Here is a 59,300-nt window from a genome sequence, read left to right as displayed (position 1 = left end):
GTTCTCACGTTTTTAACAATACCGTAAGTCATTTTTTCACTTTATGACAGCAATATTCTTGGCATACTTTGACTTCTCGTTACATGGATTTATACTAAATGTTTGTTTTTTTTGACCTCGTAGTTTTTGACAGTTATATCAGTTATATTTCATAGTCCATTTAATATTTTTGTTATTATATTGGCAGATTCTTCTCAGTTTGTATACGGGTTCGATTACTCCTGATTGAAAGAATCATTTAGAAAGTATATTACAACTACATTAAAATATGTAAATAATTATTTAACGAAACATATGGAACATCTAAAAGTATTTTAAGATAAATGTAAATGTATCAGTACAGCTGGCCTACATATTTCTGACGTACGTTTGAATGTGTTTTTTTTTTCATTATGGCTTATATAATTTGAATGCTCCACGTAATTTGGATAATTAGCAATTACACATCCTCTAAATTTTACAGTTGATTTATTTCTCTTTTGTGTGGCGATACCTCTCCCTTGCGTTGTTTGTTTTGCAATAGTTCCAAACATTAAAGACCACGTTACTGTTCATTTACACAAGTATAGTTTAGAAGTTAGCCTTTATAACATTATATTATTTTAACATAATTTGTTTGCAGTATCCCAAAACATTAGCCTGAGCGCTGCTGACTGTCACTAAATGCCATCTTGATCTCAGTATATAAACGGTGTCTTGCGTTTAATCTAATTTAATGTGATTATATAATGCACGGATTAAACGCGTGCGAAGCATTTTTAATGTGGGGGACACACACTGGCATAAAACTAATATTTTATGTAAAATGTTTGGGGGGGGGGGTCCAAACGAATAATTATGAAATGTGAGGGAGACATGTCCCCCTCAGGTTTAATGGAAGCGACGCCCATGCATGGATGTCGAGGTGACTCGGGATTGCATACGAGCTTTCAGGAGGTATGTTCGTACCCCCAAGTCGGAATCGGATGGCACCTGAGATAGGAGGCGACCTGACAAGCTGTCCAACTCACCGCAAAAAAAGCAATGGAGAACTGAGACTGGAATATGGATCCAATTTACTCGAGGACTATACTTGGGCGTCTATTATGTTAATTTTGCTATTTTGTTAATTTTCTTAAGGCAGCCTTGGCACTATTCCAGCCTGTTTGCTGTTCTTTTGCAATTAAGTGTATGATGTTGGTTCGACATCAAGACAACACTCGCCTAAGGAAGAATATTATGGTTGTTATTTCATAAACAGCTCAAATGTAACAGTGAACTAAAGGTCAGGCTAACCCGTTTTATTTTAAACTATTTTACAATTTACAAATCAATTTCCCACTTTAAGAAGAAGACCCAGCAGTTTGGTGATCCATTATAAAATTAGAAACACCTTCTTAAGAGACAGCAAAACGTTGGGAGGAGCTGAAACACTCTATAATAACGGCAAAATATTACTTTGGTTGTCGGTACTATGTGTTCTGGTTGTTTTTGGCTTTAACTTTGGCTAATGTTAAGCATAGAGATCGCAAAGGCAGCCTCTTTTAGTACAAAAAGAGAGAAAATCCCCGTTTAGAGTTATTTCCGGAACAGAGAGAAGAGAAATCAAAGCTGCAACACATTGAATCCAGATGTGGCCTCGCACCGGCCCTCTCGAGAACAGCTCTCCAGCAACTTAATTAAATTCCCTAAGACAGCCAGGAGGTATTTTGTGATCAAATTTCTCGGCCGCGCTTCTTCGCTTCACTTGTATTCGCCTTTTCCCTTCTGTGACGGATATTGACCTACAGCCTTCCTGCTCTCGCCACACATACTTACCGTGATTATCCTATAATTATCAATGCTATACACTGGAAGCCCGAAGGACAGACGATCCCTAACAGTGGGACCACCTAATTCATAATAATAATTATAACACAATGCAAATTGCTTAATGTGCATGCAGTAATTCAGATAAAACCCCCTGGATAATGCGCAGGTAACTCAAATGATACTCAGAGACTACTATGCTTTTGGTGAATGCACCGCGTAGCCTAAGTATCAATGTGATTTATCTGTAATGAATCAAAAGGGGTAATTATTTTGTCTGGGGTGGTACATTGCACTACTTAAATTTGATTACAGTTCAATCAGAGATCATTAGGCAAGAATGCCGTGATAAAGCGCCAAAAGCAACAACCGGACCCATTGATGGCTTCCGATGCTAACAACACCGATGTGTCGCCGTTACTTCAGATCTTTTCAATTTATGACGTTTTATGGGTTGGCTACACTGTATGCTGTGTAAAGTATTCCGGAAAGGTGTAAAGCATCTCACTCTAATATATTTTACAACTTAAAATTGTTTACTTGAACTACAAATTAGCGTGTAAATGATGGCAATCATTTCAGAGTAACATGGTTAAAATTTATGAGTGAAAAAGGAATCTAGAGATGATGGCTCCTGCATTTCAGTGGTTACATGCTTTGGGGATATTATCTTCAAAATGAGACTGCAAGGTCACGTGTAACAACACTGATCCATCTGCCTTTGGGCCAAACTGAATAACTCCAGACCAATTTGTAAAGGCAATACCATATGGCTAATGGGGGAAAAGTACTATGTCTTAAGTGTAGGTAACACACTAAAGAAAAAGAGTAGTGTTACTTCATAAGCACAAGGTAAAACAGATGACAGGAGGTGCTCTAGCTGGGCGAGTGGTGTCAGATGTGGGTGGAAAGTCTGCTTGGAGAGAAAGGTATACTTCAGGATCGTTTCTGGTGTTTACCGCTGACTGTGCATTCCAGGAAGAAAAGCCGGGGTCCCTTGTGAGAGAGGTGCAGTTTATCTAAGAAAGGTATCAACCCCTCAACCTCTGTGTTTGTCGCTGGATCTCTCAGTTTGTTTGCTTATGCCAGGTCCACTGATACATATTACTGTCTCCCAATTCTGTCTGTCCACGTTCACTTAGCATAGCCGCAGTGTACTTAGACCTTAGGCCAGGTATATGGGGCTCAATAAGGGTATCAACTGGCACTGCAAGTGAAGTTTTGAAAGCCTCGATGTGTATGGGGGGGCTAACGTCTAACGTCTGTTAGAAACTTACCTCTGTAGACTGGAGTTGGAGAAACAGACTTCTCACGGTTCACGGTTCTTTCATTATCATCTGTATGTAATACTGTGAAATTCTTATTTGCATACTTCCTACAAACCATAGTGACATTGTGGGATGAGTGGATGAGTTGTTTAGATCCCACAGCTGACACAGTAACCACATGACTACTGGGCCCTTGCGCAAGACCCATAAAACCCAACGGCCCCAGAGATGTGGGATGCAGGTTAACGCTGCTATCTGACCACAAGCTCTCCTCATTGGACGAAAGCATCTGCTAAACAAATGTAAATGGAACAACACGCACAGCAGGTGACAACAAATAATAAAAGTAACACGAACAGAAAACACCACAGACAAACATATAAAATATGAGAGTGTTGACTGTAGTTTGTAGTTTGTAGATTGGTTATGCAATTACCTTCTGTAAAACTATATAAAACCTTTAATACTTTTCTATAGCTAAACCCCTAGGTCATACTGAATTGTTATAAAAAGTTATTATAAAAGTTGAAGCCAGTTAAAGAAGTGCAGAAATCAAAAAAGGTGTACACAGCCTAAATGTATTAATATTTATTGTAATATATACAGTTGCATTTAAAATGTAGCTAGTAAAATACAGCACTCAGAAATGCACTTACTGTATACCAATCTGAAATCTAATTTCAAGTAATTATAATGCAGTTATTCCTGCATGACTCCAAAACGGTTTGGCGCCATCTTTTGGGAAAACAAGAGTAACACATGTATTTTAATTTGTGAAAAATTTCTGGCTTGAACAATGCTTCCTTCATGTAATTTAGCTTTTTCTGTCAGCTAGGCTTATTGTTCCACAGTATTTGTGAATTTGTCTCTCTCTGGAATATATGTTTTATTGTTTAATTTTTTCGTTAAATTTGTGGTCATATTGTTTCCACCCGTCTTTGATTCATTTTCCAATCATTTTCCATGGTTAAGGTGACTGAGGGCATCCTGGATTGGATGCTGCTTATTTTTTCTGGAAGCAATTGAGCTTAAGTCACTTAAGTCCTGTCCTCTACTGGGACTTGAACCAACTCATTTCAGTTAGGAAATTGTGTTCCTAAAGGCCATTCTACTTTTTTTGGCATTTATGTAAAAGCATATCAGGCAGAAGGCAACTCAATATTAGCTGTAACTTAGCTGACAACTTTCAGTGAATTACTTCCCGTGCAAGAGTCTGGGTTCATTTATAATACAGGTGCTTACTGAATTAACATCTGTCTGTGCAAATGTTTAACATGGCAATTAAAATATATATATCATCTGTAAATAGTTATTAAAATGAAAACAGACAAATTTAATAAATATTTATTTAATATCAGCAAACCGCGATATCAGTGACATCATGATAATACCAATGCTAATAATAATAACAATAATTCAGCTTTGTCTGAGGGCACATCTTGAACAAGGACATTTACAATTTGTTGTGAAAACTATGGCAATCTGTTACGTTTTAAGACACTTGGTGTTTTTTAATATAACAAAGTGAAACAGTACATACAAATTTAGATACAAAACCACAGTACAAAGTTTCAGAAGAAAACCACATGAATTCATCTTAATTGGTACGTTCAGTGATTCCACATAACTCTTTGACTTTTTCAGACTTACACAGGTTTACAGGAGAGATGAGGGAATTTCAAATAGAAGAAAATGAAGAAAATGTCACAAATCAGTAAATTTCCACAAGAGGGCGGTATTATACAGTGCTTGTGAGTTTTATTTTTCCAGGCGAGGTGATCCTGAATTTATCCGTAACAACCTGCAGTAGAGAAAAGGCAGCTCACTGGCTCTTTGTCAAGAACACTTATTACATTAATAAGCCAATCATGTACTGCTTATGGTACTGCATCAAACCCTAAAAGCTAATGCCTCATTCAGGTTTCAGGTTTCACCTGACTGAATGCTATTGTATCACATGGCCAGTCGGAGTGAGAGATTTACATATTCAGGATCTTATTACTGATCTTCGGGAAAAAAAAAAAATCACGCCTTAGTGAAGTTTATGAGCTGCAGTTAAAATTCTGTTTGGGAACCAGAGACTAATCAGGACCAGCCTGGTCTTACAGATTATTCTGCTCTTTGAAAAATTACTCCTAATACTTTTATGTGAAAGAAACGAGTGCAGACCAAATTATATCTTACTATCACGAAATTCAGTAGCATATAAGTGCCATGCATACAAGTATTTTCAGTGTGAATCAACACAATAATGGAAAAGCAAAAGAAACGCACTTTCAATTTTGGTTTATCTAATCTACATCATTTAGTTTTTTATCTTACACATGCTTTACAAATAAATAATCTTAAGGAGTTTAAAACACAGGCAACACCTATCCAGTATTTTTTAAAGAGACGATTGAAGTCAAATTCGATGTCTTTATTCTACCGCGCAATTTATGTTAAATTTAGTATATCTATCAGTATCAGAAATGCCTGACCCTCTATTCCAGGAGTCATTTACTGCGGTCAGGGCTAAAGGGGGCATTAGTGTCATGTACAGGTCTGCACAGCCTATACAGATGACAACTGGATTGAGAATATTTTAAAATGGAGGCCAAAAACCAGGGGAGTTTCTAGCTATTGAAAAGATCGAGGGTTAAGTCAAGTTTACCTGGGGCTTTCTTTGTTTATGAAGGAAGATTACTAAAATACTCGGGGCTCGGCTTAATACTGGGGGGCAATAGCCCACACCACAGACACAGGGGGAGCTGCTTCTGCTTTTAGTTTATTGTGGAATACAAATTTTATTAGGCATGCATTTGTTTTCCATTAAATCTGATTCTATTTCAGTCAATGAAACCAAGTTAAAGCACATGTTGCAGATTAAACAATAGAAACCTAATGAACAAATTTGCAGGATGGGGTAGAAAGAAAGTCTCGGGATTGTTTCCCTCCATGCTTTCATATTCACTGAGGATTCATATATTTTCAGTGTTTCCCAATCCGGTCCTCGGGGACCTGCAGCCGGTCCATGTTTTTGCTCCCTCTGAGGTCCCTGCCAGACAGTGTACATTTTTGCTCCCTTGGAGCAGGGATGGAACAAACACATGGACTGATTGTGGGCCCCAAGCAATAGCAAGCCAGACCTCGGAGACTGTGGCTCACTCCTGCCCTGACCTGGATGTGACCGACATTTTTTTTGTATTTAGTCTTATTCAAACAACTGAGAGGCATAACAACCCATTTCACTATGCAACACTTCTCACCCCCCCCCCCCCCCCCGTATGACCTCGGCACCAACGCTGTGCCTGTTATAACCACTCCTCAAAAACACATCTTTTCTGTATTTTCTTGTACCATCTACACATGAGCAACACATCTCAAAACCAATTAATGCAAGCCTTGGTAGCCCAGGTCCTGTAAAAAGCTGTAGAGCATGTAGGTTGTCTTCATCTGAGAGGCTGATTAGATGCATTACACCCTGAATGAAGCTTATCACAAGAAATGGCCTAAAAGGCAACTAGGAGGTAAAGTGTGGACATTCATCATAGCTACCTTACCGAATGCTAAAGCCTCGTCATTCCAGGTCACTATTTCTTCCCCCAGACGGTCCATGTTTTTGTTTCCTCCTCACTGCCAGCCAGACAATTCACATTTTTTCCTCCCTCCCAGATCGCTACTAGATGCTGGGAAGAAGCAAAAAAGTGGAATGTTTGGGGATCCCCTAGGACTGGGCTGAGAAACTGTTTCCAGAGCAGCGTGGACCAAACAACAAAACAGTGTGTAGTTAGAGTATGGCATAGTCTTCCTGCTAGTGTAGCGCAAGCTAAAACCCTGGGTTCCTTTATATCAGAGCTAGAGAAGATTTTAACAACTCTGAGTTATTAGTTAAGTTCTCCCCAAACGAGCTTGATGGGCTGAATGGCCTCCTCTCATTTGTAAATTTCTTATGTTCTAATCTTATCACTAGGTCAATTTTCCTGGAGAAGTAAGGTTATGCCGCAGTCATTTCATGCAGTGCACCATCTCAAGACTCAAGAGAAACCAACTCAAGAGGGAAGTGCACAGCTCATAGAAGAACTTAAGGCACAGGCAAACTCTATACCAAATAAACACAAGCGATAAAAAGCACAGAAGCCCCTGTTGCCCCCTAGTGATCATTTGAGGAAGTGGCAGACAAACTGGCATAACATTAGCTTTGGCCTGATGGGAAACACTTTTCTCTAGACTTAATTCATTTACCAGTTTAAATTGACCTTTGTATTATTATTTTTGATAAATAAGATAAATATTTATTGTCAAAACTATAAAATTAGCTTAAAGATTGAGTAAAAAATTCCCTATTGGATTTTAATATGTTTAATATGTTTTTTAGTTTTTATTTTGAATACAATAAAAAATAACATTTTATCATTTATCTGCTTACCCAGTGCAGGGTTGCAGTATAATGATGTTTATGTACAATATAGTTTAAATTATATTCTTGCGCATGGCATGAATATGCTGCTGAAATCAAAGGTAACCGTGTAACACGAAGTCTGGGCCGGCAGGGCACCTTAAGTCATGGCGACCTGTGCGTGTGATTCTCTTGGGGTCAAGATGTGGGCAGGCATAAAAACACGAGGTCAGAGGTCAAAGAAAGAGCAGTCTATACTGCAGTCGTAGGGTTCAGCAGGCTAAGCACTCACTCACCACTGTAAAGCACTATATTCCCTGACCGAAAACAAGAACAGCAACAGCACAGTCAATGTCAAACCACCCTGTGACATTGCTAATACTTTGTTAAAGGATAAACTGAACAAGGAGGTACAGTGGATTTATATAAAAAGAGAGAAACATTCTGTGGATTGTCTTCATTTCAAGTCCAGGACATCTTCCTCAGGGGAGGGAGAGATAGTGAAAGGGATGCTGAGTGGCGGGGGGCCATCCTGTGTCTCCCCAGGAGGCTCTAGGTCCAGCTCTGGACTTGATGTGCTGTGCAGCTGGACGTCCAGCCCCACAGCTGATGGCGATTCTGCCCTGCAGAGGCATGAATGGGTCAGGGTCACAGAGTAGGTCCCGGTACCCTGCTCTCAGTCTGTCTGCTATGAGAGATGCAGCAGCATATTCATGGTCTTTAATGAATGAGGTTTCATTTATTACATGACTTGCTGTGATGCAATTTGGATTATTATTTGACTGTCAAGTTGTTGAGCAGTAAGAATAATAAGTAGTATCTTAAAAATAAAGATAACTTGATCTATCACAAAACAATCTCATTGATCAAAGATGGAAGATGACAAAGGACAGAACATAATTGTCCTTCTCCATATTCAGACCCTAGAGGGCAGTCTTACCTCTTTAAGCTGCTGGATGGTTTCACGTCTGTGGTTGGATCCTCCTCCACTGGCTTCTTGGTCACATGCTTGGGTTTCACAGGGGCCTCTGGCTTAACACTTGGTTCGTCTGTAAGGCCTGGACATGAACAGAAGGTGATCTGAACTAGAAGGTCTGATTCAGTATGTTAACTGGTATAAATGCAAGATCTGTGACCAATATATGTTCAAATACCAGCTGCAAGACTCAACCCTAAAAGGTTCTAGGCTGCATGACTGCAAAACCAGGATAAAGTATAAAATGACAATTCATGCATTATAAGTGACTCACCCAGGAGCTCCTTGCGTGTCCGGCTGGCTATCTCTTTGATCTCCATGCGAGAGCAGGAGAGGGAGTGCTGGACGGGAAGGTGTGTTGAGACCGCCACCATGCTTGAGGTTGACGTGGTCACCACCTTGTGCTGAAGAGGTGACTTGAGCGGTCTCTCGATGCCGCGTCCCACAAGGTTGCTGAGGGGGATCTTGAAGATGTGTTTAGACGGTGTCTCACCTTTGAGAGAAAGAAGGTTGCAATGGAGAGCCGTATTTCTTATGGAGACTGTAGCGATCTTCACAGATAACTTATAGACTAAAATTGTATTTCGTCCTAAAAACTCTAATGAAATAATTGTGTATGTAAATGGTGCAATTTCATTTCCACTTGGAAAGTACACCTCAAATATGAATTACAATATATATGTATGTATACATTCATACATACACACACATGTATATATATGAATATACATACATACGTGCATGTTCAAATGCCAGCTGCGCATATACAGTGTGTGTGTGTGTGTGTATATATATATAAAATACAGCTTTGATGAGTAGATGTTACACAACTGGAGTCAGGTGCATCTGTCTGTCACTGGATTTTGGCACACGATGTACAACAATTAAAATGTTAACAAACGTAATGGAATAGTACACTATATGGACAAAAAAAAAGGTGTTTCATTCTGATCCATTTCCACGGGGGTATGAAATCAAGCACCTGGCCATGCAGTGAGGTTTACAAACATTTATGACAGAATGGGTCATTGTGAAGAGCTCAGTGAATTCAAGCACGGTACTGTCATGGGATGCCACCTTTGCAGTAAGTCAGTTTGTGAAATTGATTCCTTGCCAGATATTCCACGGTCAGCTGTAAGTGTTATTACTACAAGGTGGAAGCGTTTAGAACACAAAGTGGCTGACCATGTATAGTTACAGAGTGGGGTCTTCAAGTGCTGAGACACATAGTGCATAAAAGTCACCAACGCTCTGCTGATTCAGTAACTGCAGAGTTACAGACTTGCACTTGTATTAACCCCAGCACAAAGACAAGACACAAAAATGGCCGGGTGCCCCAATACTTTTGTCCATATAGTGTAGAATACACTGCACGCATGTTGGGCTTTATTTGATATGCCAGTAGAATTGAGGATTTATTGACATAATTAACTTTGCAATGACCTTAAAAACAGTAGGATTTAAAGTTGCGTGGCTTAAAGTATCCTGAACTGCAAAACAATGTCTTCCTTAGAATTAAAGCTTGTAAGTTTCATGGTGGAAGAACAGAGAAAGGAGTTTGGATGTCTGTGTTTCATCATCTGTTCTCCGGCACTGAGCCCAGTGCTGGAAGCTGACCACGGAGACAGCTTCTCTGTCTGGACAATCCTCCCATGCCTCTCTGCTGAACAAAGCCTTACAGGGTCATGCAGCGGAGGAGATGGCCTCTACGGTGCTGTCATGTTAGAGGGATGATGGACTTCACGTTACATGCCGTTTGCAATCAAAGAAATGCAATGCATTCCAAACCACGGGTATGAATCGTTGCGGCTTTGGATAGTATCATTTTACTGTGCCTCTTCTTTAATGTTAAGAATTGCATCAAAATTTGGAAAATAAGCATGAATAATGATGCCTTTAAAAACTGCAAAGTACTGAGCATTCTGCTCTTTCATCTATCTTTTGGTATTGATTGCACTCATCTTAAACAGTGCATCTAGCACCGCCATTAACTTTACATTGTCCCTTTGCTAGGAAGTGACATCACTACAAGTAATCATTTTCTGATGTAAGGGAGGAAAATTTGGGGCCGCAGTCTGGAAAGCATTTCCAATAACAGACATGTTAGTAGCTTAACATGGCATGGGGACCATGTAAGTACCTTCTGCTTCTTTTGACATGTACAGGGAGATCCTGCTTCCAAAGGGGATCCTAATAGAATCTGACATTTAAAGGAAAACAGGAGAAACCTTCTACAAAAGTGATTCAACAAGATACATGGAAGCAATACAATCATTCTTGGTTTGATGAGTTTAAAGATATATTTGCTCTTATATCTTTCTGCCAGCTGGATCACAGGGGGCCTGGAACCAATCCCAGGCAACATAGGGCACATTGTGCAGATTCATCCTGGATGGGATACCAGCCCACCACTGGGCACATACATGCAAACACAGCTTTGGATGGCAGGAGGGAACCTGGGTGACACAGGGAGAACCTGCATACACCACCCACACAGAACAGAGGCAGGTTTCAAACCCACACAGAACTGAGGCATTTTTCAAACCCACACACCATCCCAGAACAGAGGCAGGTTTCAAACCTACACACCACCCACACAAAACAGAGGCAGGTTTCAAACCCACACACCACCCACAAAGAACAGAGGCAGGTTTCAAACTCACAACCCAAGAGGTGCGAGGAAACAGTAACACCCAGCAAGCCATCATTCTGCCCACTATCTCCTTTAATAGCACCAGCTGAAGGTCGTATAATGGGTCAGAAATACTGGCTTAATGGCCGCACAAAAATCCAAACTTGAGAGGAGCATTCAGACCCCACACTTAAAGGCAAAACCCCAGTCAGCATAATGAAGCTTGTGTGTTTCCAAGTGAACCCCTGTCTACCATTCTAAAGGACGGGCTAGTAATAAAAGCCACTGATGGTAACACTTTACTTATAGCGCTCATGTATAATGCATTATAATGCGGTCATTAAGCATTATAGACATGGCTATAAATATTAAAAAGCATAACACATTACAGCCATGTGTATTATGCATTATGAATACTTTACGAAGCTCTCATCTGTAATGCACTATAAATACCTTCATAATGCATTACAGCTGTGTTACCCCAATGACGTACAAGAACACAAAACAGCATCACTGTTCATCAGCTATTGCCATATGTTGCACCTTCTATTTGCAGTGTTAGGGTCCTACATGACATAATGCTCATTTAGGTAATTGACAAATAATATTAACACCGACGTGCTTTATATCATGGTCATGGTAAATAGCTGGTGGTTTTTCTACCATGGAACTATTTATTCCTTCACAGCATCAAGGATTATAATTAATACTTTATTGGTCCCCATGGGGAAATTCTCTTTACGTCTCCCCCATCTTGCTCTCCGTAGGTGAGAGCAAGCTGGCTGTGAAGGGCAGCCACCCGTTGCAGCGCCCAGGGACCTGGGGGTTAAGGGCCTCACTGGACGTACAGACATGGAAAGGGGAGCCCGAACCGGCGACCTTCTGATCACAGAGGCTTAGCTCACTGAGACACACTCTGCCCCCATTCATAGAAACCTTAGGGTTAGATGCTGGAAAGTGCCTCTGATTGTCTTCCTGTTTAATATTAATATCACAGTTTGGGGATGCTGTAGTGAAAAGCTGAATCTGGCAGATGACACTGCATGGCAGAGGGCGGTCAGGCACTGACATGCAGGTCTGAAAACCTGGATCAGACGCCTTGTAGTGTGGGTGTGTCCGACTGTCCACACATTAAAGACACAAAGCAGAAGTGGGTCCCTTGGACACACTCAGCGTCACATTTTCCAAAAAACAAGGCAAGCTGTATCTAATACATTTTAGTTTAACAAAAACATTTCATGTTAAATATGCATGTGGGCTTGTTGCAAATGATAAGTTAATAGAGGCAGTAGGCCATGTTCTAACTTGTGAAGTACCGCAGATAAACACTGCAAATAACTGCAGTGCCAGATGTACACTACGTGTAAATCGCAGAATGTGATTTAAGCAGGATTCCATTATGTGTCATTTAAAACATGATCACAGAGACCAAAATAACAAAGGATCGCAAACAAAAAAAAAAAATTCAATAACTACAGGGGTGTTTAGAACTCAAAGGATTTAAAAATGTAAATTTTAAATTCTGTAAAATCTAGGTAGGGGGCTCAAATTCCCCCTCTGCTCTGTCTGCTGACGACCAGCTAAGTGACCATAAGTCAGAGAAGAACTGCATCATTTACTGTGAAATAGACAGACAGTAAAAGCTGCTTCTCTCTGGACAGTGACCATATGTGCAGTGTAAGAACACATAACAGAGGTCAAAGAAATAGATTAATACATTACATTCAGCTTCCTTGGCTTTTCCTAAAAAGTCGGTAGCACGTATAATACTAGTTACAATCCCAGGAAATGTGAAATGGATTAACATAGGTAGACAAACATTTTCCAGAATAGTACACCTCATGAAGCTTGTTCAGTTTTTCACCTCATTAAGAGGGAGCTATATGTGACTCACTCAGCATGGCTAAACCCACAACCTCAGCAGTTATTCATCTGTAATTATCCTTGCTGGTGTTAATCACAGTTCGTTAAAATCCAGTGGGAAACCCACCCACCTTTGAACTGTTTACTTAACTTCAATAGCTTCTGGTTGTGTGACTGGCATCTTGGTCAATGTTATGCTTCACAGTAGCATTATAATCGTAAGTTGAACAGTCTTGAAATTTCTTAGGGAATAATGGCAAGTTAAACTACACATATAACTACATTCACAACACATATAGCATTATAATGTGAACATCTACGGATGTCTGGGTGAGGGAGTTTTTCTGTAAAATGCACTACCTACGATCTGAAGGAGAGACCTACCGTCCCCTAGTGGCGGGGGGAAGGCTGATATGTCCTGTTCAGTGGGGGTCTGAGGGGAGCTGTGAGTGCTGTTTTCCCTGGAGCTACTGCTGAAGACAGCGTTCACAGGAGCAGCGGACACAAAGTAGATGTCTGCCTGCAAACAAAAAGCCAAAAAGTCAGCCAGGAGTTAATCGCTATCGGTGTTTCCTGCAGACATCGGTGTGTTCCCTTGTTATGAGAGATGATTATCATCGCTGTCGATTTCCTGTGGTCGTGCAGCTGCCCGTATCTCAGTCTTAGTCAGAAAGGGGTCTGAGCTTCCTGGACCGTTAGGGGAGCGAGATGCTCGCTGTGTCTCACCCACCCTCGATGAGACAAGCTGTAGTTCTGGAACCACCGCGGTGTACACCAGGTTTCCGTTCACTACCAGGCGGATCTCGATGGAGTCGGTCGTGAAGGCCAGGATGTAGGGGAAGGCGCAGACTAAAAATCCACAAATACGCACAGTTGCTTGTAATCATACGCAGACTGACAATTTTGTTCGATTCGTTCGATTTGAATCAAAACACAGAATTGTGCTTGTGACTAAAAAGCTGTAGATTTAACTCCCTAAGAATGAAGACAAAAGCGCCTGCCAAAGAACTACATGAGCTAAAATGGTAGCATACCGATTGCTTTTGGCACCTGGTTCCAGCTGAAGTGGAAATCCGAACTGGAGAACTGCATTATGGGGGCACCTCCGTTGAATGGGCACACCTTCTTATAGTAGCAGATATCTATGATATAATTTGCAGGATCAGTTATGAAATACACCTATGTCTGTGATTATTGTCATATCGTGATATTGTCATATCATAAACAGTAAAGCACAGAAAATAACTCCCATTGCCCTTATTATAACACTGTTTATCTTTGGCATGGAAAGAAGTGCTTGGCAAACCACCGAAGAAGTGAACAACATTGCCAGTACTCACAATTGTAGCACAAGAAAATGCCAGCTTCCCCATCCTCATACATATCAATGGCTGCCACAAAGTTGACCTAGACAGGGGAGTGCCAAAATGAAACTTTATTTTGAGGGAAATAAGGTGGGCCGGTGGTAGTCGCTTTTTGCATTTAGTCGGAGGTCTCTGGGCTTCATTGTAGTGGAAAAATGTAGACATGAGGTTAGTGCTTCTCACCACTTTGTGGTGATAAATATCTTGTACGCCATGCCTGAGAGTAATGGGGCCGTAGCGGGGGGGGGGGGGGGGGGTAGTAGAGCGGATCAGCCTGAAGAACAGAGGCCCCAGCATTTGGGTAACGCACCTTGTTGGCGTCTACGTGATGCAGCCGGTAGGCCTCGCCCGTGCTCTCATTAATGAGGTCGAACTGGTGCTTGTACGCCACACAAATCATGTTGTCGTTCTCACCAGTGGGGCCATCCACCAGCGTCATGACAACAGGAGGGTCGCAAAGACAGATCTCCTGTGTGACGGAAAGACTTGCATTAAGGAAAACTCGAACAGACTAACGTTAAATAGCAATTTTTCATGCTTTAAAGTCTCTCTAAGCCATGAAAGGAATTGCTATCGATTATTAGATTTTCATTTTGGACTTGATACTCATTTGATGATATTGATACTTTTTCAAAATACTGTACACGCTTCCGGGACGTCTATCGCAGCATGCTTTGTGGTGTGTGTAAGGCCTGTGTCTGTGCAGTTTGATTATGCTGTTCATTTGTCTGTTTTACTTCATGGATCTTCATTAATGATTACACTGTTGCTGTTTTGTGTTTATTGTTGTTCCCATCTTCTGTTTTTGTAGACCACCATCATGGTCATGATATCACCCAAAAACAACTAGCATGTCGGAACTGTTTGCTGAGTGAATGTTTGGAATAACAGCCACAATACATTAGGTTGTTTATATCCATCCATCCATCCATTTTCCAAACCGCTTATCCTACTGGGTCGCGGGGGGTCTGGAGCCTATACCGGAAGCAATGGGCACGAGGCAGGGAACAACCCAGGATGGGGGGCCAGCCCATCGCAGGGCACACTCACACACCATTCACTCACACATGCACACCTACGGGCAATTTAGCAACTCCAATTAGCCTCAGCATGTCTTTGGACTGTGGGGAGAAACCGGAGTACCCGGAGGAAACCCCATGACGACATGGGGAGAACATGCAAACTCCACACACATGTGACCCAGGCGAAGACTCGAACCCGGTTCCGAGAGGTGTGAGGCAACAGTGCTAACCACTGCACCACCATGCCGTCCCCTGTTTCAAGAATGTATCCTAAAAAGTTTTTTATTAATTTTTGGCAGATATGAAATTATAAAATTAAATATACTTTATGAAACAGTGACCTATTTAATAGACCTGATAAAAATAAACTTTTTAATTACTATTTCTTGAGTTTTGCTGCCATACTGAAATGAAACTACACGTATATCACTTTTCAAATTCCACTGACTTTAAACTACAAAAGTCTCACATTATTAATAACATTTTCTATTAAAGACCGTATATATCTTTCATAAAATTAAGTTATAGCTATACATGCTTACGTACAGAATCTATAATAAAAAATTCCAACCATCCATTTTCTATACTCATTTCTATACCCATTTATAATTTTGAAGGAATTCTAAACATATCCTTATACAAAATTATGCTTTTGATTTTTTTGTTTTTTCCTTAACTTTTCCACAAATGACAGAAATTACGTAATCAGTGTTGCTGTATGATTCGTTTAATTTGCTCTGAGAGCAAAGTACCATTTTAAGGTAACTTAGGGAATTCAGACTGATGTGATAAGATTCATTCCGCCTGCTTGTCACTCCCCTGGGGCATGACGCCAGAAAAGGAAAACCCTCATTAACACCTACTTACCCTGATGTACTGCAGCTCCTCCACGGGGGAGTCAGCGCTCGCACTTTCCTGGCGTGGCGTCTTCCTGGTGATGAGCAGCAACTTGTTGCGAATGGCTGCCACGATACGCAGCTCCGCCGCGTGGTGAGTGTTAATGGAGTACAAATGACAGCCTGCAGGGCGGGGCGGGTGCATGAGAGAGAGACTCAGAGACACAGAGAGAGAGGGACTACGCTGGTGCCACGCGACATAAAAGGAGCTCTTCTTGTCAATGTAACCTTGAAGAATGTGAGTCATGTGACCATGGACACATCCAATCACCTTTGGTCTTCTCAAGTTTACTGTCTCTGCTGTCATACTTGCTGCGGATGAGCTGCTTCTCCTTTATGCCCTTGGAGACGGTGCTGAGTCGAAAGACATAGAGACGGGCTTCTTTCCCTGTAAAATAAGCAAACCAGCTGTGTTACAAATCAGCAACCATGACTCACTATTGTGGAAAATGACGACGGATCCCATTAAGTCCCATTAGGGGGCTGATCTTGACACAAAACAGCTGCAAATTCTCTTTTGTGTACTCCATCTTGCTCTCCACGAGGTGAGACACAGATGCATAGGCAGATCAGAGCAGGCTTTGCAGGGAAGGGCGGCCACCTGTAGCAGAGCTGGGGGTTAAGGGCCTTGCTCTAGGGCCCACAGATGTGACTAGTCTGCCAAGGCCAGGCTTGGACTGGTGACCTTTGGACCACAAGCACAAACGCTTAGCTCACTGAGCCACACACTGCCCCAAATATACTCTTTATAAAATTACTTGTAATTGTTTGTAAATCTGCTACATTTTCCATAGATAAGATAAATAAACTACAGCTTGGACTTGATTGTGTGACATAAAAGGTCCAATTATTGCATTTGGCACTTTGCGTCGTTCTTAATGCCCACTCTGTAGTTAAATCAATTCGGATAAATACTGGTTAGCAGATGCTTAAATCCGACCCTTGCCAAGAGAGGCTTTACTAACTGTCTTTGCATTTTTGGCAGCCACCCCATGCTCAAAAACTACCGTTTGCAATTCTAAGCGTCCAATATGATTCACAAGTGAATTTATGTCATTTTTCTCCACGTCTGCCTGTTGAGTGAGTCAGTGCCACGTAACACAGTGTGGCAGGTCACTGCCACCTCCATGGAAGTTTACAAATATGCCACAATTAATAAACAAAAATCACGCAATACCTCAAAAGCAGTTCAAAATAGCAGGCAAGAGCCAACCACAGACCACAAGGCTACGAGAAAACGCACGAATTACTGGAGATTCTGAGAGCAGCCACTGACAGAAACATCTGCTTCCTTTCTTTGATGTGGATAATTAAAACAGGGTGACCCCCCCACAGTCAATTACAAGGCTGCTCTGTTGTTTGCACTCTGTGACTCGCTGTTGAATTGCTGTTTTCAGATTTATTTATCTGTGTCTGAAATGGAAGATTCGAATGAACCAAGTTCACCCTTATAATATATGGCTGAAGAAAATCTCCTAAAGTGATTAATCATTCGGTGTCTTGAGTAATGATATAGTGATCGCTGTGTTATTGCTTTCTAAAACAGAAGTGCTTAGCTATCGGATAAGTTATTCCTCTAACCTTTGTCAACCCTCATGATCAGGAGGTCCTGAGGTTCAAGGACATGCATCTGCTTGACCAGCATGGTTCGGTCAAAGACCTGCGTAGGGACTGTATGACTCTCTGTGGAACAAAGCACATGTACATGTAACCAAGGAGAAGACGAAAAACAAGCAGAACCAGAAGCAGCGGAGTTTCGATAATTAAGGATTAAGGATAATTAGCCATGCATGGATAACTGGTTGCTAATGTGTAAGGAGGAAAATGTATTTTTTATGGCAATGTCAGCTTTTCCAGTAACATTTACACCAGCACAGTGTGAAAGTGATGGAGAGTTAAACTGGAAAGAGTTAGATCAGAGGCTGAGAAGGCAGATGTTACATATCAGTTCCCGTCCAGTTAAGGTGGTACCGTGAAAGAATTAAATCCAACGGCAGTCACACCACTCAGGACTGGAAATGTAACTCACCGCCCAGTAGCATGATTCCAGACTCTGTGGCAACGAGCAGAGACTGACCCCAGGAGTCACTGCATATGATCTCGTGTGGGAAATTACTGCAGAAGGGCTGGGGCTCCCAGGGCTATGAGAAAGTCGGACGGTGGGTCACATCAGAACGTGCCGGTCTTTACTCTGGACACATATGATACTCCCATTCATCACCTAGCTGGAGATAAACGGCAGCCCCCCCACCTCCTTTCGGCACATCCCTGTCGTCGCCAGACTGGTCGGGGCATCCCCTTGCACGATGGTCTTCAGTTTTAATGCCTGGATAATGAGGGAGGTCGTGTTGCTCATATTCCACAGGACGTAAAAAGAAAAGTATCAACATAATGCTACTGTAAAGGGGTGGATAAAGATGGCAGATTCACAACTCACACACACACACACACACACAAGGGTTTGTAATTATGTCTTTTTGGGGATTCTCCAGTCATTTCTATGGGGAAAACTCTAATCCCAACATGACACCCTTAACCCCCACCCAGCCCTAACCTTAACCATAAGTAACCAAACAAAATACAAGACTTTTGGCATTTTTAGTTTTTTGGATGCATTTACACATCTTTGTGGGGACCTGAAAAATGGTCCCCACAACATCCAAATACCTGGTCTTTATTACATTGTGAGGGACATTAGGTCTGCACAATGTAATATAAACATAATCCACACACACACACACACACACACACACACACACGCTGTCAGAATGACTGAATGAGGAACTGCTGGGGCATGATGTTTCCTGACAAGTACCTACCTGACCTATCCTGACAAACTCTGCCTGCCTGGCCTCCTCCTTTTTCCGGGCAGATCTGGGAGATTCAGGCAGAACGTCACTCAATGACCGACGGTTCAGCATGTTCTGGGGGTAGAAGGGGACCTGCCATGGAAGCAGAGCGACAGCACGGAATGAGCTCTCATTCACGAGATACCGTGTGGTAAGATGTGACATGTACATCGCGAACAGGCCACAGGTGATCTACTGGAGCAGCACAGACCTTCACCCTCTCTACCAGTCAGACATAAAGCAGTCACTTCACTACAGTTAAGAGTTGACCAGTACAGATAAGAGTCTGTGGATTTTCAGTTCAGAGTCTGCTGGAAGGATTGCATTTCACTCTCAGAGCAAAGAGGTTTTGTGGGGGTTATTGTAAATGGCTGACGGCGGAAATTAATTTCTAGAACTTTAAAAATGCTTGAATTCGCATATATTTGATTTTCTATGTTGGAACATATTATAGATGCGACACTTCATATATGGAAAAAGGTTCCTAATTGCGACAGAATATGTGTTTGATGAGGATATTAATTGACATTCTGGTGGGTCACATATTGTGAGACAGTACCAACAGACACCCCTTCCATCCAAGATGTACCTTGTGAAGATCGGGACTAAGGTCCTGATATAGCGATCGGATCAGCATGTCCAGTGTCCGCTGCCGTTTCTGAGCAAATGTAGCCGTCTCTAATGTGGCCTTTTCCCCATTAATTACTGCCAGGAAGATGACAGAGACAGACATGTCAAAAGGCTGCAAAGAAAATCAGTGTTAGACACGAATAAGCTGGACAGAAATGGCAGAGCTGAGTTACTCACGTTTTACTAACAAAAAGTCCCTGAATTCTTGATGATCTGTAAACACTGGTGGTGAGGGGAGGGGGGGCCCAAACAGTGGGACGCTCTCCTCTGAGAAGATCTTCAGCCTGTTTGGTGTCACATGGCAGCAGTCCAGCACATTACATCACAATGGCTACAGAATGAGAAACAGAAATCCTGTAGAATGTACATACTCACCTGTAGCTGTTGTTCTTACTATCAAATCTGACTAAGGCAAATATGTCTACAGGGAATAAGTAAAGGAAACATACAAGGAACCTTATTATAGTATTCACTTCTCTTGGGATTCCCACTGAGACCTACAGCATCCCAAAGGATACGTGTGAAATGGGATCGGATCATGGATGGTTTAAACGCTGAAGAGGCGTCATCCCCCTCTTGAAACACTATGGTGACGATGTCATTCCCAATGTGCCTCTTCCGCTCCACCTGGGTGCGTGCAGAGACACATGAACCAAGGCACGTGTGGCAGGCAAACAGCCGAAGCTTTAGCCCTGATGCAGAGCCATAATGTAAAGTTACCACCAAGGGTAACTGACTGGACATAACACACACCTTTATCACACAACAATCATACATTTATGAACCACAAACACGTTAAACCTCAAATTTACAGCCAAAATGAAGTAAACTTCATTCCAAAATATGCTGTTTTTCCCATACCACTCAAAAAAAAGTTTTTGCACAAATAATAAATATTAATGAATTAAGAGTAGTAGTGTGGTGAGGCAGAGAGTAGCATCACATCACCAGGTTTTGGGGTTCAAATCCCGGCCCTGTGTGTGAAGAGTTACGGGTTTCTTTCAAGTACTTTGATTTCCATCCACAATCGAAAGACAAAGGTGAACTGGTGTCTCCAAATCCTGCATGTGTATGTGTGTGTGTGTGTGTGTGTGTGTGTGTCTTGCAAAGGACCAGCAATCCTCTTGGGGGGGGCACCGCTGCCTGAGCATGCCCAGATTCAGGTCTCTTCTTCATAAAACATTACCAAGTATCTCAAATTCATTTTCCCAGTGCAGTGCTATTCCCCGCCTACATTTAGACATACAGTATAAGCAGAGTTGGTGCTGCTAGATGAGCCTAAAGTCACTTACTGATTCAATATTTAACCATGGGATTATCAGGCAGTCCTGAGAGTTTTGATATTTGGTTCAGATATGTAAGTTCAATTCAATTAGATTTATTTTCATATAGTGCTTTTCACAACAGAGTTGCCCCAAGGTGAGTTACATGGGTGTAATACATTCCTACATCATTTGCACACAATAATTTAAAAACAGGCAAAAGGGAAGACAAAGAAAGAAAGAAAGAAAAAAAGAAAGAAAGAAAGAAAGAAACAAAGATGACAATGAAGGAAAGGAACCCAATGGAGGAAAATCCCAAGTGGCTAGAAAAATAACCTCTGGGGCTCCATGGTCAACTGAGTGTCCAACCTCCCCAGGCATGTGAACATTATAGAAAAAGAGAGAATGGGCTGGCTTGCCAAGAGCAAGGTGTGACCTGTGGTCAAGTTCAAAGGCAAAGTCCTTCAATGAGTCAGCTCTCCATGCCGGCCTGTGTGGGCTGGCAGACTGAGGGATGTGGTGCCCTATGGCACATAAGCAGCAGTCCAGCTCAGAGTGCTTCTCACATCCTTTCTGTGAAGCCCTCCTCCCATACATCCCCTCATATTTGCACATTACCCACTAGCTCTCACTAGCTCTGTTTGTGCAGGGGCTGCCTCACCTGTTGCTTGTTATCCCTGGAGTACGGCAGCAGGGTGGACACATGGAACATGAGCTCGTGGCCCTGGTACACAGTGTATATGGACTTTATTCCTGTAGTGTCATCTGCGGATAACAGGGTATTAAACAGTGACATTAATGCACTGGATAAACAGACGTAAACTGAAGTCATTACAGACGGTGGAATGACATATTCGCCATGAGGGAGGCTGTGAGGAGTCATGCATCTTACTTCTTGTGTCCAGGCCTCCTCTGTACCCAGCCCAGCCCTGCAGTGTGATGGAGTCACCCAACAGGTTTAAAAACTTGTCAAAGTTTTCGCTTCCCTTTTCTGCATAAGGAACAAAAACAATTTCCAAATCATTAGACATCATCAGCGCAGTAAAAATACGACACCTCTTGGACCTGGGAAGCAACACCAGCTATGTGTCTCTATGAAAGTTGGCACTACTCACCGTTGCTAAACATCTCATCGTCCGTCAGCTGGCCGTCTTTGGCATACAGGACACCGAATTTAAAGTTCACAGACCCCTGAAAACACAGCTGAATTCTCATCACAGAACACAGGTCTAGCGGAGGGTGTGATGCGTAATGGGTACTTTAAGGACATCAGCTTCATCCACAAGGCTATAGTGACTGTACACATCCTTGCTTGATTCTGAGCAAGGTCTGTTAACTAGTGACTGCTTCATTATCGCTAGATTAAATGGAAAGAACCATTTTTAAAGTAGGATATGCTTACTTCAATGCTAAGTCTTATTGGATGCAATCCGGGCCAGCCCACCCTATATGCGACACAGGTGCTTGTCTAGAGCGTCATTTGATTAGGTGACACGAAAGAGCAACTGAAAAAAATGTCTCTGGTTGCATTCCGTAACATTAGTTATTTACACTAGTTTTGATATTTCACAACTTTTCACGTAAAACAGACGTGAGCTACCTAGTTAGCAGTCAGTTGCCATGTGCTACTGAAATGTTTTGTTTTAAATTAACAGACACGATTTGTTTTCTGGTGCTCAGGGAGGGGTGCCAGAATGCCTAGGGCCGGCCCTGGATGCAGTCCAATGATACAAAAATAAGAATAAGACTGACTAATTAAGGATACCTCTTGTTCCTCTAGCACCAACAGGTCCTGTGAAGGAAAACAGCGGTAATGAAATAGCGTCCCCACATCATCTGTTCTAGTTACTCAGCAATGAGCCTGGCCTGCTGTGCAGCCGCCGGTTCACATCAGCACTCACCTTCTGAATATGAGGGCTCAGTATTTCTCTGGGGCCCTTTTCAAATTTGTCAAGATTCATGGCACTGGGAAAGAAAATGAGAAGCTGGGTGATTTTCTAAGCACTGTGTGGTAGGGAGGAACAGTATTATACAGCGAGGATGATTAATTCCCTCAATTAAAGGAGTCTAGACTTGCAAAACTAGGGAAAAGGTTCAGTATGTAGTTTATGCCTGTCGGGCCTTGTTGAGTAGCTTGAGATTAGCAGCAGAAGCTGTGACAAAGCACTCAGCCAAGTAGACTAATTAGCACTGAAAAGGTAAGTACTTCATGCCATATTACACACCCATAAAGGGTAAACCTACGGAATAAATGTACAAACAGCTTTATTTTTTATTCTGTGCACACGATATACTAAATTGTATGCATAATTAAGCTGAACGTGCCCACGAAATAGTAAATCGAGGTCACAAAATCCCTAACGTCTGCACAATTGACTTTTTCCGTGCTCTCAATTTGCTGTTTCGAGCTCTCAGATTCATTAAGTCATGCTCACATTTTGGTTATTTGTGCTGGAGACTTGGGACTGGGGGCAGGCCAATCGCACACAGTTTGCAGCTCTCTGAATGCTATGGTATGTAATAATTGTAATAATGTTTTAATAAGACATAATACATCTCCCATTCCATTTTGAGAATGTTCTTCTATATCTGACAAGCAGACTGTCATTTCAAAGTTCTATGGTGGAAAGCAGGGGTTACAGTCAGCTAACTTTAAATACTGCAGACTGCAATAACCGTAAAGTATATATCTTTAAACCTTTATAATAATGCATAATGGCTCCTATTGCAGAGTTATTCCCCTGAATTGTTTTATGGATAAAAACTGGCTATTTAGTCACCATTCGCAAATTTATGTATCAGGTAGCTTTTTAAAATTTTTTATGAATTTGTCTTTTATTTTAATTCAGTAGCATTTTATTTACAACTAGTATTTACAACACTTCAAAACTATGTGCAGATGGCTTGATAAAAGTCACAAGATTCCAGCTCCTGGCTTTGTGGCCACAAATAACCAAAATGTGAGCATAACTTAATGACCTCAAGAGCTCGAATGAGCAAACTGAGTGAGCGATAAAAGGATGTTGTTTGTGTGCACATTTTAGGGATTTTGTGAGCTTGACTGTGCGCACGATTTACTATATCGTGCATGCAAAATAAAAAAAATACTGTATATATTAACCCCCAGACAATTTAATATGTAAGACTGTGTGAGACCTTTTGCATAACATCCAAGACTTGCCTTAGAATGGACTTAGCAGATAGTGTTTTTGTGGGACTGTAGGGAAGACTGATCTTCAGGGTCCCCTGAGCAGGTGAAGAAAACAGTAACATTAGCAGGTAACCTTATACAGTAGCACTTAGAGATCACATTCAGGAATATGGGCTCCAACACATGATGGCATTAAATTATAGCAACGGTTAACCCTTTTCCAACTTGATTTACATGGCATATTTACAGTAGGCTACTGGTTTTTTAAGCAGCATCAAGAAGAATTTATAATGACACAACATTCATACAATTTTTTTAAACAAAAAGTTTAATGTAGTAATATTCTACTAAAATGATTCTGTACCCAACACCCGCTGAGTCAAAGCTAGTCTCTCCAGAAGCCCCAAAATGCTCATCTCATCACTCTCCCATATCTGTACTGGTCAAATCATTTAATGCACCAAGAATTACTCCACAGACAAAATGCAGACCTCTCCAAGAAGTGACCAATCACATGAGGGGCTTCTTGAAAAGTGGGTGGAGTAAAAAAAAAAGGAATTTCACCTCATTCTTCAGGGAAATCTAGGTAATGTGCTCCGGGAATGAAACACATTAATCATTAACAAAGGAGTGACAACTGAAAGACAGTAAGGGACAGCAGCTGCTGTGATCCCCTGTGATCCTCTAAGACCCAGAATAAACCCACCAGACCTAAGACACTGAAATAGAAGGGGCAATTCAGACGCAATGAAACAAAGCCTTTGAAAACACTAATACTCTCTTTCTCTGTTTGATTTCTAGCTCCTTTTCAAGTTTTCATTTTCCCTCCTTCCCGAAAGCCAGATCCATATCACCCCCCAGGGTACTCACTGATTTCCTCCATAAGATGGCTCGGTACTGAGGGACCTGTTGACTGTTTTGGTCAGACAGGACCACAGACAGGAAAAATGGGTTCTTCTCAGTGTCCGTGCCGACATAGTTCTGATGGACTAAAAAAAAAAAAAAAACACGCACACACAAACTATCAAGAAATGCAGCAAAATATTTAGCCACTTAGTTTTGCTTAATATCTTAGATTTTGAACAGAAATCATTTCCATTTTCAAATACTTTTCTTTTCGTTGCCAAAAATCAGGTCTACTTCTCAAAGATCAGCCCAGTGTGCTCCCACTGGAGATATGGAGATCAAATTATCAGGCCCACCTTTTCCTAGGAAGTATTTGAAGAACCACCTGGTATGGTACTCGGGGTTCTCCAGATGGACATCTGTCCTTCTCCATGTTCCAGGAGTGTAGTTTGTATTCTAGAGCACCAATCAAAAGAGGAATATTTTTATTAAAAAAGAACATTAATGGAGGAGATCAGTTTTTGCACATTTTTGTACTTTTGCACAACTTTCTGCACATTTCTGTCTCTTCATACTTCTCTACCTTTCCATGCTTGCACATCTATACATTTGTTTAATCCTTTATTTCTATACATACTGTACAGTATGTACTGCACCCTCTTCCCTATGAATATTTCTGTTTTTGCTCTCTGAATGTGAGCTGCTGTAACTTCCTAATTTCCTTACAGAGATCTGTAACACCCCCTCACCACCACCACCAGTTTTAAGGCACCCAAATACACACCCGTTGTTTATTTCATTTCAGTTTGGAATGCAAAATTAAAACTGCGCTGCTTTTGTCATCCATGAGATTAAACTTCAGTGTCTTCTGTGCCTGGACTTTATTACAAGACTGTACGAGTAAACCAATGATAAATAAGGTCTTAACAGTAAGTGGTGGTGTAAATGAGTTATAAATACGGACGGTGAGAGTTTAAAGAGGTTCTCCACCTGAAGCTCAGGGATGTTTACCCCTGACACGCCCGCCTTGCAGATCTCTGCTTTCCTTCTCATCTATAAAGAGAGTTGGAGGCACGTTAAATGCAAAGGAGTAACATGTAGAGAGGGAGGAAAGCAACAGCACCAGTGCCTGCGAATATACAGCTGCAATTCAGACTTTGTTCATCCCGAAGTGGCCCAGGGTTGGTTTGCATATGGTCCATTCTTAGGCACGTTGGTTTGCATGTTATTTCATTCCAGTCTGAATAATGTAAATCTCTCACCATAAGAGAAACTTTAATCAGGTTTAAAAAACAGAATCAGGCATAGAACATACATCTTAAAAGACTGCTATCTCATTTGCACATTTTATAAAAATGTCACTATATCTAAATTATACCAAGCTGTCACTAATTATGACTATTCATTTCCCACTTAGAAATCTAAATATAAAGTAAATTGTAACTGTTTTCAGTGTCACTACTAAATTAGGGCATTAGTTATGACAACATGCTGCTGGGGGGATGGCGAAATCAAAGCAACAGTGCGTTTATACATTAGAACCTTGACTTCAAAGGCCCCTATGTGGGAATGAATTAATCAGTGATAAAACACTGTGGAACCCTCGAGAATAACCTACGCACGGAATTCACACCAGTTGGACTATCAAACATTTGCTCTTGGTGGTGAGAGTGGCTTAGCTGCTGTCTTAAAGATCATCTGCCATTTATCTCCAAAGCCCTTGAGCTATAAAGGAAAAGAAAAAAATTAAAGACGTTTTGCTCAAATACAGCTAAGGTCTTCTGGAGTACAAAGCCACCAGCACAGCACCCATAGATGTAGGAACATTTGTCTATTCCCCCATAGAATTCTCTTCAAGCTCAGTCAAAGTTCAAAAACACCACTGGCAGGCTGCTTAATTCAAGAAGTTCCACCTTGAAAAGACTAGATGAGCTGCCTTTACTCTGGGCTAGTGACACATTACACTTAAACAATAAAGGAGCCTACTCCACTTGTCCAACCCAGGCCTCTTAATTCAATCTTTTCTATACATTTTCTGAACTTGCTGTCTTTTAAACTTCACATAAAGGAAAATAACAATCTAATGCAGAAGAAGAATGACTAAAAAGTTTCTAAATTTTAAACGGCATCTAGACTTTGCTGTCTTCGTTCCACAACAAAGCTACCAAACTCTTTACTCAGATACAGCAGCTCTGAACTTAATTCTGTCAGCACTATTTAATTCACTGTTCTTTTTAAGCTGAATGCCATGAGTTAAAACTCATCAAAGGAACAATGGTTAAAGAAAAATCTAAGTATTCATGTATTCAGTCCAGCAAGAAAAACTCATCCCAGCAGAAGCAAACTATTCCTAATTTACCAAGTGCTATCATGTGTCTGTTGTCTGAGAGAGTGAATCGTGTGGGAAGGTGACTCATAAAGAGCTCAGCACAAATTGAAAAACAAGCGGATTAATGCTAAGGGGCGTCTACTGCTTTCACTGGCCCTCTGATTTTCTGTTTGAGGGGGCAGATAGGAGAGACAGAGGTGCTTGATTATGAAGTACGGCACGTGATTCTGTGAAAGAAGTGAGCTTGCATTTCTGCACTGGTTAAGGCTTTCAGTGCTGCTCTTGATCATTTGGGGGCCAAACACCATCAAAGGCACAAAATGACAACTCCATGAAACCAAATTTATTTTATACGGTGCCTTTGCCAATCAAGCCTTTTTGCATAATAGTGACTTATACTACACTATAATAATACGGACATTCATAAACGGCCTCAACATACATACAAAAAATCTGACATTGTGTTGTTATTACTCCCAGGTGGAATATTCCAGTATTTATTGCAGCAACCCTGATTTTTAGCCATATAATTATATATCCACGAGTTCTCCAGCCTTGACATCTTAGGAAAACAGGATCCTTGTCCTGGCACAGAGGAACCGAAGCTTCTTACCCACTAACTAGTTTTATTTTGATATGTGGTACTGACCTCTTCGGAGGAGCCATTCTCCACACGGAACCGACCGGCCCGTTGTATGGCTCCATCAGCGTCACTGGTAATTAGCTGCAAAAAGGAAACCAGGAGTCAGATCTGGATCAGTTATAGATCAATATATGTCAAAAAAATCAGTTTCAGCACTGTACAGTATTTCTGCTGGGTCTGCTGATGTCTAGCCTTGTGTGTAATATTTCAACTGCGGCTACTTACCGATGTTTTATACAAAATATTGCATTTTCATTTATTTTATTTTTCACATGTATACATGCAGTATTGTCTATATAGTAGCGTTACTCATTGATTTTTGGCAGTTTTTACCGAAACTGTTCTGAAGGAAGCACACATTGCAATGAAATCCCGACACCCGAATGTAGTCACCAGTCAGGAGATGTGAACTAGGCAACGGCCTTCATGCTCTGTATGACCACGTGTGCGATGCCTGTGGAAAAACCATGTTCACAGAATCAAACCTGTGACAATTCTGAATCACTTCTAATCAAAGGAAATAACACATTCACTCTACAAGAAAGGAGACACGCCTGCTTACGGGCATCCACACATCCACTCGGCACTCCTTTCCATTTTCAAGGTGCTCAAAGCAGTCGTTCCGTCCTGAACATCTTACTCAGGGCTTGTGTTGAGGGGAAGCCTTGAGAAACACACTGCCTTTGTGTTTTCCATCCGTCACAAGCCATGAAAACCTGCCTCGCTATTATCTACTCCCCAGCTCCATACCTAGTCCTACACTAAGGCAGCGGAACAGACACTGTTTCCGGCAGTGTTCTTATAACCCCCCTCTGCTGGTGTTATCCTTGAGTAACACGCTGATTCTTTCTATCTTCAGACATAAGGGCTGCTGTTCAGTTTTCTCAGTAAACTGGGAAAGGTGACCTTTGCTTAGATTTGAGTAAACAGGCTACGTCACCTGTTGCATTCCAACAACGTGTGTTCACCACAAAAGCCCCATTTTACTCAAAGGCAAAGACAACGTGGGCCTCTAAGGCTCGTTGGGTAATCCCTCTGAAGATACAGATCACCTTTTCCCAATTATCTTGAAGCCCAAGTGATGCAAGCTGCCCTACACTAGACCTTGTTCTTAGGTAGGATAATGTTCTGATTTTCAGCAGGAATGGTGGTGCGGTTGCATGGGGGGGGGGGGGGGGGGGTGAAACGCATGCTGCTGCAACAGATGGTGGCATGAAAGAGCGAGTGGGGGAGGCTGTGATTGCGAAGCAGATTGCCCAGGCAGTTGCATGCTGGGACTGGAACACACCAAGGCACATTTCTCACTCAAGAGGGGACAGGCAGTCTCTCCCTGGTCACAAAGGGCCAGAGCCCAGAATAGTGCATGATGCAAGACAGACTCATTCTGTCTTTCAAGGTGTTCATATGTGATTCACCATCCCCCTGCCCCTCAGAGGACCAGACTAATATCATAAAATCTCTTACATGGCACTTTCAGTGAATCTTGGCTGACACTAAATTAAAAGCCTGACTTACATATACTTAGCTGCTGGTGTATTTGAAAATCCAATATTTCTATGTCCAAAAATTGCAAGGTTCATCCACATATAGAAGGCAGATATTTAAGCTGGAACAAGGATGACGAAGAACAGGGGATTGAACAGGGGAAGAGAAGTAGGCAGGAAGGAAAAAAGGGTAAAAAGTCCTTTCTACAGCAGGCAAAAGGCACAGCGGACAATGTGATGGGTTTGCTGTGCAGGAAGCCGGCATGCCAAGCAATGAGGGCATCAGCTTCCAGTGCATGATGCAAGTCACAGGGAGCCATTTACCCGCATTCTATCGGTGCAGACCTGCACTACCACATGAAAACTGTGCTTATGACACGCCAGTGCAGAAACTTGCAGCAAAGCATGCACTGCAGACCGGAACTGCAAGGTGTTATTAATGAACCAGACCACCCATCTCTATCTGTCAGGCACTTCAGATTTAATACAGGGGAGAGGTCAATTAAAACTGACAGTCTAAAACTGGAAGTCCGAAGTGATACCAACAGCAATGGCTATCTTTGGAGGTTAAGAAAGCAGATGAGGCACAGTTGGGTGACTGTAATGAGCGTGGAGGTTTGCAAACATTGGTTATCTATTGCATTCGATAAATAGCATTGCTTACAGTAATAGCTAAACAGGAACATTTACTGTCTGATTAGCTTTCTTTCTATGGTACAGTGAATCTGCTGGAAAGCCTATATAAAAAACTATGGCCTGCTGCTGGACTGAAGGGCTTTGAAAGCATAAGGTGTGTATGATGTAAAATTTTGACAAGGTTTCCCTTTGCTTAGCTATACACAACGTATTTATTATTAGGTTTCCAAACATGCAGTGCTGAAACTCTATTGTATTTGCTAGAACTTCAGAGCTCCAGGCATGCAGTACTGAAACTCTGTTGTATTTGCTATAATATTATTGCTATAGTATTATTTGCTATAATACTTCTTCTTCTTATTATTATTATTATTATTATTCTACATTAAAATGAAATGGGAAGCTGATACTGTAAGGTGAACAAACACCAAACTTGGTGGAATGGTGCAGAATTTCCCCCACTACTCAGGCAAGCAAAATATTGGCACTATAGTGCAATGTTTAATATTTTGCCCTATATCTTCAGAACCGTGAGCCATAGAAACAAAATTCTATTTTTTCAGACATTCCCTGGCTCATGCCACCGAATACACCAAATAAAAATATGAAGCTCAGCCTACGACTGTTTGCTAACTTCCATAATGTGAAAAATCTACGTCTTCGAACTCATCCTAGGCTGTTCATCAGATTTACATGAAATTTGAAATGTAGCATCTTGAGACCATATAGACAAAACCTTGTCTAGGATTTTGATCAGGCACGTACAAACCAATGATGGTACAAACCAATGAATTTCTTGGCCACAGCGTTTTTGCACTTAATGACTCATTTCTCATCAACAGGACCTATAATTCTCACCAAACTTGCTATGATTAGTTGGTACGACATAATGAAGCCATTCCCCAAATTTTGGACACAGAACTAATCATTTAATCATAAAAGTTTATCAACTCATCAAACAGGGCTGACAATAATTAATGAAATTTCAGCAGGCTATAATTACACTTGTATATGACCAAGAATCATGAAAGTCCGTGTCATGGTGCACCATACCCTCCACTGTTCAGGGCTTTAGGGAGATGTGGGTAAAATTTGGGCCTTCCTCGATTTTAACGCGACATTAATTGATCAAATTAAAGGTCTCTTTCAGGGTTTGGAGTAAATATTTGGAGTTAACACTTAAGCCTGGTTGTTAACACTGTGCTGTAATAGTATGTATACACTTTAAAAGTGAAATACCTTCAGCTCAATAACCAGGATTCCTGGTGATAAAGGAGGTATCAAGTGGAAGAGGACATGAGACCAGGGAAGAGGATTTAGGTATAACCCAGTGGGAGGGAACGGCAGTCACCTGTTTCTTATTTCTTCAATAAATGTGTTCATAGCGAGCAGCCCGCAAAGCCTATGAGTTTTTCTTCACTTTATCTGTCCTCATAGCTAAATATTTATCAAAGTAATTTAGGTTTTGTTCTCCAGGGTAAAACAGAAGTGCCTGCAATTTTTCTGGTGGCTAGACTTAAATAATATACAGATTGGTCAGACAGCATTCCGGCAGACCACGTGTTAATGCAGTTTATGCAGTTATTAAAGTAAGACACCTCAGACATGCCAGTAATATCAGGGGACTGAACTTTGGGACGATACATTTACATAATTATTTAATAAAGAATTTTAACTGGGAACCTATTGCCATTTCCAATAAAGCTGGCAGAGAATGTCACTGCAGACATTCAGCGAAAAAAGGAAACTCCCACATGCTATTTGAGAGTTACAGACGTGTGTGAAACATTTATATATGCTGTGTATTACAAATTCTGTGAGGAAGTACATAACAGAGCTGACACACAGCCCCAGGTGACCTTCAGACACAATAGGTCAGTGTCCTCAAAAAAAAAAGCTACAGTTGCAGAGGGTGGTGTCACCCAGTGGGATTTAATACCCCCCACCCACACTCCAAACACTCCTTTCTCTCTTTTCATCCATCCATCTTACAGCCGCTTGCTTTCCCAGTGCAGGGCCAATGTGGCCTGGATCCAGTCCCAGGCAACACAGGGAACACCCTGGATAGGATGTCAGTCATTCACAGGTCACACACACACACACACACACACACACACACACACATAGACCGTTTGGGAAAATTAAAGACACTAATTCTCCAAAGTCTTTGGACTATGGGAGGAAACTGGAGTCCTGGAGGAAATCCATGCAATATGGGAAAATATGCAAACTCCACACCCATAGAGTGGGTATGATTATGCAAAATATATTATTACAAAATGTAACAAAAGAATAAATCGAATACTAAAGGGAGAAATAGAGAAACTGGTCTTTGAAGCTTGCGGTTGGTGGTATTATCATATTCTGTGAATCTCTGATTGTTTTAAATCATTTTCCATCAGGCCAAACCAGGCAGTGACTGACATAGCACAATTCAAGAGTTTATTGTCAAATGCACAGTAAACAGCCAGTTACACTATACAAGGATAATCTTACTCTGCATGTCCTTCCGACCAATGATAGACACAAATTGAAAAAACACAAATACTAATTAACATAACATAATAAGATAATACGTATTCATGTATCCCTTTTGGAGTGCTTGCATGTTCAGGGTTCGAATGATTATTGAACATTGAAGCCAAAGAAATATCTGGGTGACAGAATGACAACCAAATACTTTCCCAGATGTCTGTAAGACACAAAGTGTCCATTTAAAAAACCAGCATGCTGACACTTTGATGGTTAGGGCTGAAATCAGGCCTGATTATCTATCTATTCATCCATCCATCCATGCGTGCAGCAATATTCATACTGCTTGTCCCGGTGAAGGTCACATTAGGCCTGATTATGTATCCAAACAGCTGAGTAATATCATTCCTCTATTTCGGTAAGTATTCATTTGGTACCCTAAGTACCTTCCTACCTGCGCTGCAGTGACTGCTAAATGATGAGTGAAATGACATTAGGTCTATCAAGTTCTCTGATCCAATTATTTTAGAGTAAAAATCTGTAACAGGCTAGCAGTGGCTGGGTTACTCTTTCAGCCTATGTTTGCAAATAACTTTGTGAGTAGGTGACTATTAGCTAGTATTTACATGATTGTGTGTTTTTGGTGTAAAACCGTCGTTCCTTCAGAAGCTATTCATCCTAACACCTGTAATCGGACCACTTATGGGTTGCCTGAGAGAAGCTCTGCTCAGAAGCTATCCTCAGCGGGGCAGCACTGATGTCTCATGCCTCCAGCGTTGGGGGTTCGAATCCCACCCCCAATCTGTGTGTGTGGAGTTTGCATGTTCTTCCCACATCGTGTGGCTTTCTCAAAGACATGTAAGCGGATAGACTGACGTCTCTAAAGTTACCCATTGCGTGCCTTCTGATGGATTAGCATTCCTCTCAGGGTGAATCCCTGGACAGAGGGTGTTCTGCTCTATTCTGTCTGGAATGTGCTCCTGCCCAGCCCTCCCCACCCTGCCTAGGATATACAGTTGTAAGACTGATACCTGGAATAAACAGAAAATTAAGAAAAACCTTGTATTTATAAGACTGCATACATTGTAGCACGGTTTATGCCGTGATTCGATGTCACGCTTAAAGTTTGAGTTTAAGAGAGGTTTAACAGGATTAGCGGTATGTGTGTCACTGTAGTACCAGGGGCTGCAGCGGAGTAAGCACCAGCCCCCACAGGCACATACGAGTCATGAATAAGTCATACAAAAATAAATCTGCTCTCTGCCGCGTGGGATCCCAGCAGGGAAGATTCTCTGGCTCAGAGGCAAATACGTGATGCAGGCTCTTTTTGCTGTGTATGTAGGATCCATGCTATATTTTACTCCAAAATCTAAAATGTAAATATGGTGCTGAAAGAAGTTCTGAGAAATGTAAACATTTGATTATACTTAAAGAAAAGTTACACAAATTGGCTGCAGCGGTGGTGGTACTTTTGTCAACAGCACCGCACACGTCGTTTGAAAAGGTTTGAAACTGGAACAAAGTTGGTATTTGAGATGGAACTTGGAGAAATGCTGATCTTCTACCAAGAAACATTAAATGTCTTAGGAAGGACACTCTGGTACGGTGAGACTCTTACCCTGAACATGAACCAGAGTCTTAATAATATTTGGATGCTCGCCTTTATATTTTGCCCCTGAATCAATGGAAGGTAATATTGGATATCATCTGAACACAAATGGAAACAAATGTGCGTTTTTATTCTGACTCAATTTCAGTTCAATTGATAAACAAACTGTCATTTATTTGGGGGGGGGGGCTTTAGTTTAAAAACAAAAAGAATTTTAAGTTTTAACACAAAATTTCCCCCACTGAACATGAATAATTAGTTTCTACCATTCAGTTCTATTCCACCCCAAAAGGTATTGTGCTGTTTTTAGTGCCAGTGATTAAGAAACTCTTTAATTGGAGAGTTCCAACTGCTGAATTACTTCAGGGGAAAAATGGGTTTTATTGTATTTATTTTCCATTTTTACATGTTGCTAATTTAACTTCATTCGTTACATGTTGGCTCAGTCTTGTGGGACAATAGTGTCAAGGAAAAAAAAACTGTCAAATAAACATTTGTTCAGTTAGAGAGCAGAATTAGTGCAAGAACACTCATAGCTGCTGAGTATGTTGTTAGTGAAAATTTCACACTGAGATTTGCAGTTTACTGGATAATGTTTGGCCCATCAACATCAATAGCAATGCTGATTCGCAGATTAAACCCACAGCTGTTCTCCATCGCTGATAACCCCCCATAACATAAACTGCTGATGATGAAAACCGTCAGCTTACCTTGGCAGTGCTTTATCATCAGTGCTCACTTAACATTCTAGATATTTTCTGTCCACTTTTGAGGGTAATACAAAAAAGAATAATTATAAAACCATTAACAGACAGTGCAACAATAAACTCTTACATTGATTAATAAATTCGTTATGCAAACTCAAACCTTCCAAATTTTGCATGGCGTGGGACCAGACGCTAAAATTTGGCCTTTGTTGTTCAAATGAAATGCATACTGAATGAAAATTTATTGAGGAAACAACCAATAAACTACAGTAGCATTTCTTCTTGTGTGAAAAACCACAGCGAAAAATAAATAAATAACCCAGCTGATCTATAGCTATAGCTGATCTAAAAAATAATGCTTTTAGGATGAACTTTAACCTGTAGAATCCTGACACATTAAATAGATTCAGTTAGAGGAATAAGTATTTCTTCTTAATAATCTTTTTAGGTGAGGAAAACATATGGATCATAAGGTTTATAAATACAAAACATATATACATATATTTACATCTACCAATATTATTCTTGCTATTACTCAACTACTCTTTTAAAATATATGAATTCCACAGATTCTACCATTATGAACAACTAACAATGTGTAAAGTAATACATATAGGAATGTATAATGCTAATTAGCGTTTTTGTGTGCATACAAATATCCTCAGCAGTATAACAATGTCTGCCGGCACACAGGACGCCTTCACTGTGCTAGATGAACAGTGGGTCACTTTGGTGTTCGACTGACTCCTGAGCCTGGTCCAAAACACATGGGAAACAGGACATGGCGACCACACCGGGATTCTGGATCAAGGTTTGATCAGATGGTCATACAGACTAAGACACTCAAATATCATAGCAAATTTTCTGCAGGAGATATAACAGACTGTCAGCTTGATTATCGGAATTTCAGTTTGGAAGACAGAAACTCAGGTACCAAATCACATCACTTTTCTGACACGTGAATGAGTGAAAAATATTAATTGTGATAAAAATAGCACTATAAATACACTATGACATTTGGAAATATGCAATATAATAATTAAATGTTTTAAATAGTTAAATGCCTTTATATTGTATCTACAGGAAGTCCTGATCTCTAGTGGAAAGCTGCTTATTAGCTTGCATTTGAAATCTTAATATCTTACAATCTGAAATTTTGAGCTTTAGGGACATTTTTCATTTAAAAAAAATAATAATTGAAAGCACCTTACAGTTTGTTGTGATATGTTTACCATGCTTGAGCTAGCCACCTAATGCAAAAGTATGTTTATCTTAAACTTATTGCAAGTGCATTTGCCTGCAATTCCTTACTGACTGAGTACATATAAAATCTAACGAGGATGTTTGGATTTTAACTCCAGTTGTGCCAGGGCCTGGCTGATGCTGCATTCTCAACTGAGCATCTTTTTGGACTACAGTGACTGCTCAATAAATGTAAATTAAAATGTAAATGTATTCACCCCCTACCCCCACATTCCCATACTTGAAGGAACAAAAGCAAAATGGGCAGACAGAAGGAAAGAGTATGTTGGACAGGAGGCAAATAAAACCACAGCTGCATACATGGAGTTTTTGGTTGTGTCCCAACATTCTGCTAACAGGGGTGGTGTGGTTAGTGGGGAAGGCTGCTGTGTCTGTAATAGGTAGGTGGCTGGTAGAGGTGGAGATTTCAGGTGCAGAGAGTACAAATCCAGACCAGGATTTTGCTTCAACCAAACAGTTTAAAAGTTTAAAAAGTTACAGCGTACTGGGTAGTTGAAACAAAATCTTGTCTGGTCTGGATTTGTACTCTCTGCACCTGAAATATCCACCTCTGGTGGCTGGTTCAGATCACATGGTGGGCACAGTGATTTTGCAGGGTGGGGTGGAACGCTGTGCCCGTGATTAGAAGCTTGTTGGTTCAAATCCCAGGATCAATGGAGTGGTTTCACAGTTGGGCCCTTCGGCAAGGTCCAGCAAGGAGCCCATAAATGACAGAGCATTCCAGTGAATGCACAGTATATCCATTAGAAGACCACATATTCCCATCAATGGGATCCTGCTGGGCGCATCACTTACACCTGCATGATAGAAGGACGAGGAGGAAGCAAACCATATTTTACCCTTTTTATGCTAATGAGTATTTTTCCTATACTGAAGTCACTTTTTCAAAACTCTTCAAAGTACAACAGCAGTCGTTCAGCTAAATCACTAACACCAACCACCTCTACCTCTGAAAATACACAGAGACACCATAACAATTTATTTGTTACGTATTTATGTTAATTTATTTTCTCGTTCTATTTTCTGTGGTGGAAGGACGATTTCCAAAATGAGAATTTCTTTGTGCAGCAAAACTAATTGTTTTCTGTGTATATGACAATAAAACTCCCTATAACTGATTATGTATGAAAATCTTACAAAATTCATGGATTTTGTTCTCACTCCAAGCCCACCAACCAGTAAAGCTCTACATACTTATAGCCCACTGTACACATGCGTACATGTTTCAAAACTGAATTACTGCAATTTGCTACATTTCTGCGATGGAGATGTTGAATATATACTGAAAATCTAAACAGTATTCAAGCAATATAGATATTATAAGAGAGGTTTCAAGAGGAAGAAGAGTAGCAGGGAAGTGGCAGTGGAAGAAGGAGAGGAAGAAATATGACTGGAAGAAGAGGTATAATCAGAAGCAGTGGATGTCCCAGGCCAACATCACAATATATGCGGCATTGTCCAATGGTGGCTTTTCGTTGCATGAACCATTGGCCCATATAGCACAGGGCCTGGTTGATGCAAATGGAAAGGAGAGGAGATGGCATCAGTGAGAAGAACAGTGAGGACGAACTGTGCCAGTCTTTGCAGTTGTATGGGATAATGTGGCAGTATCTGTGCAATGTGCATACAGTAAATATGTGTTATTTTTATTATTACAACGCTGGATTTACTGCTGTTCCATTTTAGGTTTCCTTTTTTGGTACATGACTGATTTATATAGAACAGAAAGATAAATGTTACTGAAGCACATTTCAACATTCTGATTCATTCCTATTATAGGAATATTATTGCACATTCTGTAGAAGAAAAAGGTGAAATTGAACATTTATTTGCATGAAAAATCAAAAATACTTCCATACAAAATCATGCATCTTTTAATGCTCCCTGTTGTTAGCGTTAGGTCATTGTGCTGTGTGGGACAATGTATTGCTGTCGCATGTTTGCTAGAATGAGACACGAATGAAGTGTTTGGTGGTTTTAGAGAATTTTGGGCGTGACATTGACTGTTGGGTCAAGCTGCAATGCTGGTAATGCAAACAGTGTGAAGAGTTTTGAAAAAGTGACTCCGGCACTGAGAAACGCTTGTTAGCACTTGTTAAAAACTGTATATAATAATGTCCTCAGCAACTATAAGCGTTTTGGCCCTAACAGCCCAAACTGCTGTTTCACAGTTTTTTTCTCTTTGTTTAACTGTTGACCTTACAGTTTTGGTGCAACAAAACTGAATCAACATCTCATGAATGAAATTAAATGAAATGAGCGCCACCGTGTTGCGTACTACAGCGTAATCGATGCGCGTAAACCTGCTTATGTAGCTCAGTTGAAGCTCAAGCCGACGAAATGCAGATATGTAGGCAAATAGATTTTGTTTCGCCTGAAGTAATTTGGCAGAAACTTTTGTCTCAATGTGCCAAACTTCAACTAAGTTACAGTTTGTTAAGCAATGGAAATAAAAAACAGCACAAAACATTTTCAGAGAATAAAATAGAACTCAATGCTAGAAAATAACTATTCACATCTAACCACCTGCAACAAAAAGTAATTAATATTTGATTATAATGACTTCAGAGGAATAAGTGGCAAATTAATGAAATTTTTTTTGGAGTGGTGGCTGTGAGGCTAGGGATCTGTGCCCGCAACTGGAAGGTTGCTGGTTCAAATCCCGTTAATACCCAGAGTAATTCTACTCCACTGGGCCCTTGAGCAAGGTCTTTAACCTGCAATTGCTCCATCCTGGGTACGACATTAATCTACATCCAGCCCTGTAAGGAGGTCCACCAACATATAGGAAAAAACTTGGGGTTGGTGGCAGGATTGGCACTCCAGCTACCAGGAAAAAACCTCACATTGGTCCATTTGGACTAGTGTGGTGCTGAGGTATCACCTGCTGTATGGCTGCACTCAGGTTCTCATCCCTGAGGTGGTTTGTCATGTGGTGGGTGCAGCAACATACTGTATCAGTGAATGCTCCTTACCTCTCTCTCTCTCTCTCTCTCGCTCTCTCTCTCTCGCTCTCTCTCTCGCTCTCTCTCTCTCTCATAACTTAACGCCAGTTGTGGTTTGGTGGGGTGCCCTGTTTGCTCACACCTCTGAGTTCAGGGGTTTGATTCCTGCCTTCACTCTGTGTGTGTGCAGTTCGCACCTTCTCAACGTGTTGTGTGGATTTCCTCTTTATACAGCTACAGACAGGAAACTCTCATGTGCGGACGAGTGTGTGCATGCAGATTAGCACCCCCCCCCCCACCACCCATCCAGGTTGCAATCCAGCCTTGTGCCCTATGCTGCCTGAAAGCCCCCCCCCCCCCCCCGTGAGTATGACCACAATAAGCAGCTAGGTGAGTGGAAGGTATGTGGAAAATGTAAAAAAAAAAAGTAATAATAATTAAAGCTAAATGTTGTGGTTATACGCTAGTATAGAAAATTAGACACAATATTTTTTTCTATGCATATCTCAAAAAACTCGCTACAAGTGCCAACCAACACCAAGTTCCATTTTCCCTCACAATAAAAAAGCAAACAAATACTCTGTATTCAAAATATACTCAAACTATAAAAACAAAACACACATTCACCCGTAAGTAGGTATATGCTAGCCTGTAGCATTAGTATAATATTCTCCATATTGCCACAATATGCTGCTTTTGATATGCCTTGTGGTCTCGACCTCAGCTCTAATCTGAGGCATTTTTCTGTCCACAAAGAACCGGCAAAGCCTCCATACTGTACATATATTTTTTAAACAGAGCCTGACAGTGAAGTGTGGGTTTGCTGGACATTCCTATTTCCTGCTACTTTGTTCCTGCTGCATTTTATCTGGGCGACACAGCCACAACAATGACACAAAAATAACACGACATCACAGCTGACTGCGTGCCATCCCATCTCTATTCCGGGGATGCAATTATGTTGTTTACAGTAAAATATTCATAAATGCTGAATAAGCAGCTTTTTGAGTGCCGGATTGCTGGATTTCCCTGTACTGATGGACGCCTAAAGACCATGGTATTATCCCTGTGCATGCTATCTAATCAATGAGGCACATTTTCACACCAAATTAAGCAACTGAAGTTGTGTGTAAATGAGCAGCAACACACAGAGTGAACGGTTCCTTTGCCATGCACCCCACCCCGCCTCCATCCCGAGCTCGAGGGGCTCAAACGAAGGACTCACCAGCTCCACAGACCCATAGTGCTTCCGGCTGAACTCTCCTCTCCTGCATCCCAGGTCCTCTGAGGCAGAGCTACAACACAGACACAGCATTAGAGTGGCTCATCTCGGGCCATCCAGTCCAGCACCCCTGTCAGCTGTCCCTGTGTGGACCTGTGCAGAGCGATGGAAGCTCTGCCCGTTCGCCTCCGAGCACCCCCTCCCCCCCCCCCCACACCTCTCAACCCACCCCCACTCATGTCCGTCCGACAGCGCGTCATGCTGGCTTGGTTGAAACGGTCCTGGATGGCAGCCGGTGCAGCTCAGCTCAGCTGCGGGAAAGGCCCATGATCCGATTAAACATGAAGTCATTATGTGAGCGAGTGACCTCTGCAAATGCAATATCAGTAATGCTTGAGGTCTGGCTTGTGTCCCACACTGATTACATGGAGGGATCCACTACACCAGAATCTTCAACCTTTCTAAACCCGGACACTCCCCCCAAATGAAAAGAGACCAAAGGTACTGACTCCCTGCTAGTAGTATGCAATCACATAAGAACCTGAAAACTTCTTAAGGAATGGGGAGGAACTTTAAGTGAAAATAAATGATATTCCCAGCATTTCAACAATTTATGATTTGCATCAATTTTCATCAATCTGCACACCCCCTGCAGTTGCCCTGCAGACCCCCAGGGGGCACTGGACCTCAGTCTGAGAACCTCTGCTCTGTTCAATCTACTACCAACTTCAGCAAAAAAAGGGCTTTTTCTAATTTTATACAGGAAAAAGTCGGTAAACTACGACATAGACTATAAAACGACTTATTAGACAATATACTTTACAAAGGATTCTTAATAATGTAACATAACACAAGCAAAAGTTGCCACTAGATAGTGTGCTACATGACCTTTTAGAAAAGGTCACGGACAGGACTGTTCACATAAGCATAAGTTTCTCATGCTGCAATTCATTTTCAGTGTAAAGAGGGAAACAAAAGCTATAGGGCTTGTTCAGGTCCTGCAGGGGTGTGCGGAAACTACCTTTGGGGTGGGAATTCCCATGGACTGAGGTCAGTTGCACTGTTAGGGGCCGTCAATGTACAAGTGACAATAATGGCAAATAACTTGAAGGCAAACATGATAAAGCAGATTAAGTGAATTTCTGTAAAACCGTTTAATTCTGATTTCTCAGTTTCCACTCGGTATTTGATACAGAGTAATTAGGCTAGTCTATATGCCTTATACACCTGCCTTTTTAGGCACAAGTGTTAATCGATCTTTGTTTTAAATGATCAGACGTATGTTTATGTACGTAAGCAAAAGTGAGGATCCGTGCATAGCCCAGGCTTTGTTGCTGTAAGTGAGGCTCATAAGGTTTGTTGTCATATGTTGCCATTTGATGTAAAAATTCACAAACTGTACGCAGGGGACCTGCTTCCCCGGCGAAGATCTTCGAAACTGAAGACTGGACCTGCAGCGAAATGCGCGCCGCATCATTTCACGAAGGAGCAAGTTGATATTACACCCGGGCCGCTCGAGACGTGCTCATGCAAAGGGAAACATTGTAACACATACGTCAGTCACTCGCCACCCACGTGCTGGCAGCGATATTTTGGCAGGATGCACACGGCAGTACGTTCGTTCCATTCCGGGTGCCAAGTTACACCAACTGCTCGCAGGATACTATCAAAACCAACCCCGCCTCTAATTTACACCGCTTCCGCGAACAACATAAAGTGCAACTTACTTTCTCAGTTGTCCACTTAAATAGTTTATGTATCTATTTACCCCTAACCATTAGATGCATGGCGGAAGGGGATCCACCCCAAGTCCATCACGGCAGGTGACCCACCGCAAAATTAACCAATAGACCGAGATCCCCCCCCCCAGTGATACCCCTTCTTCGCCACTGCCCCTAAGCACCTAATCATTTGCTAATAAGCAAACATGTGAAAGCAAAGTTTAACAGTCGTAGAGCGGTAAATATTGCGCGCCGATATTAATACTGGAAATGGTTAAAATGACATGAATCAATAATTTTCCATGCAACATTCACAGTTACAAAAATGTAAGCACTTACAAACTTCAATGCATAGTAACTTTGGGTAGCAATAACATCATTTTAAATGTCCCTCCTTGTTTATCAAAAAAAAATAAATACGCACACAATTTAAATAAATCGCTTAAATGAGTTTGGAGAGTGATAGTCAGGTTAAGTTTTCGTGCAGGCTTTCAAACATTACAAAAACATGCGTAAAAAAGTTTTAATAGCCCGTACACTGTCAAGTTTCCTTAATGGTGAAAAGCCGATGTATTGTATTGTATATCTCACTGAGTCATCAGGATTTTTCAGATGTAAATGTTATGCTTTTGGATTTATATTTTGTTTTTCAAAGAATTAATAGCGATTTCAAAAACTTGAATTGACTTAGGTGTAGATCTTGTGAAGCACTTTACATTCAGAGACATTAAACATCCATTACAATTCTATCCTGGTAGTTTTTACCCTTAATTGTGCGTCATGATAAACATTACTGCAGTAGAATGTGCTCTTATTTTCCAGTTTGCAAAAATGTATACTGAGAGCTGCACTTACACTATAAAACGCAGCTATAACAATTCGAATGGATATGAAATCTAAGTATTTTCAACAACGTCAGAAAAACCTGTGGTAGGGTGTATTATTTCAGAAGACAATGTAAACGTGTATTTACCGGTGGGAGCACCTCAGTAGCTTAAGAGACGCCGGATCCCCACTGCTCATATCCTAATGCGTTTTGCCCAACAAGAGACGGCAGTTAACAGCTTCTGTTATGGATATTCCTTAAAATACTGTCCTGTTTATTCTGGATCGCAGCGCTCACCATCCATAAAAAAAGCCTGATTCACGTGAGCACGACATAAACGGCTTACGATTCATAGCGCCGTTGCTGATGCTCCGAATGAAATAGTGTCTGTTCATTGTGTAGTATTATAACCACAGTCACAGCTCATGTGTTGCAACGGAAAGGCCAGCCTCTCAAAATAGCTGTAGGGGAGCCGCCTCTGTGGGAGATGATCACGCATCTTTCGGAACAGCCAGCACTTACAGGCGGTCGATAACATCGGAGAGTAATCTTTAAAAACACAGTTTAAAAACACACTTTAAAAACTTGTAATTGCTATAATTCGTGAATGATGTTTTAAAGTGAAACTGCTTAAATCAAAACGGTGAAACCTACCAAGTAAATACGCTGAGACCAGAAGTTTCGAAAAGTACCGTTTATCTCACAACTTCTTCAATGTCACTCTGCCTATACAACCGACTGCCCAGTGACCCCCCCCCCCCCCTTTAATGCCATAAAGACTGAAATTTGCTTTTCGTGGCTGCCATGATTCGCCAGGATCAGGGAGCCTCACGTAGGGTATAAAGACTTATAAACAAAAGAGAAATCTTTAAATAAATGCTTTGACGAAGTACCTGCATCCCGCTGAGCCTGCTTAACTGGTTTAGTTTTACAGAAATGTTGTTATTGTAGCATAAGATTGAGTCAAACAGATTCTTTATTAAAATCGTCATCGTTTATTTATTTATTTATTTATTATTCTTTTTTTGCGTGGAACAACACACTATATTTAACAGATTCCTCTCTAAGGTAATATGGTTTGGGATTGCATTAGGATTACTGATATGGAGAGAGTAAGGTTAACATCCATGGTTAGGCTAGGCCAAGGGTTATGCTTAATATTAGAATTAGGTTTAGTATTAGGATTATAGGTGATATAATTTTATTTTCATTTGTGCTGTTTATGTATTGAGTATGATACATGCACCCTGCCTACACTCATTTCAACTGTGACAGCTAATGATCAGTGTTTTACAAGGCTACTAAATTTAGAAGTAGGTATAATTCATGCGGATCGACAGCATTTTATTGCCACACTTCCTCACATCACGGATTGTTCCCTGTTATGTTCCTCATTGTTAGGCCATGCTAATGATATTTTGCACTGCAGCAGGGGAGCTATCTGCTTTAAAAATCACAATAGCCCAGCTTGATACAATCAGCGTGTGTGTGTTGCAGTGTGTTGTCATGCTGAAGTGACACATTGCTGCCCTCACACACAGCTGTATTACTCCTCTGGTTCTGAGCCCTGGGAGTCATGTGAGAGCTGAGTATAACTAACCTCTCAGCTGAATTAAATGATATATTAATGGGTATGAAATAGTTTATGGTGCAATATTAGAGTTGAATGCAAAAGTCTCACTGTAGCACTCCGAGAGAGTGTAACCGGGAAAAAGATGCAGTATTTTCAGGGTTTTTTACAGGTAGGTTAATGTCCTGGAGCCTTTTTCCTCACTGTAAAAAAGAAAAAATTGAGACAATTGGATGGGGTGCCTATAGGCAGCTGGGGGTCAGAGGCCTTGCTCAAGGGCCCCCACATGTGCTGATGCTGGGCTTGAACTGGTGACCTTTAGTCCACGAGTAGAAAGGCTTAGCTCACAGTGCCACACACTCAGGTGTATGTAACATAAGCTGAATAAGGTGCTAACATAAAAACACTGTTTACAGTTTTATAACCGTTCAGAGTTTTGTTAGTGTCCTAGTCTAGCAGGGGAAGCATGTAGCTCAGGGGGTTAAACCAGGGTTTTTTTTTTACTGTCCTCCATGTTGTTGAGTACTGGAACTGTAGTTCGGCAATGGAAGATGATGCCAAATGGATACGCTAGAACACAAGAATGTCAAGTACAGCCAAGGAGAATGTGTTATACTGTGACCTGGGGAGACTTACCACGAGGAAAGGGTAGGCAACCTCTTGGGACCCCTGAAAACTATGGAAACAGAATCTCCAGAGGTTGCATGTCTGTGTATAAGGTAATATGATCAATTGACTTATAGCAACATGTCTGTTATTTTCATTTTCAGCGACAATTTTCGGGATAAACAAATTAGTCACCTCTGTTCTGGCTCTACTTTATTACTCCTATTTCGGGATTTACCCAGCTTTCTCTTCACACTGGAATCCAGTGGTAGGCTACCAGTTGTTTCACTGCCATGTGAACCAGCACAAAGTAACCGAACAGACAGGGGTGTCAGAAGCATTTTGAATGTGGGACACACACACACACACACACACAATGGTATAAAACTAATATTTTATGATAAATGTGTGTGTGTGGGGGGGTCCAAGCAAATAATTATGAAATGTGAGGGGGACACGTCCCCCTCAGATTTAATGGCGGCGACGCCCAAGCTAACAGAAGAAGCAAACGGTGCAAAGATACAAGACTAACATCTCCTGTGCTATTGATTCTATCCCTCTAGAGCAGTAAACAAAGGGTGTTTCTCAGTACCGAGCATGCGAAGAACGTGTTTGTATTCCTGGCAAGAGCGTTCTTGCTAACTTGCCTCCCAGGAATGAACTTGGGAGGCAATTAATTACTGTATTGGGCTGTTCTTATTGGTGAGGATGTATCCTTGATATTTGGGGAGGGTCATGAACAACATCCGGGGATTTTTACCGTCCTCCATACTTCTGTTCTTGAGTACTGGAACTAGTTCACTAGTTGCTCCTGTTCATTTAGGGTGGTATTCTGGGGTAAACATGGGAAGAATTATCCCATTCAGATATACATTTTGACACTTCCACCCATAGAAAGAATTATTTCTAATATTCTCTGTATTATATAATGATTATAAAGACACAAAAACTATAAAATAACATATATGGAATTATGGGGGGAGGGGGGGCATTAGCTTTGAGGGTCGGGACTCAGAAGGTTACTGGTTCAAATTATGTGGTCAACAGAGTGACGCCACCACTGGGCTCCTGAGCTTATGTCCTTAACCCCAATGGCTCCAGGGACTTTCTCCTTTACTCTTTTCCAGCTGACCTGCAGCAGGTACCACATACATGCTCAGCAGTCATTGGATACTTTTCCCTCACTCTCTGGTCAGACTCTTCCAAAACCATTTCTACTGCATTTAGCTTAGGTGGCCAGATCATGTGTTGCGACGCTCAATCACTCTCCTTTATAGGCTGCTTGCGTGTACAAACTTTCGACTGCCACTGTTAAGCATTTTCCAACAATTCTGTGTTTGTTTCGCTGCTCTTCACAAACAGCATTCGACACACGGCTACAAGCGCCTTTAAAAGCTCAAAATGGACTGCAGAGCCCCCTGCTGTCCAATACATGCTACAGCAGCTCCATTTTCTTCTGCTTTCAGCTGGAAACAACCTGTATTTGCTGCTCATTTACTGAAAACAGACTTTCTAAACATTTGAGAATGTTTAGCTGTAGCTGGTGTCCTTTAACATGACTATCGACCCATGTTGTCAGATTAACCAACACATCAACTGAACCACAACCATTGTGATAAATGAACTATTTACTCCAATCTCTTTAATGGGTGTAACACTAGGATTTTCAATGTCAGTGTGTTCTGGCCGGCCGTCTTCTCAGAGTGATTTTTAACATTTTCTCTAGCAGTTGCCACTTTATTTTTGAAATGTCAATCATCATCCTTTCTGACCCAGCAGATCTGAGCTGAGATTTTGTGTTTTTTCCCCATTTTCCTGCATGTAAAATAACTAGAACCAGGATATTGCTTTCATGGCTGTCAGCATGAACCCATCAAATGGACAATGGATTCCCTTTATTGCATGTTCTTTAAGCTACATAAAAGTGGATGTATAAGTCAACAGCAAAGTACAGATTAAAATTAAACTGCATAACATTTGTCAAAATACAGTCAAACCATTTTCAAGTATTACATTTGGAATACAGAGTCAAGTAACTATTTACAGCTCGAAAGCAAACTTGTTTTAATCCCTAGATCTACCCACTTGTCATCCTGGATTAATATTAGGATTCACTTAAGTTATTTATGTTTGAAATTAAATTTAAAAAGATAAATGAAAAGTAACAAATAAACCAAACAATATTCCTCTATATCACTCTGAAATTTTACAGGAAGCAAAGGATATCATGGACCAAAAATGTTATTTCTGCTGTGGATTATAATTCATCTCCTTTTCTAAATATGTAAGTAGATACTCACTGTTAGCATGGTGCAGTTGCCGTTTACACCTCGAGTGACCGATTTTTGATCGATAAAACTGTTTCAGATACAAATCCGCAACCCAATAACTCAGTTTCCTGAACCACGAACCACAACAGAATGATCTCTGCATAAAACAATTATAGATTGTTCTCTTAAATTAGGCAGCTGATACACACCACACTGCCTGTTGCTGATTCTTTGGATGGGATGAAGTGGGCGGGAGAAGAATCAGTGTTATCCCAATAGTGGGGTACAGGGAAGCTGATTGGAAAGCACTCTGCATTTGCTCCCACCGGAACCGAGAGAAGCAGAGCCTACTGTAACCTACAGTGGGAAAACTCACCACAAACAAGACACCACTTTCGGTGGCCAGTTAAACTTTACCTCTTGAACCTCCATCCAAACATACCCACCACGCCCCGCTGCTGTCGTGTGGGGTGTCAGTTCCTTTGTTTCCTGGGCCCAACAATTAGGGTCTGTCCCTCGTCTCTTCAGTTATCGACTGAACCGACCACCAGCTCTTGGCTGGGCCTGTGTTCTCCAATCACGGCTCTTCCCTGACAGTGTATGTTTAGACTACATTTCAGTGATTGCATATATATTTATGGATTTTTTTCTTTAAATGTATGTTTTAGTAAGAATTATTCTTGAGTGACTTTTTATTTGGTGTCGACCAAATATTACATATTATTATGAAGTTATTTTGATTAGTCTTTGATATTAGTTTGTATGTAAATATATCTACTGGTCGAGAGAACTCACGCTTGGTTAGCGCCCTGCCATGGATTATTGCCTGCCTTGCACCAGTTTATCCATAATGTTCTGTGGGACAAGGTGACATGGAAAATGGATGGATGGAAGGACTGGATGGATGAATGGATGTATGGATTGACGGACGGATGGATAGATTTAACTCGCTTGGTAAAAGCAAGCATTACAGAAGAAATACCTCCATCTAGTGGTCATAATTAGAAATACTACTACATCCAAAAAATACTATTATCCATGAGAAAACTTTTTAATCCATCGATTCGCTTCAAATCGGTTTGCCAAAGTCCATTACAATTCCGGAAATGTACGGGCAAAAATGTTTTCTATATAGAAAAGCATATTGCGAAGACATGAGGTTTCTGCTAGAAGCCACTCGCCTCACATTTTACCGCACATATGTTTAAATTTAACCCAAAAAATTACTGCAACTTACGTTTACATTTCTGATCACACATTTAATATGTACAAGCTGAAATGTAATGGTCTCGACAGTCTTTATATCATGACACTGGTCAGCTGCATTAAAAATTAAAAATAACTTCATAAAATGCAAAAAATCATGTGTTTTATTGTTGGACTAAAACTCCAGATGGACTTACGTCGTCGCTAATTTAAAGCCACAGAAACTCATCAAGCGTAATGCGAGGTTATAAACACCAGGGTTTGCAACACATCTCCCGATCAAGCACTTAAAGCCCAATTCGTCTCCCCCCGGGACCGACCTTTGCCGTCTCGTCCATCACCGCAGGTGATGGCTCAATTACTGGAAGCGGCTTGATGTTCATGAATAAAATGGCTGGTACAATATGCTTTCTAGTATCGCTATTAGGTCGAGAGAGGCACGGTCCCAAACGCAAGTCGCCGCTTGCCTTACCTTGTTATTTCGAAGCTGCACCCTTTCCTCAGCAGGAGCGCTCTCTTCCTCATCATGCTTGCTTTCTCCCGACCGAGATACACATCACTATCCGAATTCATTAAAAAGAAAGATCTTCCCGAATTGGTAGTTACAAAACACCTATAAAATTCTGCAAAAAAAAAACTATGTAAATCGAAGCAGATACCTATAACTGCTATGAAACGGATAAAGGAGGTGAGCTTCTTCTTATGAAGACAGAGCAAACAGATTAGTTGTGCACCATGACGGAAAGGCTTTTATTTACAAACTCCACCCAAATGTTAGTGTTTCATAGATACGAAAACGACCAAAACGCGCAGGTTAAAAGGTAGGATTCGCACTGACAAGCGCAGCCAAGTCCTAGATAGTTCGAGCAGCGAAGTGGACCGATATCACTACACCACTCCTTCAGCTACTATTTGAAGATTCCGCTAGGTCCTAATGTCTATCGATATAGTGTAGACGTCAGGCAGGATAGTTACGCCACCGCTTCGAAGTCCTAAAACACCCAGCTTTCCAGCTTTCATTGAAATTGTTGTCTAAAATTAATGCGTTAAACAACAAACAACGGTGTTTTTTAAAACACAATTTAGGTCTGATCTAAATTTTTGATTTAATAAAGTATGGCATGATTTCTACAATGGAAATCACATATCGTTTAGAAAGGTTTTCGCACCAAGTTCCCACAAATCTGTCACTCTTGTACTTTGTTTTGCTTTTATCCTTCTGTATGGTTCATCCCAAACCAGCTCGATATGATTTAAGTCTGGAGACTGTGTATTACATTAACGGAAGCATATTGTCTTGATCTTTTCTTCTAAAATGGCTCAGACATAGTTGGAGGTATGTTTTGGGTCATTATCTTGCTGTAGGATCAACCCCTGACCAACTAGGTGTAGACATGATGCCGCGAAATGCTGTGGTAGCACTTCGGCTTCAGGGTGCCAGTCACTCTATGCGAGTCACTGACCTCGTGCTGTCAGTTTCCTCCAGTTTCCAAGTGACAACTTGATTTCTTTGCATCTTTGCAAGTATAGACATGCATTTTTAACGATTATAATGGTTTGCCTGAATATCTTTGTTGATACCTTTTATAATTATTACAGCGAAATGCTATTTCAAGCAATGCAATATTGTCCAAATAATGCCTCAGAGGCTGTAGTACTACAGTCTATTCAAACTCTGCTTTTTTTTTTTTTTTTACAGAAATAGGGATTGTAAGCAATCAACAAATGTTGGGAGACCTGGACGAATTGTTTGCATGCTTTGGTTTTACGGCTTAATTTACTTCTATTGCTGCAGAAATGCTGTAAGTTGTTAACTCATTACTCCTTTCTTGAAAAAGGCTTTATTTTTTTTCTTTTGTATACGGAAAGTTACATTCTTTTACACGCACACACACACACACACACACACACACACACACACACACACACACACACACACACACACACACACACACAGAGGTTTATAATTATCTTTTTGGTGACTCACAATTCATTTCGATGGGGAAAACTCTAATCACCACAACCTCAAACCCCTACTTAACCTTAACCAGTGTAAGCAATCAAACAAAATATGAGGCTTTTGGCATTTTTAGTTTTTCGATTGCAGTCACAGATCTTTGAGGGGACCTGAAAAATGGTCCCAATAGTGTCAAAATAACAGGTATTTTTTTACATTGGGGGGGAACATTTCGTCCTCCACAATGTAATTTATAGCTAATACACACACACACACACACACACACACACACACACACACACACAAACACGGGTAACACACATATCTTTATGGGGACCGCTCATTCATTTCTATGGGAAAAATGCTAACGCTAACTATGCAACCTTAACCCCCACCCTGCCCTATAACCATAAGTAACTGAGCAAAATACAAGAGTTTTTGCATTTTTTGTGTTTTCACTGCACTCACATATTATTATTAAACTGAGTTTTCCTAAAGGGAAAAAACATTAATTCATCACGTTGTGGGGACACTGTGTAAGGTACACCTGCTCACACACACACACACACACACACACAGGCTATACACTATACACACATTATACAATTTCTAAATTACTGGTCAGGTTAGCAGAAGGACTTGTTGCAACATTTTTGTATTTTGCACATTAATGAATCATATTTAATAAAATTCCATAAGGTGTGAAATATTATTCTTTTCTTTTGGAGCATGATGCTTCAGTAAACCATTGCTTCAGAAGTGTATGTACCAAACCAAATGACATGCAAGTTGGATAGTCGATGGATTCTGATTAATTAAATGAGGACGGTACGCTTCACATGTGCTTGACCTCACCCCCTGGAAGAAGGCATATTACGGGTCTGTATAAACAATTCTTCTGATTTAGTGGCTTGTCAGCCCAGAGAAACACTAGCTACATTCTACAAAATCCACAAAATCCTCACCACATTCACAACTAAACTACTCCTGCGGTATTTATACCGTATGACAGAATCTGGGTAGGTCACTGCTGGCCTCATCCCAGTGATGTGTATGTGCAGGGACAGCTTAAATGTGGCCCGCAGCAGACAAGGGCTGCACGAGTCAGCCCCCCCCCCCCCCCCCCCCCCCCCGAAGGGGCTGCTCGCCCCCATTCCATGCCTGCCGAGGGAAACACTGCAGCAGCACTGAGCCTGGCCGAAATGACCAGCATTACACACCCGAGAGACAGAGTTACACAGACAGTATGCATACCTTTGAACTTGCCCTTCATTGACTAAATTAATTAGCAGCTGTACATAGCAACCACCTTAAATCCAAAAAGGAGATATTAATTAACGAAAAAAGAATGTGAGGATATTCCTATGTGCAAATGCTCATTCGAATGCATTAGATAAGCCAGCATCCTTAAAGACCTACTATGGCAAGACCAAGAACAAAAAAATGGCATCCAATCTGTGTTATGGTCTCCAACATCTATCCTCGAATAAAGCCAGAAAGCATTGATTGAAAGGGAGTTTGTTGTTTGGGTTCTATTCTTTAATTATAGGTAAAAATGATTTGTAATGGCACATTTGGGGAGAAAATTAAGCTACTATTTTAGTATTTTAATCAATGATTATGTCATAGCATATCAGATAGTGGACAAAACACAACGGTGAACAAAAATGATAAAGATGAATCATTTGTATGACTCAAGATTCGGACTCTGCCTGTATGGAATGTGCCAGCCAAACCCCCTTTTATTTTTTCTCTCTGGTTATTTGTACAAAAAAGATTTTATGTGTTCTCCTAATTTTCATATTTGTTTCCTCGAAAAGCAATAAAGGTGTTTTTTGTTACGACCATTTTCTGCATTTAAATTGAAACCTTTTCCCTGACACAACCCAGGGAAGAAGAGGAGGCCACTTTAAAATCAGCGCAGCCAGTTATGTCTGTTTAAGCTACAATGTTTACTGTGACCTAGATTCTCTCCAAATTGAATCACCACGTAAATGAAAAGCTGTGCTTAGTCTAAATATTTATACCCTGAGCAGTAATGCCAGCGATGCCAGCTTGTCTGCAGACAGGTGTGCAGCCTGTGTGCATCTTCTCCTGTCTCCATGTGTGTGCACCTTTTGGCAGAGGTCTGCGAGCTCAAACCCAGTGTGCGCTTAGCAGTAGGATTTCAGAGGCAAGCTGCTACGCTGAGAGGACGTCAATCCGTTCCCTTTCCAGGATGAATGCTTTTGTGGGTAGCCCTTGCCATCCTTATTCAGAATCCAAATCATAGCAGATAATAATTTAATATCACACAACAATAAATGGGTGGGCGGCATGGTGGTGCAGTGGTTAGCACTGTTGCCTCACACCTCTGGGACCCGGGTTCGAGTCTCTGGCTGGGTCACATGTGTGCAGAGTTTGCATGTTCTCCCCATGTCGTCGTGGGGTTTCCTCCGGGTACTCCACTTTCCCCCCACAGTCCAAAGACATGCTGAAGCTAATTGGAGTTACGGAATTGCCTGTAGGAGTGCATGTGTGAGTGAATGGTGTGTGAGTGAATGGTGTGTGAGTGTGCCCTGCGATGGGCTGATCCCCTGTTCTGGGTTGCTCTCTGCCTCATGCCCATAGTTTCTGGGATAGGCTCCCTGAAGGATAATTTAAGGACCATTTAAGTCAAGATATTAAGTAAGTAGGGTCTGATGATATATAACATGCAGAATAACCACCTCTTCATCTCACAGCTAATTAATGTTCAAATTACTTTCGCTAGCATCATGGGATCCTTTCATACAGGTTTTGATTTTTGCATTTTGAAGTATAAAAAGGTTAAAAATATTTGCTGTGTTTTTCTGTGTTCCTACGTAAAGTCCAATATATGTTCGCCCAACTCCAAGGAGTCCAGATTCTACTTGTGTAATGGCTTTTCCTGGCAGGTAGAAGTGAAACTTCTTGGATCTTGCATCCGCAGTAAGATTTAAAAAGCATCCTGATTATTCTGGGTGCGAATGATTACAGTTGAACTACATCACATAACGTTTTGGCTCATCAGGGTAAACATACACAACACAGGACTGAACCTGACTCTGCAAAGCCATCCATCCATCCATTTTCCAAACCGCTTATCCTACTGGGTCGCGGGGGGTCCGGAGCCTATTCTGCAAAGCCATGAAGTTCAAAATATTACTGCACTCCTCTCATATTTATTTATGGTATGTTACAAGCTCTTGGCTCAGAATGATCATTTTAGTAATAGAATAAAGCTAATAATGAAATTTAGCTAAAAACCACCATGTGACATGGGAAATCTGAGAAGGGGGGTGACCTAAAAACCTGGGATAAACAACCCTCAAAGACAAATGAAATTATATTATTTTTGTGGAGACTGGAGAGACCAACAAACAAAATCACAACATGGGCAATTGAGGCTGGCATGAAGGTCATTTGGTTTCAGGTTTTCAGAGAAAACCAGGCGATGTACCCAAACAAGTGGGATAAAAATGACGCAAACCTCTGGTCATCTGGGAGTCCCTGCTCTCAGCTCTCTTCAGACAAACAGCCATTAAAATAGTCAAGACTCATGCAAAGATGTGCAATAGTTTTCTGTTTGCTTCATTCATTTTCCCTCCCACTAGCTTCCAAGTGTTTAAAAAGTACAATCCTGTACTTAATCTTGTGTTTACTCATACCCTTCAAATAAAACCACAGCACTTGTAAACTCATAAATGTACTGCGAACCACATACTGGCCCAAATGCTTCAGGCAGTAATGATCCTGTACATTAAAATGCCAGGAAGGGTCCGTTTGCTAACCTGTAATGTGGCTTCTTTTCAGAGAAAAGAGTCCACATGGATGTTGTATGTTAGAGCAGGAATATGCTGCAACACCCGATGGGTGTGGATACTCCGTTTCACTGATGACAAGTATTCAAAATATTTGTGAATCACCCCCAGATCTGTCTAACTTTGTTTATATGAAGATAGTAACCTCCTAATTCTGTCTTTGCTTGGTGACACTGCATAAAGTTCTGTAAAAGTATAAAATCCCAGTACCGCTACAATAAGGCTACATTTTGCCACTTGTAAATGGCAGTAACCCATTAATAAAAAGAAAACTGTGTTATAACGTTTATAATTGTCCATTACTATTTTACAAAGTGTTACAACCTAATCAATAACCAGATTGTAAACCATTCATCCATCCATCCATCTATTTTCCAAACTGCTTATCCTACTGGGTCGGGGGGGTCCGGAGCCTATCCCGGAAGCAATGGGCACGAGGCTGGGAACAACCCAGGATGGGGGGCCAGCCCATCGCAGGGCACACTCACACACCATTCACTCACACATGCACTCCTATGGGCAATTTAGCAACTCCAATTAGCCTCAGCATGTCTTGAAGTTGCCGGAGAAAACCCCACAGCGACATGGGGAGAACATGCAAACTCCACACACATGTGACCCAGGCGGAGACTCCTGATAACTTTATTCTTTATTCTGTCTTCATCTAAAAGCCCATTCACCCTTGCATGATGTTCCTGCCTTATACATACTTTAGTGGGTTAAAAGGGAGATTAACCATAATGCTCCTCACTTAAAGCATCATTTGGTGGTTTGTGACAATAAAACTTCTCACCCTCATATTTAACCTCACTGGACTTGCAGAGACATTCAAGGCTTTATTTTTAAAGGATAATAATTTTTCACCAGGGTAATTTGTGGAGTCTATGGTCTGGCGTGCTTTGTAGGGCACACAAGGGTTCAAGTAGGCTAGTTTTAGGTTGCTTTTTTTAGAATTAATTTTAACTAATTTTCTGCATTGTTTTGTTTAACCATAAATGGGCATTTTGACCCTTTAGTTTATTTCTGGAATATCATTTAATTTGACAAAAGCTCTGTATTGCTTTTGACAGTCCTCCTTACAACCTGTCATACCCTAAGCATAGTACAAAGTTTAGTGCTATATGGGTCTTTATTTTCATACCATCTACAGTATACACATTCGCACAAAGCGCCATGAAATAACATTCCCCAGGACCGCGGCACAATATTTATAAATGGTACCACTTCACTTGACGGGGCACAAATAATTAGTAATAACTCAGTTACTACTGAAGCACAAATCATGAACCAATCATGAACAAATATAACAGCCACTTGAAATCAAAGATGCGTTATGATTCAACACTAAAGAAATATATCAGTATTTCACTTGTATTTTTCATTACTTGTTCCTTCAGTAGTTCCTTAGCAGTTCCTTTAGTAGTTCCTTCAGTAGTTCCTTAGCAGTTACTTTAGTAGTTCCTTCAGTAGTTCACAAAGGTTTACAGAATGAATATAGTAACATAGTAAATGCTTGAGATAAAACATACGTCACAATTCATTAAGGACACATTACTGAGAACAGTATAGAATTGAGTTGTTGGTTAATTAATACATAAGCAATAGAGTATTATAATCTTATTTTTGCCCCGTGAAGTGTAAAGCGCAGAAACTGCAAACAAGACAAGTGCAACACATGAGCAAACAGGGGAAAATGGGAAAAATAATACTAATTGTCATGCCCGGCTCGTACGATCCTCGTGTGTGCCACGCCCCCCTGATTATCCACGTGTGCTTCCCTGATCGTACCCAGCTGTGTCCAATTATTTTCAATCAGTCCTGTCTATTTGAGTCCATGTCTTACCAGAGTTCAGTGTCTGTCGTTGATGTTTGTCGATGCCCGTGTTCTGTCCTGCCCGTGCCCTGATTAAATCCCTGTTTACCCCGAAGTCTGCCTGCCTGCCTGTTCCTTGCTCGCTCTCCTGCCTGAGCGATCACCTGTTTCACCGGCGATCGTCACACTAATAAAGAGAAATAATGGAGAATACAAATACCAAGAAAGCTAGCCTTGCCTTAAGCTCAGAAAATGCAGTTATCCTATGATGCAAAATCCATATTAGGTCAATGGGTCATTTAAAACTTCTTGCTGACAGTTCAGCTAGCAAATTCTGCATGCATTCACATAGTCATTAATGAATGTTAATTTAGGGTCTTCACTGATTCAGCTAAAATGTGACCTTAAAAGAGAATTGGAGTGAGAATCCATTCATCAGCTGGGACTTAGGAGGTGCTTATATAGCAATAAATTAACATTGCGGCATGCGATTATATTTAAACTTACATGTCATTGTAGCTGTAAAATATTAGACTGGGTTTGCTTGGGAGTCTTTTAGTCATGGTACAGAAGTACAGAGGTTAAAGCAAAAAGACACCTGAGGAGAGGAACCAATCCAGTATAACTGGTAATACACCAAAACTGGCCTGTGGAAATGCTGTCCTTATTTTTTAATACCTAGAAGGTTCAGCTAAAGAGGCACCCAAAACAGGGTTAGGCTTGACCTCCCCAGTATCAGCGAGGACAAATTGCATCAACCTTTAAATCCATCAATCATGCATTAATTTCTTACCCTGGTTTGTGATGCACGAGGCTTTATTAGAGGAACACAGATATGATAATTGTGCCAGACTTCTCAAAAGCACGAATGTTTCCCATCCAGCACTGTAAACCGCAAGAAAGCAACAAACTGACAGTTACTGAGGCAGACAGGTCATCTTCTTTTTTCTCATTTCATGAGTAGAAAACAAAAAGGTTTTCTAACCAAGACACAACAAAAATACTTCCTGTCTCGTATCTCATTTTACAGCTTTAGTATATCAGCATGTTTGATACTTTACCAGGTGTTGTTTTACTTGGAAGCAGTTATACGCTATTCTGAAACACATCAGAATTAGGACACAAGGATTATGGCGCAACATCTATATGTGATTAGAAGTTTTTATACACTTCTTTTCAGAGCTGTCAAAATTACAGCAGCACTACTGGATAACACAGAAAGAATACTGACAGAAGTATACTGTCACACTAGGTTTCATTCCATTCTGTCATCATAAGACAGAAGTGGGGGGAGGCAAATCCAGGCATCCAGGTTCTCCTTGTGTAAAGGCAGACAGTCAGGTCATTGGCCAGCTGCTCAGCTTTCTCCAGAGAAGGAGGCTGATGGCACTGTGTGATGTCATCTTTGGCAGACTATAGAGGAATTACTCCAGCGCCACCTACTCCGCAATGACATCCAGGGCTTGGCTGTCCAACTGCAGCCACTGTCCGGGGGAGTCCAGCTCCAGTTGAGAGGATGTGTTACATGCTGTATGCTTAGTGAAAGTCACGTAGCCTCAGACAGAATCTGTCCGCCAGGCAGGCCGTTCTCTGAAACAGAAACATGTTGTACGTAGGGCATATTTGAACTGAATTTTATCTGCTGGGTTTCAGTGCAGATAGACAGATAGGCAGACAGACAGACAGACAGACAGACAGACAGACAGATACTGTAGATAGATAGATAGATAGATAGACAGACAGACAGACAGACAGACAGACAGACAGACAGACAGAATGATTCATTGTATTCTTTCCATGATAGTATACTGGTAAATATCTCCATCTGAGAGATAGCAAAGTAGGTTTCCAAAAGTATAACTCTGTAGCTTCTTCTTCCTCATTTCTTGTCAAGTTTTCTTAGATCTTACCCCATCTCTGCCGTACACAGTATGAGCGGTTTTGTGGTTTTAAGTGAGATGAAGCTTTTTCCAAGTTAAATTCAGGCAAAATTTGATCTTAAGAGTGACTCCAGAGTTTGATGGTGGTTTCATCTCACACAACAGATTTTCAGGATGAGGGAGGTCATTCGTTTAGGCAGATCTCTCTATTAGACTGGAAAGAATCGTGACAGATGATGTCAGGTCCCGGGCCAAAAGGTCGTTATACCCCTCAGCTGCAAAACCTGACATCTGTATAAATCACACAGTTAGGAGACAGAGGCTATTAAGGGATCATAGTTACATGATAACACAGAAAGTCTGTCTAAAATCCAGTGCTACAGCCATTTACATTTAAGCTGCAGCTCACTGGTTAGTGGGTCCTCCCAGCTTTTAGTGTTAAGGGACCGGATGCTTCCATTCTGCTGAATTTATCCATACTTGTTGCTGGAACGTTGACTGATTTTCAGCTTGTACATCGAGGGATGCACATTAAAAGCTGTCATCTTCCTTTTGAAAAGTGACAGTGATTAATTGCCGTTGTTGACACACAACAATAAAACATGCTCTCTGTATTTAACCCCGAATGTGACATAGCAGAGGGCAGCTATTATTGAGCCTCTGGGGAGCCCAGTGCATGGGGTAGCGGTACTTTGCTCAGGGTACCTTTCAAGTCATGGATTTAAACCAGGAACCTTTTGACCACAGGCAAGTCCCCCAAACCACTAGGCCACCGCCGTCCCGCTGGTTCACCCTACAGCCAAAGATAAGGGACCCATCATTTCAGAGGAACTCATGTTAATGACCTGTCCACTGATACAGCAAAAGCAGGAATGTTCTGCTATTAACAGACCAAATCTGTGATTGCACACATGCCACAGCACCCTGTGTTTTTACTCACGCACCCCTCGCAAGTCTACATTCTCAGGGTGACCTCATACATAAGCATTGCCAGGTATACCAGGGCTCTTGGCGGGGAAAGCCCACCTAACGAGGAGCACACTGCCATTCTTCTACAACGTCTAGACCTGACGCAGGAGCTCAGCAAACAAAAAGATGCAGTGCTTCCCACCCTGCAGTGCACAGGACGTGCTGTTACTCTATTGCCCGCCACATCTGTCCCTTTGTTTTCTAACCATGAACCTCAAGCTACATAACTGAGGCAGTAAGGGTTGTCGGCCCAATAGCTTGTTGTTGGATAATGGGCTGGAGGGCTCTAGCTCTACTTTAATTCTACATTCACACAAGTTTTGGCAGTGAGAGTATTTAGCAAATCGGAGGGCTTGCAACCATTTACAGAATGGGGGTAAATGGGCTTTTCACACTTATAACAGGCAGAACATGTATCTGGTCTTG

At 41.2% G+C, this 59,300-nt stretch overlaps 1 protein-coding gene across 10 annotated transcripts; it reads right to left on the bottom strand.

Annotated features, from left to right (window-relative positions):
• Window positions 1-4,388: 4,388 nt before the first annotated feature.
• LOC125716627 (GTPase-activating Rap/Ran-GAP domain-like protein 3) lies at window positions 4,389-49,328 on the bottom strand. Of its 10 annotated transcripts, none has more exons than XM_048989140.1 (31): window positions 48,907-49,328; window positions 40,239-40,308; window positions 27,904-27,978; window positions 25,916-25,978; window positions 25,282-25,381; window positions 24,950-25,068; window positions 24,110-24,174; window positions 22,830-22,893; window positions 22,694-22,720; window positions 22,044-22,119; window positions 21,821-21,919; window positions 21,590-21,693; window positions 20,185-20,293; window positions 20,042-20,087; window positions 19,844-19,950; window positions 19,626-19,741; window positions 19,007-19,129; window positions 18,439-18,513; window positions 18,217-18,328; window positions 17,769-17,870; window positions 16,459-16,575; window positions 16,159-16,310; window positions 14,580-14,738; window positions 14,246-14,312; window positions 13,940-14,047; window positions 13,636-13,754; window positions 13,290-13,425; window positions 10,551-10,610; window positions 8,685-8,903; window positions 8,375-8,492; window positions 4,389-8,057 (listed from the first exon to the last, which is right to left on the bottom strand). In XM_048989140.1, exons 1-31 carry the CDS (start codon window positions 49,005-49,007, stop codon window positions 7,892-7,894), a joined length of 3,174 nt encoding a protein of 1,057 aa, XP_048845097.1. In that variant the 5' UTR covers window positions 49,008-49,328; the 3' UTR covers window positions 4,389-7,891. The 10 variants fall into 10 exon arrangements, with proteins under 10 accessions (XP_048845097.1, XP_048845129.1, XP_048845086.1 ...); XM_048989172.1 differs by lacking the exon at window positions 48,907-49,328 and adding an exon at window positions 42,930-43,221; XM_048989129.1 differs by lacking the exon at window positions 48,907-49,328 and adding an exon at window positions 40,465-40,614.
• Window positions 49,329-59,300: the final 9,972 nt, after the last annotated feature.

This window comes from Brienomyrus brachyistius, chromosome 2 (assembly GCF_023856365.1).
Source record: "Brienomyrus brachyistius isolate T26 chromosome 2, BBRACH_0.4, whole genome shotgun sequence".
In the NCBI taxonomy this organism is placed as follows: Eukaryota; Metazoa; Chordata; class Actinopteri; order Osteoglossiformes; family Mormyridae; genus Brienomyrus; species Brienomyrus brachyistius.
The sequence above is the reverse complement of the archived record's forward strand: the minus strand, read 5'-3'. Positions and strand labels throughout refer to the sequence as shown.

Bases quoted from the DNA above. Each gene is read 5' to 3' on its own strand.
- LOC125716627 (XM_048989129.1), bottom strand. From the start codon at position 40,586: ATGACTTCATGTTTAATCGGATCATGGGCCTTTCCCGCAGCTGAGCTG. The intron at 16,311-16,458 runs GTGATTGGATGT...CCCGCCCTGCAG, and splicing joins TAAACTTGAGAAGACCAAAG to GCTGTCATTTGTACTCCATT. The intron at 13,755-13,939 runs GTATGCTACCAT...GTGGATTTTTAG, and splicing joins CCAGGTGCCAAAAGCAATCG to TCTGCGCCTTCCCCTACATC.